This window comes from Phragmites australis, chromosome 15 (genome assembly GCF_958298935.1).
Source record: "Phragmites australis chromosome 15, lpPhrAust1.1, whole genome shotgun sequence".
In the NCBI taxonomy this organism is placed as follows: domain Eukaryota; kingdom Viridiplantae; phylum Streptophyta; class Magnoliopsida; order Poales; family Poaceae; genus Phragmites; species Phragmites australis.
Window position 1 is genome coordinate 30,217,387 of NC_084935.1, and position 57,725 is coordinate 30,275,111.

Below are 57,725 nucleotides of genomic sequence, written 5' to 3' on the forward strand. Positions count from 1 at the left end.
TGCTGGTGTGGCCATGATGAGGGGCTAGCTGCTGCTGCTTGTGTGGCCATGACGACGAGTTGCTACTTGTGTGGCCTGCACGCGCGCTTTCTCCATGCCATCGAGCTCCTCGGTGGCCACGAGCGTGAATCAAACCGCCTCCAGTCCATTTCCTCACTTCCACCACACCGAAATTCATTGTCAACATAAGCATTTCTTGGCAATCTTGGATCATTTTTTAGGGGATTAATCCCCCTTGCTTCTCTAGGCACACGAGGTGGGGGGGCGAGCAGAGGTAAAGAATGGGGTGCTGTGATGTGTGTGCTAGTGTGGATGTATGCGATCTGTATGATATTATTTAGAGATAAAATTGTGAGTACATGTTCTTGTGTGTTCTTGTGGATGTATGCGATCTGTATGTTCTTGTTCTTGTTCTAGTGTGGATGTATGCGATCTGTATGATATTTGTGTGTTCTTAGTTCTATTCGGCGAATTGGTCGGTGATTCATTGGATCGGGGCAGCGGCGGTGGTGGCAGTCGAGCTGGCTCAAAATCAAGTCGGCTCGTTTATTTTTTTTTTTTTTTTGCTACGGGAAATCTTTTTCAGTGCCGGTTGATAACTGTGGACCAGCACTTGTCAGTGACATAGGAACCAGGGTTCCCCGAGTCCCGAGGCCAGGACCGCAGAATGCCACATGACGCCATCCCTCGGAGACCATCTCCCCGAGGGCCGAGAAGAGCGAGTTCGGGAGGGGTGCTCGGGGCCATGAACAGTGGTCCCCGAGTACCCGTAGTTCCCCGACGACCTGAGAAGAGGCAGTTCCGGGAGGGGTGCTCGGGGCCATGAACAGTGGTCCCCGAGTACTCGGAGTTCCCCGAGGATCCGAGAAGAGCCAGTTCCGGAAGGGGTGCTCGGGGCCATGAACAGTGGTCCCCGAGTACCCGTAGTTCCCCGAGGACCCGAGAAGAACCAGTTCCGGGAGGGGTGCTCAGGGCCATGAACAGTGGTCCCCGAACACCCGTAATTCCCCGAGGACTTGAGAAGCCCCTTGCTGGTGGACCCCACAAGGGCTCAACAGTGAGGTGTCAATTGGTGAGAAGCCCGATGCTGCATTTAAGAAGGAGCGTGGCCTGTAACTTCCAACCACTCCCCCACGCCTGTCGTACTGAGTACATCAGTCCCTGCCACCTCCTGGCAGGAAGGCGTGGGAACATTTAATGCGACGGGTCCCATCGCACGTCACCCTGCGGGGCCCATAAAGGAAACGGATTGGAGATATCGTCACTGGGCTCGAGGCGTATCGCCTGCTCCCTTGCTGTGTCAGATCTGCTCTGACTGAGAGGGCATGCGGGGCAGTTCGGCGGCTGCCCGGTGGGCCCCCTGCATCTGCTAAAGATGGGCGTAATGGGCGACAGGACCGACCGAAGGCACATTTTCAACCCCTGTAATATCAAACTGCAGCCCCATGATGGTTGCTTTTCATTTATGGCTTATGGGAACTCATGCCCCCTTTTCTGGGCACGCCAAGCCTCCCCCAACAGGATAAAAGGGGGGTGCACTTCGTAGAGAGAAGGACTTAAGTCTGAGAAGCTTTCTGAGAAGTCAAGCCAGAAGCAAGGAGCAAGACCGGAGCTCAGGACTTAGACAAAAAACCTTGTAACACAGAGATACAGATAAAGACATTGCAAGAGCATTAATAGCATACACACATGAGTAGGGTATTATGCTCTGTGCGGCCCGAACCTGTCTAAAATCCCTTGAGCATTTACTCTCACTAGCCGACGATTATCCGTCCCGCCTAGATCTCACATATTCGCATTAAATCCACGTACGAGGTAGATCCAGAATCAGTCCCCCGACCGAATCTCAAAGAGGGTCTCTCAGGATCCCCGCTTGCAGTGTTCACCCACCGACTGCACTGATACTTAGTATCAGTGCCGATTCACAAATATGCATTGATAATCATAGACTATCAGTACCGAGTAATCAGTGCCGGTTCAAAAATCTGCACTATGATGTTTTTAAACCGGCACTAATATGACTTTATGTAGTAATGTCTGTAGTAGTGATACAAAACGTGGAGCCTGTTGCCGTGCAGGTAAATTCAACGCTACTACTAGTATTTGCATAAAAATAAGTCGGATCCTAGAATAGTTTTAGACCCACTAGAGTAACCTTTGGATCTACCTATGGCCCCATCCCCATACATTCATGGAGCATGCGTGCAAAGAATTAGTACCATGTATGCACATGTAGATTGATGGATGATTGTCGATCCGTTCCCCTGCAACAAGCTCAAGGTTCGTTGCCATACATGCTATAGCATCCCTTTTCATGAGAGGGATGATGTGTACTCTGGAGAAGAACTACTCCTATATGAGATATGGGATGGGAGAAGGATACAACATCAATCACAAACATGTATGGATACTACTGGTTGGTGGTTGCAAGGAGTATTATTATTCAGTATTGTTGTTTTGCGTTCAAAGTTACGAGGAGATGGTGATCCCTTGGCCGCTGCTGCACACCCTTAGCTTCAAAGTTGAGGTACCGAATCAAATCCTAAAAAGTTCACCATCAAGCACTTAATAATACTCGTCCTGTCACTAATACGGTTAATGAGGCTACACTGTCATGGGGCATAAGCTACATGTACTATCACATCGGTTAGAGTACTACTAGCTAGCCACAATCGTTTCATACATGTTATATTGTTACTCTCAAAATCTCTTCTGTTGGTAACAAACAATTTTCCAAAAACTCTCGTCCAGAAATGATGTACCACAAGTCTATGGAAATAATTACTTCCACCAAAATAAATACAAGGTATGGTGTTCGTCAAAAACGAAAAAGACAGGAACACCTCTCTCCAACCACTACAGTTCACTGATTGAACAACACAGCTAGTACACTTGAGGGTATTATTGCCACACCGTGAAAATTCGACACAGAGTCGCCCCCTCAAATCATTCGACACGACACTCCGTTCAATTGTTCAGGCCAAAACGTGTGAGCTCACCGTCTGAAATATTCTTTCACCTTCAAAGAATTAGTACGCAGGGTACTCGCTCTAATATATGAAAAAAAAAGGAGGGAATCATCAATGGAATAATTAAGAATCAGTATACATCCAATGGCTCTGGATATAAATTAATTTTATCTCGAAAAGTATTTGTTGTTGGAAGATCCCTTGCAACTTGCATGCATCTTTTCGATGCATATTTGGTTGGTGCATGAAGCTGACCAAGTCAGATGTGGGTTCGCACTATAAACACATTTGGAATACGGGATTCCATATAAAATCAAGATTTTTGTGTGGCTGCTTGAAAGTGAGGCAATTGTTACAAAGGACAACATGATTCGTAGAAAATGGCAAGGGATCTAAAATGTTACTTTTGTGAACAAGCTGAAACAACATCCCAGTTTTTCGATTATCCTGTTACTAGAATTATTGGGTAAATAGTGGGGAGTTGTTTTGGGGCTGGCAATAGACCCACCAATCAATCTCAATTCTTGCAATGGATTAAGATTTAGTAACCACATGGTGATGTTATCTACACCTTGGATTTGTCAGCTGCTTGCTGGGCTAAATAGAAAGCACGGGACAAAGCCTGTTTTGGCAAGATATTGATATGACACCCGGGTGAAATTATTTGACATGCGTGTGCGTTTATGCGATATCGGGCAGGTCTCTTCAGCAGTGAACTACAGGGCATGATCTTGAAGGGCGTACAGATAATGATGAAGGCAGCGTGTAAGGCGATTTCTGCTCTACCCAACGCAAGGATGGCACTTCAAAATATGATCAGGGAGACAGCAGGGAGCAAGCACTTCCGGATATGCTTCAAATGTGGAGCGTAGTTACATTTTAGTACTATCGCGGTCCCAAAAACTTGTAATCGCTATCGTTCTGCTTTTTTTTTTTTTTTGGCTAGGTTGTCTGCTTGAATCAGGTAGATAGGTCTAGTGGCCAGTAAACTTTCTCTTAATCCTTTTCTCTTTCTCTTCTAGTTCTGGTAGCTCAGACAAAAGTATTTCTGTTTCTCCTCTGAGTAATGGAAATGGGGTAAAGCCTTTGGTTCGAAAAAAAATGAAGCTGATTAAGTTAATAGAGCCTAATACTTAAGCTTGGGGTTTGGCTATAGCAGTTTTAGTGGAGCTGGATTTGAGGCCTAGGGTGAAAAGTAGAGTATATTGCACAGCTATATCGGCAGCTAAATTAAGATTTTGAGTGAACTAGCTAGTTGATGCAGCAAACACGGTACAATGAGAGGTACATACAAGGACTATTCGAGTTACCAAGTGTACCACATATATAGTTAAGCACCTTGAAATATGTCAACAATATGAAGTACGTATATATTACCTTGAAATCTTTATGTTTCTATATAGGCTTCTAGGGATGATGATGATCCACTACTCGCTCGGCCAGATAGTGTTGCAACAGCATGATTACTGTAACCAAATTAATGTAACTTGTCACATTTGTGATTGATATTGGTGTTAGCTAAGCGTTCCTTTCAATCCATGGTGTGTTGAAGCGATATATACTAGTAATTTGATTTAATTTAGAGTCACATGATGATGGTGATCGTACATGATCGAGATGTGCTAGTGATGTCCATGGAATCTGAACCCGTATTAGTTTGTACTAAATTCTAAAATACGTACAATATTAGAATCTTTATCAATCGATCATTGCAACGTGAATAAGAGCTACTTTTTCCGAGCTAGTGACTTTTTCCAGAGGTAAGGGGACGGAGCATGTAGAGAGTACTGACTTCAATTTTTTGTGATGCCAATTTGTACGAACAAAAGGACGTCCGATCCATTTTCTCTCCTATGTGTACAAGAAAAGGTAAGGTATTTCCTTTTCTCAGAAGATATACTATATACATTGCATACGTGCAAGACATTAGATAATTAAGAGAATGTGATTTATATTCAGTAGAAGTTGAAGGTAGAGCTAGCTCGCGTGTTTCAATCATCCATGCATATATATAGATTTATATAAATTAATTTGCATGTGGCTGTCTTGCAAGACAATGACCGATCACTATTGCGTGTCCATGATAAGTCCAAAAAAATTCAGCTTGACGTGAACGCGCAACTGAAGAATACACCATGCACAGCCAAAGCAGACACGCTGGGTGTTGGCGTAGAATTTGATAATCGCGTGCAACACAAGAATCCGTTATATATAACTATCGTTTTTCGTAACAATATATGATTTATTTATGAGCAAACAAACACATGATTTCGACCGGCAACTGTGAGAGCCACCGCCCAGATGATTTACAAGCAAATCGATAAATAACTATCACTCAAATCACGGAGATTCAAAATAGTAGCGAGAAATTACCCCAGAACTACGCTAATATACAGGAAAGTAAAAGAGAACGAAAAGTAGATGCAAATTTTGTGATTTACTGAATTGTTACAATCGGTCTTCACCCCCTTAATTATTTATAGGACCGGCTTGTACTTGGTCATTATGGAATACAACTCTAACCCTAGCCTACACGCGTCCTGTTTGGCCAAAAACATCAAAAGAATCCGAACAGATCTAGAAAACACAATCGAGTCAGACTCGGAACGAAAACCGGATGACCCAGTGAGAACAAAAATATGAACAACAGACCATCCAGCAAGTTCAAATAGGCTGGAACCCTAAACTTATTTTTAATGCACACCAGATGGTCCGATGTAGGAAATGAACTCACCAGAGGCTTGCACCGTACCAATTCTCAAGACTTTTGAACTCTTTGCAACAACTGATATTTGTGCACATCGGATAATCCGGCGATCATCAGACACTTCACCAGACGATCTTCCTAGATAGCAAAACTCTCCGCAAGAAACTTTTAATATTCACCGGATAGTCCGATGCTTCACCGAATGCATCACCAGACAACTTTTTCCAGAGAGCAAACCTTCTGCAAGAATCGGATTAAACTCACTGGATGGTCCAATGCTTCATCGGACTACTCACTGGATGAATTTCAGAAGATGCAATCTCTGCAAGAAATTTTGAACTCACCGGATAATCCGATGAACACACCGGAACTTTCACTGGACTATTGCCTAGGACTTTGAAACCCTTCCGCAAAATTCCACCATTCCACACACTGGATAGTCCGGTGAGGCCTTAAGCACTAGACTATCCGGTGTGTACAAAAAATTTGGCACCGGACTACCCTTCGACAAAAGACTCCACTTCAAACTTTCTATGAACACCGGACTATTTTTCATTGTTCTCACAGGATTATCTGGTATAGCACCGGACTAATTTTGATGTGAGCACCAGATTATCTGGTCAGGCAAATTTCAGCAAAACAACGTTATGTATTTTGAGCATAACTTTTCGCTGAACTCCGATTTTGATGATCTTGGGATCTATGAAAAGCTTGTGAAGAGCTCTAAAATCTTATATAGAAATCCATCCCATTTGATCACATCAAAAATCATGTAACAAATCCAATTCATTCATCTATTTGTTCCAGCTTCGGTAACTTCTCTTTTGTTGCATCCATGAGACCTACTAAAGAATATACTTGACAAACATGTTAGTTCCATTGACTATATTATCATTAATCACTAAAATCACATACATGCCTTAAAGATATTCTACTGCAATCTTCCTAAGGGCATGTTCGCTACATCTATCTTTAGGTTCTACGCCAAAATATTCCCTCAAAATACTAGTCGTTTGCTCCCTAATACTTTCTGACCGTAGAAGTGTTTCGGCCATGGGCCGATTAGGTGACATATTAGCATATTGTTGTGGCCTAAAAGGTTGTAGTTGTGGTGTATCATGAGAGTGCGACACTACGGACGCATACATGGAGCATTTTGTGAAAGGCACATTCAAATAAGTCCCCGACAATGGACCATAAGGGATGTTGGAGCCTTGTGAAGGTATAGAAGGTGTACTATACGCCATGGTTTTGTACGGAACTAGTGGCATACTTGCTGATCTCATTAGTTCGGCTATTAATTATGTGTGGAACCAAACTAGTTATGCTAGATGTAGTTCTTGGTACTGGAAAAACAAAGGAGGAGGCCTCCAGTTTGCTAGTACTTGGTGTATCAAATGGAGGTGTCACCGCATTGTTTGAACCCACATTGGCTCGGCTATGAATTTGTTGCATCGGCGTACTTTGTTGTATAGGCATAGGTGGCATAAACTGTGCCGATGAACCTAAAGGGACTTGCTAAAATTTAATATCATTGTTGGAATTTGAGATGCTAGCATCATGCAGTTGGGGCTATTTTTTTACCTTTTCTGTCCTGCAATTCAATAACCAAGGCCCTAACACAACTAGTTAGCACATGATCCAAACTTTTAACTAATGTTTCAGAATTATTAAACATAGCAGCACCAACGGATTAATCAACCATATGCGCAATTTGCTCTTGTAAATCATGAGGAGAATCACTCACATTGGGCTTTACATCATGTTTTGTGTGGACGATCGACGTTGGATCTCTCTTCTTGATGGTGCCTTGTCTTGTTTCTGATAGCATACAAGCATCATCCTCTCCACTTCTCACTTTTAAGCTTCAATGGTTTGTCAATCCTCCTTTGGAAGCTCCTCAAGTGTCGGTACGATAATGTTGTCAGGGTTGATTTCGGCTCTCTCTTGAGACATGGCACAATAGTAGCTCGGAGAGGAAGTGGACACCAAAATCCTAGGTGTTGATGTCGATGGAGAACCAGAGATTCCTCAGCGGAGTCGCCAATTTGTGTTGGCGTTGAATTTGGCAATTCCATGCAACACAAGAATCCATCCTGGATAACTATCGCTTTTAGCAACGACATGTGACTTGTTTACGAGCAAACAAGGAAAGGATTTCGACTGGCAACTGTGAGAGCCACCACCTAGACGATTTAAAAGAAAAATGACAAAGAACTACCACCCAAATCGCGGAGATTCGATATAGCAGCGAGGAACTATCCTAGAACTACCCTAATGTGCAGGAAAGTAAAGAAGAACAAAAAGTAGATGCAAATTTTGCGATTAACTGAGTTGTTGCAATTGGCCTCCACCCCCTTAACTATTTATAGGGGTGGCTTGAACCTAGCCCTTATGGAATACGACTCTACCCCTAGCCTACACACACCATGTTCGGCCAAAAACACCAAAATAATTCTAACAGATAAAAAACGCAGTCGAGTCAGACTCGGACTGAACACCAGATGGTCCGATGAGAACAAAAATATGAACACTGGTCCATCCAATGAGTTCATAGGCTGAAACCCTAAACTTGTTTTTAATGCACACAGATGGTCCGATATAGGAAATGAACTCATTGGAGGCTTCCACCAGACCAATTCTCAAGGCTTCTGAACTCTCTGCAATAACTTATATTTGTGCACACCGGATAATCCGGCGATCACCAGACAATTCACCGGATGATCTTCCCAGATAGCAAAACTCCCTGCAAGAAAATTTTAATATTCACCGGATAGTTCGGTGCTTCATTGAATGCATTAGCGGACAACGTTTTCTAGAGAGCAAACCTTTTGCAAGAATTAGGTTAAGCTCACCGGATGGTCCGGTGCTTCATCGGACTACTCATTGGACGAATTTCAAAAGATGCAATCTCTGCAAGAAATTTTAAACTCATCGGATAATCGGATGAACACATCAGAACTTTCACCGGACCATTACCCAGGACTCTGAAACCCTTTTGCAGAATTCCACCATTTCACACACCGGATAGTGTGGTGATGACACGGCCTTCAGCACCGAACTATCCGGGTGTAAAAAAAATCTAGCCCTATCATTTTTTACTATCAACATTGGGCTACATGTTTGTAGATAATACAAACTAGGGAGTCTGGAGGTTGATTTTGGCTCGATGCCTGGCTACAGATATACACGTCCTGTAGCTATCTCCCATCTCAGCCAGGCGAGTCTCTGTCATCGAGTCATATTCCTGCTATAAATCACATTCACTCTCCCAGTCTCCCTCTCTAGCTGTATATCTCTATGTCACAGCTTAATTAGCTTGCAAAATGAGAATCTGCCTTTTTGTGTCCGTTTCATGCATGTTTTCTCTCTGGTATAGAAAACCGGATGAATATGCTGCACACAGGCCCGGACTGGTTGGTTACTGATCGTCCTCCTTGCACCGAGACCGAAAGATGAGAGGACAAGCATTATTCTCCTTTTGTTGTGGAGAGCGTGGCATTTCAGGAACGACATCATTCATGTGAAGACAAAGGAGCGAGAGAGTACCTGTAATATTACAGGTTCGGTCCCTTTTCTGAAAACTACAGGAACAGTCTGTCGAATATCCGACACCAGGGGAGCAATGTGTTTGACGGATGAGAAGGGGGGCAAAAGGAAAATTGATGAATCTGTTACGGCAAAAAGAAACAAAGTGACGAGCTGCTCGGGCAGTACCCACCTGCTGGCCTGTAGAGTTTATATTATATATAAACAAACTGACAGTGTGCCGTGAGAAATTCGGAGTTCTTTTTATGTTTCAAATTCAGATATCTTTCAAACTTTTTCCCGATTTTCCATCACGAAGATGAATGAATTGGAAGACTGAGAGATGGTATTCCGATCACGTGAGAGAGCATTTAGGCAGCAACACGAAAGAAGGATGTTACTAGCTAACAAGGTTGAGATTGATTAAGTGACCAATGCAACAATATACATAGATCGATGCTACTGTAGGATCGAGCAAGCTGGTAGTACAGCATCGAATCATGAGGTGTCTGTCTGAAGATGTGTCATGCATCAGCTGCTAGCAAGCAAGCAAGGGAACTAGTGTATATACTAGTACTATACGGATGGATCGATCTTCGTGCGCGCATGCATGCTAGATATATCGAATCGATCGATGGAACGGATCATGGATGGATGTGTAAATTGATCATGAGGTGATGGGCCAGATTCGGTCAGATCTCGTAGGACATTCCGACCTTGAGCAGCTGCGACTTTGGGATGGCGAGCATCTTCTCCCCTTGCCTGCAGTTCTTGCGGAGGAACGCGTAGGCGTAGTTGACCAGCACCTTCTTGAGCAGCGACGAGTGCGGGCGCGCCACCACCTCGCTCTCCCCGAGGATGTACACCACCCCCTTCTCCATCTCCCTCTCGATGAACCGCTGCTCCTCCTCGATCCGCGCAATCTCTTCCAGGCTGATCTTCACCGCCGCATGCTGTATATTGCTGCTTCCGGTCCGTGCCAGCTCCGAGAACGACTCCGCCGGCGTCAGCATCTCCTCCGCGAAGATGCCCGTCGACCTGGCGCGCGCCAGCTGCAGCTCTCTCTCCGTGCACGACGCCGAGTGCATGTTGTTCATGTTACCCATGGGCATGGCCATGGCCATGGCCATGGCGCGCCCCGACGACCTGGCCCGCGCCAGGGCCAGGCTCTCCGTGTACGACGCCGAGTGCCGCATGCTACTGATTCCTATGCTGCAGCGGCCGGTGATCGACCTTGCCCGCGCCATGGCCATGCTGTCGCAGCGCGAGCTCGGGTAGCTCACCTTGCCGGCCGCCTGCTGGTGGTTGACGCCGTACAGGTTCACGTCGCGGATGTAGTACTGCAGGCGCTCCACCAGGCTGGCGGCGAAGTCCTTGGCCTCCTCCAGCGGGTCCCGGTACCCGTAGCGCGCCACGCAGCGGAACACCCGGCTGCTCTCATCAGTCGCAACCTGCCGGAACAGGAAGCGCTCCGTGGCGTCGACGTGCGGCACGGGGAGGTGCTTGACGGAGACGAAGAGGAGCACGGCGTGGATGGAGGGTATCTTCTCGACGAGGTGCGGGAACACCGGCGGGATGCCCTGCACCAGCTCCGTGTAGAAGAGGCCCACGCCGGGCACCCTGAGCAGGTCGCGGCGCGCCAGCAGCTCCCGCACGCTGTCGTGGGAGACGGTGCGCTCCAGCTCGTACTTGTATCGCTTGACGTGCACGTAGTGCCAGAGAACCATGACGGCCATGAGCACCGCGGACATGGCGACGGGGATGTACCCGCCATGCGCGAAGCGGTAGAGCACGGAGGAGAGGTAGACGGACTCGGACGCGACGAAGACGGCGAAGAAGAGCGCGACCCAGGCGGCGTTGACCCTCCAGACGAGGAGCATGACGAGGGTGAGGAGCAGCGTGGTGATGAGCATGACGAGGACGACGCAGATGCCGTGCGCCTCGGCGATGAGGGCGGTGGTCTTGGCGGAGAGCGTGACGACGCAGGCGACGACGGCGAGGAGGAAGTTGACCTCGGGGATGTAGAGCTGGCCCTGGTACTGTCGGGAGGTGTGGAGGATCTTGACGCGCGGGAAGCAGCCGAGCGCCTGCGAGTGGGAGATGGTGGCGAAGGCGCAGGAGATCATGGCTTGACTCCCGATGACGGACGCCGCGAGCGCCAGCACGAACGTCGGCCAGAACAGAGTGTCCGGCGTCGACTGGTAGAAGGTGTTGGCCACCTTCTCGGGGTAGCGGCGGAGGAAGGCCGCCTGGCCGATGTATGCGAGCAGCACGGCCGGGACGAGACCGAAGCCGAAGCTGAGCTGGATGGAGCGGATGCTGAAGTAGCCGAGGTCGGCGAAGAGGGCCTCGGTGCCGGTGAAGCAGAGGAGGACGCCGCCGAGGGAGACCCAGCCATCCTTCTTGTTGCGGCAGAAGTAGTCGATGATGTACTTGGGGTTGAAGGCGCGGAGGACGCCGACGTCGTGCTTCACGAGGTTATAGACCCCGACGGCGCCGATGAGGAGCAGCCAGAGCAGGATGACCGGCGCGAAGAGGTAGCCCACCTTGTCGGTGCCGAAACGCTGCACGGCGAAGAGCACCACCAGGATAGCCACCGTGATCCACACGATCTGGTCTGCAACAATATGTCGTTTCAGAATTTGGAGTCGATCATCATCAAGAAGATGGCATCGGTTACATCATACTACGTACGTACATCGTGCTTGATGATCTAAACTGAGTGCTTTGGATTAATTTTTTTTATATATAATAGCAAATGTGGGTAATTTAGAAACACATTAGAACCAATGGCTATTGTTTTGCTTTTTTTCTGAGAATTTCTTAATTTTTCTAGTATGTTGCATACTAGGATTAGCATGGAGGCTTAAAATGAGCCTCCTTTTGTAAAAATTTCAGGACTTGTCAATTTTTCTAGTGTATCTCATATGAGGATTAATGTGGAGGTTCTAAAAGGAGCATCCACTTAGTAATAGAAATATTGTTATTAGAGAAGGCATGTTTCCAATATTCAAGAACAACTTTTTTTGTTTCTATTGCAAGCCATAGAAAGTGTAATGAATAAAAACATTATCTATTTTCCGCATCCTAAATACTGAACGCAACGCCAAATTCCCCATAAACTTCTACTATATATGTATTTTCTACTTAGCCAGCAGACACACGGGTTGATGGACTAGTTGATCTTACTTAATTTAGATGATATATGTTTTCACTCACTGTAGCAATTTGAGGTCATAGCTATGCATCATGTGTAGCTAGTTACTCATTGGCCTGCATCTCAATGTTGAGTTTTATGCACCACCCTGTTTACCCGAATGCGTGAGTTGTGAAGAAAAAATGGACGATATGATATACTTGAGCATGTGGATGCATGAAGATGACTGATGATGATGAGCGTTGTCTTTAGCTAGTTGGCCTGTAGTGCAGGGTTCACAAATGCGACCTAGGACCTAAAACCGGACCCAACGTATTCTTTGAAAACCAGAGAATTTTGTCGAAATTCGGTCAAATTCAATCAAAAACTGCTAGATTTCTAAATGCAAACCAGGCCGAATCGGTCGAAAACCATACATTTGGAGCCGTTTTCGTGATATTTGTGAACCAATGTAGTGTATCAACAAAGTTGCAGTAATCAAGGTAGGGTGTCTCTATGACATCAGTTTCAGTCGTTTTCAGTGTGTCCACGGATCCAATGACAATGATTCAAAGTACGTGTTCCAGAGGTTTTCATACAGTACGCACTGTACTGGTCGTCATATACAGTAGTACTCCAGTATGTAGAGGAGAAATATCGTTTTTTTCAATGAAAAGAGGAGAAAAATAATCTTTGTGGCACTGGATCGAGTAGTAGTCCGTCATTAAGATGGATAGATCATCTTAGATACTTGTCACATCTCTATCAATATATCTGTACGTATATGTCAAAGATTAATTAAGATGTTAAGTTGTGGCAACAGTACATATGTAGTCACGGAAAGAAGATGATGCATGGATGACAGATGCTTAGGCTTCAACATCTGACGGCCGGCCGGTAGCTAACGACCTGTTGCGTGGAACGTAAAACGGTAAAAGTGAAGAGGACGTAATTACATTAAACAAACTGGTCGATTCCTCATTAGAGCAGGCACACGCTTTAACCTTAAACCCGAGTGAACATGTTTCACAATAAAAATTCTAATCAACTGAGCTATTCTTAATTAGTTCGGCAGATTAATTTGATCCACTGATTCATAATTAACATAACAGTGAAGTGTGTTACTTTCAGGTGAGGTGTGTACGCGACGCAAGCAGGAGACAAACTGCTGAACCGATGTGAAGTTACAGCAGCAGGCCAGGACGACCGCGGTATCTATCTCTACTAGCTGCTATCAACCATTAATCTCTCGCTAGCTACGTACCCTTCCTTTCCCTCTCCAATCGAATACTGTGTTGACCATGCTCTTTTAAAAATAAAAACGCATCTCCTATATATTTTACAGGAGTGGTGTTTTAATTTTGTTGATGGTTCAACACCATTTACCCTCATTTTCTTGCATTGCCCCAGCCGGAGCTAGCGGTGGGCCGGTGGTATATATAGTACTGTACAAGCTAAACATTGGAACCTTGATGAACAAACCTTATCCGTTAGATTTATTCATTCAAGACCTTAGAGCAATCAGGATTTGCCCCAAAATGAATCATAAAGTGGTTTTTCTAGCTAACTACCGCAAATTAATTTTGTGATGCGTTGTCATTTGACGCTCATTCTAACTAAAAGTTAGAGGAAAGCCATTCTCCAACAAACTCGTGAACAACACACGAGTATTCTATTTGACTAGTTTTGCATTATATGCTGAGGTTTTTACTCATGGTTGCCAGTCTCCATCCAATAGATTATTGGAGTCAAGGATTTCATATATGAGAAATAAAGATAGACATGAATGGATCGAGGAAGGGAGGCCATACCTGGTGAGCAGTGGCTAGATACTAGTGATATATTGCCAGAAGACGATGGTTGTGCTCTCTCTGATGCACTCAAGTTCTCACTTGATTTTTATTTAAAATATGATAAGAGTTGTGACGTTCACTTAAAAGTTCTCTTTATACGAGGGGGGAAAAGGTTGATCGGTCGCTAAACTTTAAACCCTAAGACGTCGATTTGTCGTAATACACCTACTAATAGAAAACTTTAAACCCTAAACCATAAGACGTTGATCCGTTGCAATAGATCTACCAGCAGAAAAATCTCAAAAGTATCAATGCAACACATAGGCAGGCACGTCAGATTAACCCTCGTTTGGATAGACTTGTTTCTAGCTCTTTTTTGAAAAAAAGTCAGAAGATATTCAAACGGCTGGTTTTTGATATGATTTTTTTGGCTTTTATGTGACTGAGAAAGTGAATGTGGTCGAAATAAACTAAAAGCTGATAAATAGATTTTATCTGGCTTTTAGGTGTACGGAGAAGTTAAAATTTATTATAAAAACTAACAATTAAAATTTAATAGTTAGAAACTCAAAGTCACGACCTATCCAAACGTTTGGGCGCTAAGTCTTGCACCGTCCGTGTTGGATCAGACCGGCCGGTATCTATCTATGGTATGTCTGCCTCTTGTCTAAATGATAGATGCTGTTGTGGTGTCCTATCTGAATATAATTAGCTGGCCTATATATCCAGCTACTTTATCTCGACCAATCATGCAACCTGCCTTCGCTTTTCTCGTCGCTAAATTGCATTGCCATTACGCTAATCTACAGTAGTGGGCAAGTTCGGCCTCGACTTTTTTTTTCCAGAAAATTAAAAAAGATTTAACTGATGATCGATGAGAGGCTGATGCAATGTATGCACGATGTGTAGGTATATATAGATAGATGATGCGTAGAGGTGTACCTGTGGTGAGGTTGGGCGCTTTCTCTTTGAGGCCCCCGACGGCGGAGAGAACGGAGATGGCCGGCGTGAGGCAAGCGTCGCTGATGACCATGGCCGTCGCCAGGATGGTGAGCAGGAACAGCGAGATCCTCACCGGCTTGCTCGTCTCCAGCAGGTCCTTCACCCACTGCGCCCGCCGCTCCCTCGGCGACGCCAGCTGCACCGTCCGCCGCCGGCTGCTTCCTCGCAGCGACGCCTTCGCCGCCAGTACAGCATCGATATCGTCGTCGTTATTATTATTCTCCCCCTGAAGCTGCAGCTCGTCCTCCGCCTGGTGGTTGGGCACGAGGCTCACCTTGGCGTGCCGCGAGATGAGCGAGTAGAGCGCGAACGTCCCGCCTGCATCATTCAATTCATGCAAACAATAATAATCATTAAAGCGATCTAATCTGCAGCAAACAGTCCGAGCTAGTTCATAAGAATTAATAGTAAAAACTTGTGTTCAATTTGTCTTGTACACAGCCTACCGCATGCAGGAATTGAAGATCGATCAATTTGTCTTGTACATACATCGCGCGCGAGGTATGTACGGCGACGAAGGACGTAAAAAGTAACTGATGATGGGCGATGGATGAGTGATCTGCAGGCCGGGTACTCAAGACAAGACATACCGTCTCCGTCGTCGTTTGCTCGCAGCGCGATGTAGACGTACTTGATGATGGTGAAGAGGAGGAAGCTGTAGATGATGAGGGAGAGGACGCCGAGGAGGTCGTCGGTGTGTCTGATGCCGGCGGTGAAGGTGCTCGAGTACACGTACAGCGGCGACGTCCCGATGTCGCCGTACAGCACGCCCACGCACTGGAACGCCAGGCGAAGCGTCCGCGCCCAGCTGTCCTGCCCGTGGTGGTTTGCTCCGGCGGCCCTGGTGGCGTCCCTGTAGAGCGAGTCCTGACGCTGCACGGTGGACGGCACCTCCAGGGCGAGCTCCAGGTCCGTCGTGTCCTCGGAGCAACAGCTGCTAGCCTTCCTCTCCGTGGCCATGCCCATCACCATGGCGGCCGCCTCCGCCGCCTGCAGCTGAGCCATACCGATCACTTGAAACCTTCAGAAGCAATTGGATCACTAGCTAGCTAACAGTAACATGCAGAAGCTAGCTAGCTAGTCTCTTCCAAGCATCTGCTCTGCTCTGCTCTTCCGATCGGATACTTAGCAGGCACCAAGAGCAAGAGAGCAGCAAAGAGCTCCCCTGCCTTTTATAAGCAAGATGACCCATAGTGTATATGTATGTGAACACAACACAGAGCGACCTGGAACCGGCTCCTCGAGCTAAGTCACCCACAGACGGTACCCGTCCGTGAGCCGGCGGATTAGAAATGGACAGGTAAGATCTAACCGTACAATAATACTCCCTCTGGTTGTAAATATAAGTCGTTTTAGCCTCTACAACTATTCTCTAAATATAAATCATTCTCGAACTTTTATATATTTTTTCCTTTTTTATTCCCGTCTTACCCTTATTTAATAAATACTATCACTATCACAAATAAATGAGTTATCTTTTTCAATACAGAATAAATAAAGGGCAACAATATCATTTGATCTACTTTCTTAATCCTTATGCACAAATCTAAAACGACATACATTTACAATCGAAGTGAGTACTACAATACTGTACCACGATAAAAGTAACACAAGTTTCCATAAGTGTTACAATATTCCTGTAAATTACTGTTCATTGTCTAAGTAGTAGTGGTTAAAGATGGCTAAGTGCGCCAGGCCAAATAGGCCAGCACGAGACACGACTATTTTGGCTCGGCTTAGATACGACATGGCACAATAGCTAACGGGCCAAGTCGGCACGGCATGACGACTTGGGTCGTGCCTGTGCCGGAGCTGTGGCACGATGGACCGGCACAACACGGCCCGTTTAACTGTTTATATTTTTGTAGTATTTTATATAATTTGTTTAGATCTAATACCATATAGGATATATGATATAATGGTAGTGTGTTTGACTCTCAAGTAGAAAGTTGGGTGTTCGATTCCGAGTGAAAGAAACTTTTTTATAATTTTTTCTAATTTTCTGTGGGCTGACGGGTAAAAAAAAGTCATCGGGTCTACCGTACCGCGAGCCGGCACGACGTGACCCAATCTTAAATGGACCGTGTCTAGACTGAAGTCACGACACATGGAAAGACACGACACAACTCGTTTAATTAACAGATCGTATCTCAATAAATCCGTACCATACCCAGATCGAGTCACCTATTTAACTATCTCTAATAGTGGTCATCTGGCTTTGCTCCCTCAAGTAAGAGGAGTGGGTTCCGCCGACCTGGGAATGAAACAAGATCGAATTGCACGAATGGGACTCGTACGTACAACTACTACAACCTACGCGCCTCATAAGTTAGTTAAATTATTAAGTCTTCATATTGTATAAAACGACTTGAGTTATTTAATTTGACCAGTCTGCTGCTACGTACGGTGTAGCTGCAATCCATGCTTGCATCCCTGGTCGGAGGAAATGAACTTCTAATGCTTTTAGGTGCGCACGGTTTATTCTGATTGTCTATTTCTTTTATCTAATATTTATATATTTTTAATTCTCTTATTTGCCTTTTTAATATAAATCTTAATGTAAATAAACAGTCCTGATTAGGTTTACAAAATCAATCGACCACCAGAAATCACTACCTAGCGAATTTCCGAAATTCGTAAATATCAAAAAATTAACTCAAAATCAGATGGGCTCTCTGGACATTAGCATCTGGAGTGCTAAAAATGCCACCACCAAGACCCGGCTGCAGTCAAGGCGATGAAGCCTCGTGATGGCCGCCCTAAGGGAGTTCGTCCCTCGATATCGGGACCGGTGTCGGTTGTAACATCTGATTTTTAATTTCTCAATTTTTTTAAAAAATTCTAGAATTAATTAAGGTCCAAACAAATAGAATAGGATAAAACCAAATTCAAAATTTGACTTAGGTTGTATTTTGTTTGAACGCATTCATACAGAAATAGGCATTCTAGGGTCTATTTGATTTTTGTTGGGTTTCATTTGGCTTGGTTTATTTTGCCTTAGATTGATTTGGAGAGGTATAGAATAGAAAAGGAAAACCAAAAACTCTACCCAGGCTGCCCTTTTCTCCCTTCGGCCTAGCCGCCTCCTGGCCTGCCCCATCCCTCCCCTCCTCTCCACTTGGGCCTTGGCCCAGCCAGCGCCTACCCAGCCCAGCTGGCTAAGCCGTAGCCTACGCTCCGCACGCCTGTTGCCTCTCCCACCTGAACGTGCCTTCCCCCGTGCCGCTTTCACCCCGAACCGCCGACATGTGGACCGCACATGTTGGGCCCGTCTCCTACCTCCAGTCGGATTCTGACTCAAGCTCGGACACGCGCCGATCGCCGCACTCCGTCCAAATCTGAGCCTAACCCGAACCAAAGACCTTCTAGAAACTTGCCCAATCAAATCCCATGGATCCCCTCTGTCACTTACCGGCCCTATCCCCAATGAACCGCGTTTAAACAAGGAAAACTGAGCTCATTTTGTGCCTGCCACCGCTGAACCCTAGTTGAACTCGCCCCGGTCTCGTCGAGCTCCCCCATCTATAAATAGATGCCTAGGCATCCTCCCCGCAGCACACCGCAAGTTTTCCAAAACTCCTCGAGGAGTTTCTAACGCCAGAGAGCCTCTCATCGAAGCCCCACCGTCCGAAGACATCGCCGCACGTCACCGAGCCGCTTCGGTGCTCTGCTTCCCTTACCGACGCCCTAGGTGAGTTCCCCATGCTCCCCTCTCCATGAACCGCCGCTCGCTAGTGTCCCCAGCTCGCCGGAGCACCGTTCCAGCGAAATCCCAGCCACACGTCGCCGCACCAGAAGCCCCTCCGCCATCCCTGCTCTTGTCGCCAAGCGCCAACCTCCCTCCTCCCTCTCTCACCATCGGATTTAGATCCAAGGGCCAAGTTTAGATCATGCCCCCTTCGGGTTATGACCGGTCCACCTTGGACCATGGACCATGGTCAGAGGTCTAGTCCACGGGTCCATAGCGTTGGTTCATCAAACAGCAGAGGTGCTGACATCATCTTTGCACAATAATTAGGATTTTCCAGTATAGAAATAAACCCAATAATTCCGAAATTCATAGTAATTTTGCAGAAAAGCCCTCATTTAGTAAAACTACTATAACTTTTTCGTCGTAGCTCCGTTTTAAACGATTCTTGCACCGTTAGATTTGTCTTTTAGAGGTCTATCTTTCTAGTCAGATTTTGTCTGGTTGTTTTTTTTTGTGCTCCATTCTTAATGTGTTTTGTTTGTATATTTTGCCGGTAATTGTGCAATTAGACGTCAACGCCCCGGATCAGTTTGAGGAGTATCAAGATCAAGAGCTAGAGTCCACTGAGCAACGACAAGGAGAAGGCAAGTGTCCTTGATCATCTTCAACTTATGTTTTTAAATGTTCTTGTTTTATAAAACTACATGCGATGTCTGTCAACTTGATGGGTAGTCATCTATATTATAGTTTATCTAGTTCTTTCTTTATAATCCTTGAAGCCTAAGTGGTATTTAATATGGATCTTTGGGTAAAATTGCTTAGCCATGTTGTCGGGATATTAGGAAGTGTCATATAACTGATTAATTGACATATGCAACTATGATAATAAACATGACATAGTAACATGGAACTTATGGCTTGGGCAAAGAGATGATTTTGTTAATGTTGGTGTGCTTGTGGATACGTTCCAAGTAAAATGATAGGTTTTGAATATCCTTTAACATTTGCTATGGTTTTGGATGTCCGTTAACATTTGTATAGGTTCTGAATGTCCTTTAATATTTGATGGTTATTACTCGGTTGAATAGTCTTTGCCCAAGTGTAAACAAGTGAAACATGTGTAACCTGATTAATGCCGGTTCATAGAGCGACAAACCAAGAAATACTGTTCAAACACGAGGCTGGTATGGATAAGGCTTAGCATATCAGTTAGACATATGGCTCGCATTCTTTGGGGTACTAGGACCTAATTGATGGACCATGCTTCATAGTGATCTCCTGACGGTACATCATTGGCGTGTGTTAAGTGTCTTACAAACACGTCAACATGGATATCACAACTCCTGGCTAAAAGTTGGACAACCTCTGCAGAGTGTAAAACTGTTATAACAGTCATGCTCGTAGTTATGGGAGGCTTGGATCCTCACATTATTAGTTGGTTATGGGTATGATTTGGTGTTGATTAGTTGGTTATGGTTTGCAAGGTGGTTGTTCTCGGATAATAATGGTTTGGATCATATGGGCATAATCACTTAATAACTGCTTAAACTTTTCAATCACATTTTTTTTTTTTTACATGCATTTATACAAATATACCTTGTGTTTCCCCCACTTGTTGAGTACTCCATGCAGCAGTGAGTCACGTTTTGATGAGCATGCAAAGTGGTTTCGTGGTTTGACCTCAAAATTGTGGAAGGCTGGAGTGCATATGAAATCATCGTGAAGCTTACGTTGAGACGAAACTAAGTCATAAAGAAGCCACCGTCGTTCGATAGACGGAGTGAAAAATAGATCAAAATACCCCGGTGATAGGTAGGAGGCCATTAAAATATAGGGGTATTTTTGGAATAAAGAAGCTTAAGAGTTAAGTTACCTCCCTAGGCCTATAAATAGAGAGGTAGGGCTGTGTAAGAGGGTTGGGCTATCAATTTAAGCCTTGAGAGATAGGTTTTAGAGGAGAAGAAAGGAGTGTTTAGCCTTTGTAATAGGTGCGAGCTTTTTGTGAGGAAAACACTTTGTAATATACCAAAAGAGGGTGTCCCTCTGAGCTTAATGAAGAGAGTCTTTATGCCTATGCTTGAGTTTTTCTCATTCTACTCTCCTGCTTTCAGCTTGCGTGTTTTGGTGTAAGTTTTTTTGGGTTTTCTTGTTGATTTTTATTTTTCTTGAGAGCTGCACCTTTTGGGTTGTGTAAGAGGCGTTCTTCATGTTGCTAGAGGGTTAATCTTTTCATATAAATTGGTATTGAACTATCTTAACTATCTGGATCAATCAACTTGAGGAGTCTCTTTTTCGTATGGCTAGTTCTTTTGTGTTTAGAATTTTTATTTTTCTAGTTGATTGCTTTCTTGCATTATGAATTTTGATATGGTCTTAAATGTAATCTAGAGTTGTCATCCATCAAAGAACATCATTAATTTTGGAAGACTTACAGCATGTTCTTGTTTCTCTTGCTTCCGCATGTGCTTTCGAGGTGTGTTGGGTTAAAGAATAGAAGAATACCATCAATTTTGTCAGAAATTTGTTTAGACGACTATTCACCCTCTTTTAATCGTCATTCTCGGTCCTACAAAATTTTAAGCATTAGTACTTCTTTTTCCATATTTAACTTAGAATTCTATCTACACATGATCAATCTGTACCGTTATAAATCAATAAATCTGTTTTACTTTTCTCTGACTAATCTGAGATTTTCTACCCCTTGAGGTAAACGTGGAACCTTTTTTTTTTTGCTAAATACTAAGATAATAGATTGATTTTTAATAATGACAGTGGTGGGTAATAGAGAAACACATATATGTTTATTAGGGTTTATTTTTTGTAACGGTGGTTGTGAGTAATTTATAAACATGTATATAGACTTTTACTTAATTTTTTCTCTAATTAATGTGATAATTTCTAGATCTTAAGAGCGAATGAGGATGCTTTTTTTGTTGGTCAATTACTCACATAACGTGAAAAACAACTCTATAGACAAAGTTGTAACTTTGTAAAAAAAATAAACATTGGCTTTTCTTTTTCAATATTTGGCTTAGAATTCTATCTAGATCTTTTTTATTTTTTTTCTGATTAATATGATATTTTGTATGCATTGAGGTAAATGTGGAGGCTCTTTTTTAGCCAATAAGATAATAGATATATTTTAATAATGTTTGTGGTGGGTAAAGAGAAGCATGTATATGAGTATTTTGAGTTTATGTTTTAATAACAGTGCTGAGTAATTTATAAATATTTATAAGGATATTTTGATTTTCTCTCTTTAATTAACATGATAATTTCTAGGCCTTAAAAATGGAGGAGTACTACTTAAAAAAAAGTCACCACTGCCGGTTCAAAAACGACATCACTGTCAGCTTTTGAACCAACAGTGATTAAGCGGCAGTGATACTTGATCACTACTGGTTTTAGAACCGACAGTAATAAAGTTATCACTGTCGGCTTGCGTTATAAATCATCAGTGATAGTCGGTTCAGAATCCAATATTTTTCGATCGATTTTTTAAAAAATGTTTTTGGCCCCCGACCAGCCCCTCTAGACTACACTTAGTCGCAACTCGCAAGTCATACAAGTCGTAAGTTTTTTCGCGCAAATTATTCAAACGTGCGGTTCATGGGAGTCGAATCCTAGAAATGTTGATAGCAATGTGATATCTTTTTTCTCTTGTTAACTGAAATTTTTGACGATTATATGGACACCAAAATAAGTTCAAATGAAAAAGTTGTTAACTACAAAGTCGTAGATCTTGTTGAGAGCTGCAATTTTTATATAAATTTTGTCTCCATATGGCTATTTGGGCATCAAAATGACTTTTCATGCACTGTTCGGTAAAACAGCCATAACTTTTACACATGGAGTCCGATTTTGATGTTCGACTTCTACTTTTGAATCTAATGAGGAGGCGCATCTCAAAATAATATCGGTATTTACACCGGTACCTTTCTTGAGCTACAATTCATAAAGCTTAGATGACCGTTGATAGGATCTCTAAAGTTTTTATCAAAAATTTACTTTCTCCAATTTACTTGAAATTTTTTAGAGATATAGTACTAGATCTGAAAATCAATGCTGCATAAACATTTCATCAATCCAAGTTACCAAACACAAAAAAATCTTTCGAGTTGTAATTTTCAACTTTATAGCCATGTGTGTGGCTTTTTTAATTATGTCTACTAGTGTTACATCAGATCCGACAGTTAACTTTATGGTCCAGTACGTGGTTTTTCTAACTTTTCTTGTATAAATATTTTTATGATATTTGGGCATTTATATGGCTTCAAATAAAAAATTGTCTACTACAAAGTTGTAAATCTCATTGAAAGCTACATTTTTTATACAAAATTTGTCTCCATTCGACTCCCAAAAAAGTTATAATTTTTCAAAAATGGACTGTATTTTATTGTCACTGCCAGTTAATATAACAAACTAGGAACGATAATACTTCTATTATGACTAGAACCAGCAGTAATAATTAAGTATTATTTCCTATTTTTTAAATAAACTAACAGTGATACTTAATTATTATTGTCATTTTTTACCAAATGGGCTGTTACTTCCTCTCTCTATTTAAGAACCGGTAGTGAAAGAGGAACACAGATGACCCTTTCTATAATGGTGGAGGATGCTTATTTTGTTGGTCAATTACTAATATAATAGATAGTATCTCTAGCTGTTCAAGACTTTGTTGCATTTCGTCATGATTAATAATGTTCACACGTACTAGACGTGCAATTACTAATATAATAGAATGACAAGTATCTACATATGAGGGTGGAGAGAACCGTATCATTTAAAGTTGGTCGTTCATAGTAACACTATAAGAAGGATCAAGATGATGACCGATTTGTAAGGGGATAAAAAAAATTCTCGTATAGTACCTTGATGTAAAGATAGCGCGATGAAGACGACCTTCATGGTAGATGGTGGTGGAGGTGACGTGCTGGTGGCGACGCACCCTCTCTAGAAAGCTGGCGTTATAGACGAAGTGCCGGAGGTGACACACTCGGAGAAATCTGGTGGTGAATATACGTAAGGAAAATATTGGACATCTAGATATGAAAGGTAAATAATAGAAAATTGAATATATTTTTGGAATTTATAGAAGATAAATATTGAACTTTTAGATATGAAAGGTAAATAATGTAAGATTAAATGTATTTTTGAAAGAGAAATATGGTCTAACTTTGCACGGTGACTGTTTAATTAACTCGGGTGGACGGTGGAGATCGATCGGATCTGCCACAACTCATGCATTTCATATAAGTATAGATATATAGGGATATTTTGTTTTTTTTCTCTGATTAACATGGTAATTTATAGACCTTAAGAACGAAAGAAAATACCTATTTTGTTGCCTAATTACTAATATCATAGATAGTATCTCTAGCTGTTGAAGACTTTGTTGCATTTCATCATGATTAATAATGCTCACACGTACTATACTTTTTCATATGAGCACATCTGATGTGATTATGAATAGATGTCGATAAGCTTTAATTTGCTTGCTAAGGACAGACTACCTTGCAATGCATGCACCCGCAAATTAGTTAAGAGTCCAGAGCTAGCTAGCCAGACTGCCAGAGGCACCAAACCGCATTAAGCAACCAAAGCGATGGTTCACGGCCATGAAATCGATTCTCAGAAAAGGACCCTGCTGCTGCTGCCAAATCTATCTGTTCAAACGGACACACAGACCAATCAACTTTATCTATCTTCTTCGCTTCAGATGATCGACTTCTTGCAGATGTGCAACTTTATAAATCTTGCAGATGAGTTCTGCTCAGTTGATCAGTTCTTTCAGCAGATCATGTTTAATTTACCAGCTAAACTTAGCTTGTAGCGCGTCAACGCAACCGACAAGGAAAAAGCAAGTGAAGCTAAACTGGCCAGCAGGTCGCGCTGAAATTCGTGGGAAAAAGGTGTGAATTGCAGATAATTTTTACACCGGAATAAGCCTGCGTAGAGGACTTAACCTTCCATTATCTCTATCTTTACTACTTAAAAAATACGTAGTGGTTTTTACACCAGACAAGACGTCCTGCCTCCACATCCTGCAGACTACCTCTAAACTTCGCAAAAATTACTCACCTCATATCACTCAATAAATACTCGATTTTCTTTCCTCTTCACCTGTTTGGCCTCTCCCCAACCCGAGCATCGTCCTTCTCCCCACCCCGACCTCGCTCTTGCGATTCTAGGGTTAGGGAGGCGGGTGCCGACCCAGGCTACGCCGCCCCTGCCGCCTTGAAATCCGTGATCCGTCCTGCTCCTTTGCCATCACGACCTGCGTTGCCTCAGCCCAACATCGCCCCCACATACCTTCCGTTCCCCTCCAGATCGACTCACATCACTGCCCGTATCTGCTCTCCATCCCACGATCTCCCTATCCCTCCATCCCGTGCTCCTCCCTTCGTCCCGCATCGTCGCTCTCCGCACCCACATATGTTCCCTATCCTACGATCTCCCAACCGTTGTTGTTTTGACATCTCTCTCGTCGTCGAGGAGTCACGACGGTAGTGATGGATGGGAACCCCGGTTGCTTACCACCATGCACGAGCCCACCACCAAACCCCCCTCCCCACGCCGTCATCGCCGTCGCAGCTTCTGTGGCCTCTGCTTCGACACCATGCTCGTCGTCCTCATCATCTTCGCGCTTGTCCACCTCTTCTTCCCGACACTGCATCCCCCCAACCTCCATCGCGCGCTTCTCCATCATGATAGACAGCAACAACACCAGCACCTAGGCCCACGTCTTCGCCATAGGGCCCGACGGGCGCCCGGATCTAGCGTGCTCGACCGTGATGCATGTCTCCCCGAGGCTCTCGTCCTTCGTTGCCAAGCCGACGTGCATGGGGGAGTCGCTACAACCGCTGATGGAGTTCACGAGGGAGAGAGTCAGGAGCATTGCTGCGGAGATGGAGGTGCGGTTGATGGCCACCGCCAGGCTGGGCTGCTCGAGGTGTGCGCCCAGGAGGCGATTTTGGCGTCCTGTAGGGACGCGCTCTGGGCCTCTGTGTTCCGGTTTTTGGACACATAGGCTAAGTTGATCCTAGGTACCACCAGCCCCCTTGCCAGTTTCTACTTGGGAGAAGTGATTACAGTTTAGCTCATGGTCAGTGGCTGATTGCATTGCGGATAGGGAATTGTTTTTAACTGAAATGAGGAATATTGCAATGAATTGGACATGCTGCTTGATTTTAGGTAGGTATGTAGAGAGAATGCCAATTGATGCTCATCTATTGTTGCAATAGATGTCAGTTAGTGAATTCGTAAATGATTCGCTGAAATTTGCAGTGGAGACGTAGTTTGCTGTTGATGCCTTTATAATATGCACCGAGCTGTGAAATTCATATTTACGTGTTCTATTCAATTTTGAGATAGGTTCCTCTAAGGGTTGCTAGATATTTTTGTGTTGCTTTAGTAACAGAACAACAACAAATTGACCCATACATCCAAAAAGGAAAGCAGCTTATAATCTCGTGCATACTTTTGCACTCATGTGAATTCATGACAAAAAGAACAAGGGCATAGTCATATGCATTATCTTGTGAAAGTTTTCGATTTCTGTTGTAATGTATGGGCATTTAACTATCAAACTTATTTTTTAACTCATGTGAATTCAGATAAAAAGAACGAGGACATTGTTATGTTATTTTGAAATATGTTTTGATCATCTATATTATCTCGTGAAATTTTTTGATTTTTGCTGCAATGCACGAGTATTTAACTATCAAAGTTATTTTTTACTCATGTGAATTCAGACAAAAAGAACAATGGCATCGTTATGTTATTTTGGAATATATTTCGGTCATCTGTATAATCTCGTGAATATTTTCGATTTCGTTGCAATGCACAAGCATTTAACTATAATATATAGGCAGATGTTCATCCCTAACTGAATAATTAGGCCTGTCAAAATCTTGTCCTAGAAAAATTCTGATTGAATTGGTAGGTTGCTGTGTGGATATATAAAATATTTCCGAGCAAGCAAAGCAAAAGTAGCTATATAGGTGGGGTCATATAGCGGGATGAAGCGTTCATACGAGACCAAAGGATTGCCAGAAAGGGACAAGCCACATATACACAATTTAAGCAAGCATGCCAAGTCAACCGGTCCACACCCGGCCCCTAATTCCCTATTGCTCGTAGCACTTGCAAATTCTAAATACCTACCTTGCCTCTGCGCAGAGAATTCTAAATAGTTGACGTGCAACTCGTTCGTACAACTCCACGATAGCCAGGTGTTTTAAGCTAGCCACTTGGTTCATCAGTGAGTTGCCACCTAAGTGATTTGAGCTGTTTGATCTCATAGTTGTAGAAAATGGGGTGGAAGAATACTAACTAGTACGCACTACTTACTGCTACCTTCAGTTCTATAACGCGTACAACCAAATCAACAAAACTTTAGCGGATAACAGACACACAAAGTTTATATTCGAATTTGTTTCATGAAAATGATATCAGTGTATGTGTCATCAGAAGTATTTTTGTGTTACTATACATGCAAGTGAAACAAAGTTGGATTTAAGGACCTGCAAAAAAAAGGTAAGAGATTTTACTGACAAAGCAGCTCATCATAATGCTTTGGAATCCAGATATTATTGATTCACATTCTTACCGGACAAAAAGTAAACGAAGAATATCATTGATCCAAAAGAACTACTGGGTACACTTATAGCTCGAAACAGGGTGCCTCAATATATTTTTTGTTTCAAAAATACGCGGAAGATAGCGATGCGTATCATTCGTTAAGAAGGAATAACAAGACACGGTCTAATTTGCTAGATGTGGATGGCTCATCAAGACACTGGCACGTTGGTTGTCCATTAAACGTGCCAATATATATATATATATATATATATATATATATTAGACTTCATTCTAGTTACTGTTACGCCAACCCAATTATAACTAAAAAACTATCAGTTACAAGGTTAGTTATAACCGTACATCTAGAAGTATATAATTGTAACACGGGAAGCTAACGAGTTACCCCATATATATGTGTGGTGGGGGGGGGTCGGAGTTATGTTTTAGATTGTTCTACGATTACCACCGTGTTTCTTATATTGTATATCATTAGACAAGAAATTCCTTAGGAGTTACGTCCATCCATAATATAGTTACAACTTAATTTTTTTTATTATATCTAGTTATAATTCTCTATCTCGTAAATTATAATTCTACTTTTTTTTTTAAATTGTAACTAGAGTGATAGGCATACATGCATGCCAACATTACTGGGAGGTAGGTTGACTAGTGCCGGGCCAACCATTAAATCCGCGGGGCATTCACACATGCATTCACACTTGAACATATACTAGCTATATGGTGCAAAACTTGTCTTAAATACTTGTGGTTTGGTTCTCATTTCTGGGTGTGCTGGCACGTAAGGCCACCTGGCAAAGCCATCGCCAGGAACTACAGGTTGACTCGCGAGACGCCATTAGCCACAAATCGAGAAGAGAAGCAATCATCTATACATGCCCCAACAATCCCATGTAGCAGCTAGATGAGGATGAGAGCTAGCTAGGAGCTGCTTTACATTAGAGATCGATGGCGACGTTCGGAGATATGATGCCCATCAAAATGTGAAACCAGGCCAGCGGATCCATATGTCCACGCGCATTGAGATCTCCATGGATCTTAATGATTATATGCATGATCAACCCCAATATCGTACGGATCATGCGTATCCTTGTCCTTATACATATATGAGCAGGGAGTATTATGCACCAGAATAAATGAGCAGTATGAAAACTGAAAAAGTTGTCATATTGATATTTGACAGAGATTTCATATAAAAGATATTATTTGGTGTGGTCATTTCATTTTGCAAAAGTTCGGCAAGAAGTTATTGTTGCTTCTGCATGGAAGTCAGGGAATCCTACGAAAGCATTCGATTTTTCATCCCAACAGGGATAAGTTCACGAGCCCATGTTTCGTCGCCAATTCTGTGAGGTAAAAAAAGGTTTTTCAATAACAATAGGTAATAATTCTTCGAGTATGGTTATATAACACAGTTACACTGACATATGGCACAAACATAAGAAAGGTACAATTATTGTGGCGTTAGGTATCATGGTCGATACAAAACGTAAGTATAACATGTAGATACGCCTTCGGGAAAGTAAATAACTGGCCTCACTGAACTAATGAAATGAAAAGGTTAAAAAAATAAATAGTCGTGCACCAGTCTGAACAAAATACATTGCCTAAGCATACACATAAAACAGACTACACATGTCCCCTACTCTGGCCCCGGCATAAGAACGACCACAGCCGACCCCTAACTAGAGCCTCCTGGCTGGCATAGCTGTTGAATACCAAGATCATCTCAAGATGGTGGAGAAAATTGGTGACGTGAAGTAGCGGAAGAATACCAGTTGTGCCAGTCAATGCTGTTAGAGTAGATGGTTATCGTCTCCGAGATGGTGATGGGAAGCTGTAAGATGGGTACAAGCAAATCTACCATCATCTTTAAGGTCATCAGTGTCATCCGGAGATAGAGGCCACGAAGTGAGGTGTTGTTGTGGCATGAAATCATCATCGTCATTATCATCTTAAGCCATCAGGGTTGTATGCCATCTCGATGTGGTGCGTGAATGTTCTCTTGCAGTGTTTCTTGAATGTTATGTTGTATTGTTGTTGGAACGTCAATGCATGGGGGCATGAAATCATCATCCTCATCATTTTCTAGATGAATAGTAGAGGGCACCCTGTACCCCTTAGGTTCGTTGATCTTCATCGTCTTCTATGCAAACCAGGCATCACACCCCTGCCAAGGAGCATATACATCACAAAGAAGTTTTGATGTCTTTGTTGATCAACTCCCAGTCTTTCGAAAACGACTAATGCAAAAGAAGAGGATTTGAATCAATAGAAAAAAGATAAGTGGAGTGACTAAATAGAAAATAATGAGCCTAAATGTGGGATACATACTGGTCGGGTAACATCACTATCCTTCTATGCCTCCTAGATAAACCTAGCACAGAAGGATGGTCGGCTAGTTCGCACACCCTGAGATACATTTGACGCTGGTCGTGCAAGAAGGCCCTAAGGTCATCCGTGTGTACATGTTAGAGCGGAGCGATTAACACGGAATAGAAGGGCCTTGCATGCAATTTGACCATAGCTTAAATTAGGTTGTTCTCCTTGAAGGGATCATCCTTCACTTCATGTACAACATGTAAAGAGGAATTAAGTGTTATATCAATCGTTGTAGGTGTCCATAGAAAGCCTATACTTGAAGATCCCTCCATAGATTTATTGATCATTGACTACAACGTTATGGCTCTGTACCAAAGTATGAATCCCTGATTATTTAAGAAACATTAAATAAGTAGTAAATATCATAATTAATATGTAACAAAGCTTAATAAGTAACTAATAAATAAAGTTATGTGCCATAATTATTTGATAAATATAAAATAAATTAAAATTAATTGTATTAACAATATAGTGAATAAATTAAAAGTAATTATATTAACAAGTACAAGTGCACCGAACAACTGCACTGTCTACCCAATGATGATGACGTCGCATGCAATCTCCAGAAGTGTACACGTCTGGTGGGTGTGTGGCCCTCATCCCAGTGGCTTGCGCTCCCTACCGAATGTGTATCTAGACCCGCTAACTCGGTCCTGTATGTACCATAATGAAGGATCCTTAAGCAGAAGTGTGGACGCCCCTAGTACGTTCTTTGATGGAGTCCGGAGTGCCGAAGGCTGCCCCTCCTGGTACCACTGTGAATCCCCAGGTGCATCAGGATATTGGGTGTACTGTTTGCTAAAGAGCTCGATGAAGCTAGCGGCCTGCATTGCAGCAGCCCAGTCAAAATCATGCATGCTGCTCCTGTCAGGCATTAGCTATGTACAGTCAATGACGTCCTTGTGAAGAGTCGATACTGCAGGCGGAGGTGTCATCATACTTTGAGGAGACCGTGTCCACTGCTGGGGCGTAGGAGCCCGCATGCACTCCCCGTCCTCAACACCAAAACATGAGACATGATGCTCCGCTACTGAAGGTGTTTCTCGCTACTATGCCCGAACGGGTTCCTCACGGGTACTGGAAAAGTGCATGATGTGCGAAGCATGATGGTTCCATAGCTGGTAGGTAATATCCCATCCAGCACAGGGCACAACCACCTAGGTCATGTATAGCAGACAGGAAGCAGGACCCTCTTGTCCTCTTGTAGTCCAGGAGAGGGTTCCGATCCCTCCGCGTTGATGACCCACTTGCTTTCCCACAAGCTTACTTCGCCTACGTATGCATCTCATACGCCTCTTCGGTCTATATACAATGAGGGTCATGTCAGTGATACAGAGGTTTAACTAATGAAAATTGTTACTACTGTATCACTTACCACAATATGAAGAAGATGGGCATGATCCTCGAGGAAGGGTCTGGAGGCCGGTTCTACAAATCCGCTGAGTAAGGTGGTACACGTGCACGGACGGTACTACAAAAGGTACTCCCAGTATGTAGGAGTACCTTTAATCTCCAAAAATATTTGTAGAACCGGCCAATATTTGTATTCCATATATTTTCAATTTCTCATTTCAAAAATACATTTAATCTCCTATTATTTGTCTTTCATACCTAGACATCCAATATTTGTATTCCATATATTCTAAAAATATATTTAATATTTCATTATTTGAATTATACTAGATTGATTCCACGTGTGATGTTCTAGTCACATATGGTTGATGCCAAGGTCCAATAATAGGAAGCAATGCAATGCAAGAATAAGGGCCATCCTGATTTGAGCCCATGAAAAGGCCCAACATCAACGAGGCCCACCACTGTCTCCTGTCCTTCCTTCCTTCCTTCCTTCTGCTGCTGCTTCTCGCGTTGCTCCTCTCTTACTGCTCCTTCTCTCCTCGCGATGTTGCTCCTCGCCTCGCGCTACTCCTCTCCTCACGCTGATGCTTCTCAACTGATGGCGACCTCATATAATACCATTGGCTTGCTTTTCATACGTGACGACATACGCGGGAGAAGCACGCTGGACGATTGCTTTCCACACGCGGGGATAGTAGCACGAGGGATGCGTTGAAAGCACTGACACAGGGGGGCCAGCTGTATTTAGCACATTAAGTGTCGAATATGATATTGTGCATCGTATTTGGAAAATAAGGTGTCTAATACAACTCATGGGCTCCCCTTTTTCAGTGAACGGAGTATCGAAAACCTGTATTCGATGAATGAGGTACCAAATACACATACTAATTTTATAAATACGATAAAATATTGTCTATTTTGATAAATATGATCTCGTATGTTGATTATTTTTTATTTTTGCCAACTTATACATGATGTACGTAGTACGCCATGCCATGTATGCACCTGGCTCTGCACCTCTCCCTGCCTCACCCTACCCTACCCACCGGCTTATGCTTGAGCTGCTTAGCGAATAAGTATATTGATCATTCAAAACAGCTATCTACACTAGAGTAGACTACAGTATGCCATGCATGTTCTACGTACACCTACACCTATATATATATATATATATAGTCTATTCTACTTATAAATGTATTGTAGTTTACTGTTGCGTTACCCTTAGTTACAACTCACAAAACTGTCAGTTACGACTAATAAAATAGTCAATTTCGATAGTACAGATAGTTGAGTTAAGATCATACAACAAAAGACATATAATTACGAGTAGAGAATGTATCCGTATTACGATTATATATATTTGTAGTAACTAACCTATCTTGTGGATTGCAACTATACTACTTTTAAGATCGTAACTTGGGGTATGCACATAGGTGAATAAGTTACAATCACATGACAAAAAGTACATAGTTATAACTAGAGAAGGTATCCGAGTTATGATCATATATATTTGTAGTAACTGATATATCTTGTGGATTGTAACTATACAGCTTTAGAGATTATAACTGAAGGTGTGCACGTAGATAAACTACGTTGTGCCTAGGCACATAATAGATATACAATGTGTATACATATAACTATTGTATCTAAATCAAAGTTGTATTTGATCATATATATCTTTTATTTGAGTAAATTTCGTCAAACTATAATTATTTGCACCTAACTATCACAAAATTAGAACTTTTAAAATGAGTTTCACAAAACTATAAGTATTTGAGTCCCTAGTAATATAAAACTGCATTTTTAAACTATATTTTTTTGCGTTTCACAGAACTACAACTATTTTGCACAAAATAGTTGTAATTTTGTGTAAAAAATATAGTTTTGTGTTACTAGTTTTGTGAAAAAATATAGTTTTATGTTACTTGGGCACAAGTATCGGTAGTTTTGTGAAACTTGTTTCAGAAATTATAATTTTGTGATAGGTAGGTGTAAATAGTTATAGATTTATAAAATTTACTCTTTTATTTTATTTTTCGTTCGTGTCAGCCCTGCTGCCTCTCCTCCCTCTTTCCCCCTCGGCCAGCTGCCTCTCCTCCCTCTTTCCCCTTCCCCCTTCCCTCTCGTTTTCTTTCAGATGTCAAGTTTGTCATTGGTGAGTGAGCTGAGGGCGGCAACCGGTGCGGTGACTGTCGGATTTGGGCGGCAACAGTGCCTCTGCAAGCTGGTGTGACGTTCCAGACGCCACATGACGTTCCAGACGCCACATGACGAACCTGGCCTTATCGCCGGACGTGCTCCTCTCCTTGTGTTGCCTCTTGAATGATACGCAGCGGAGTCTAGCTAGTGTCCGATGCTTAGTGCTCGAATCCGTTCCTTTGCGCCACGTCGTACGAACTCTGCTTTGTAGTGAAGATGCTCAACTGAAATTCATTAGTTGGTCAATTTTGTGTTTTGATGGTGGCGGTTGGCTGTCGAGGCTAGGATGACTTTGGATGTTTGAGTCATTTCAGGTGCACCTGATGTCGCCTCCTATTTAAGGGAGGATGTTGGAGTTTGAGTAGTTATCGAGATCCTTTTCAACCTATAGTGTGAGATAATTGGTGTTGCTTTTTTTTTTATCGTTATATGGGCTATGAAAACCACTAGACACATACATTTCTTTATGTTGGTCCATAAGGTGGTTTGTAGGTACGTGTTTGAGACTTGGTGTTGCTTGATGCACACTCAGTTTCAGTTCTTTTTCTCATGTAATTTCTTGGTGCGTTAGCGTTTTGCGGGGTGTAAAGTTCAGAACAATATTTTATCTTAAAATAAAGATTCCTTCATCCAAAAAAATATCTATATTTTGAGGGAATGTATTCATTCCGACGTAATTGAGACATGGAGTGTGTATCTATATCTATGCTTCTATACTCCTATAAAATGCATGAGTTATGATAAATCCGATAGATTTTCACTGTTTATCCGAGTTGATCAAATTGTTACTGTACAAAGTTGGATTCAATTTCTCCTTCTAAAAATATATTTAATCTCCTATTATTTGCTTTCATACCTAGACGTCTAATATTCGTATTCCATATATTTAAAAATATATTCAATATTTTATTATTTATATTCCATATTTTTTTGAATTATTATATAGTTAGATTGGTTGATGCCAAGGCCCAATAATAGGAAGCAATGCAATGTAAGAATAAGGGCCATCCTGATTTGAACCCATGAAAAGGCCCAACATCAACGAGGCCCACCACTTTCTCCTGTCCTTCCTTCCTTCCTTCCATCCCTTCTCCGGCCGCCACTCAACGGGGATGGACGACAAGGCGAGGCAACTCATTGCTCGCCTCGCCGCCGCCCCGGACTCCGCCGTCCCACACCTCCCCTTCCTCCACCGTGCCCTCACCCTTCCCATCCTCTCCGCCGCCTCCGCCGTCCTCCGCCTCTCCCTGCTCCTCTCCTCATCCCGATTCCGCCCGCGACGCACCCTCCCCGTGCCCGTTGTCAGCGTCGGCAATCTCACCTGGGCCGGTAATGGCAAGACCCCTATGGTCGACTTCTTGGCCCGCAGCTTCCACCGCCTCGGCATCTCGCCCCTCCTCCTAACAAGGGTGAGAACTCCCGTCAGTCTCCACCCTCTTGTTTTCTCGCTCCGATCCGTCGGCTCTTGCACTCTTCTTTTTTTTCTCATCCTTTTTGTTCAAAGTGCTGAAACTAGACTAGATTACTCAGCAATGCTGCCTCAGTTCTTGGATTGAGATTTTTATTCCATCAGAAAGAAAGAAAAATAATCATTCTTTGCAACCAGGAATTCTTCTGTGTCGTTGTTGTGACGCTATATTTTCTCAAGGAACCTAACATCGGGGGTGCAGGGTTATGCAGGCGGCGATGAGCCAAAGATGCTCCGGAGGCGCCTTTCCGATACTTCAGCCAAGATTGGGATCGGCGCAAATAGAGCAGCCGTGGCTTCTTCCATGCTGAAAAAATATGGCTACATCCATCATTCTTACACTTTCTGCACTGAGAAGAATCATTCATCAACCTGCAACCTGGAATCTGGCAAAATTGGAGTAGCCATACTAGATGACGGCATGCAGGTATGATGCTTTTGATCTTTTGTTTTATAATAAAAATGTTTCGCAGCATAGTATATGAATCAAGCCATCAACAAGTGGTTTACGGCTTTACACAAATATTGTTCTGGTACTGGTACAGCTGATGTATATTCATTTTGTATGATAAATAATAAATAATTTTAGTAGTTTTAGTTTTATACCGATTAATCACACATCTTTCTTCCTTCAGGGAACATATATTTTGATAGCACCATTTATAGTTCTCTTCCTTTTAGGCAGCATTGGAGCTTGCTTCGAGATGTCGAGATTGTGATGGTTAATGGGTTGACACCGTGGGGGAACACTCATTTCATACCACGAGGACCCATGAGAGAACCTTTGAGCGCACTTGGTCGAGCTGATATTGTGGTCATTCATAATGCTGACCTGGTAAGTGGTAATAGAAATATTCTCTAGATTCTAGTTAGCTTGTCTTGTTTTTCGTTTTAGTTTTACAACGTTGCCATAACGGTCATGGTGTGAGACACTGGTGGCGGATGCATAAAACTGTGCTGTTGAAGTTTAGTTGACGTTAAACATAGAGTTGTTCCAAAATTCCAAAGTGCATCCTCTCTCTCTCTCTCTCACACGCACATTGTGAATTGAATTTCCATATGATAAATAACGATTAAGCGAAGTCAAAGGGGAACTTCCAACCAATGAGTGAAGTTGAAGTAGTTTGAGAGATAAGAGAACCTAAGGACATGAGAAGGCCAATTTTAGTCTCCGTTTATTTTTCTATTAATCGTCAGGTATGCATTTGAACTTGAACCAGTATATACAGTAACTATCACTTTTTTCAGTTTCTGTTTCTCTAGCAGTGGATGATGTTACAGGTTGAAACTTGACCAAATACAAATATAGACCAGAATAGTCAATTTTTCTTTCCCTCTTTTTTCTATGACAAAGATTAGAAGACCCTACGACAGTGGGAACTATAACATCACTGTAAGAGGTGACAGATGTAGTCGTGTGGATTAGAAGATGTTTACATGAAGCAATTTAATAATTTCTTTGGATTGTTCTCTGAATTACCATTTACTACTACACAGGCTTCTGACATGCAACTTAAAGCTATTAAGTCTACTCTTGAGGATAATGGCGCGACATGCTCAGTGTTCTACAGTCGATTGACTCCATCACATATTTTTGAAGTTAACCATCCATTACAGAGACTTCCTCTTAACGTGTTGAATGATAAGATTGTGCTATGTGTTTCTGCAATTGGCTGCCCAGATGCTTTCATTCATACAGTCAGGGAGGTAATATATTTCTTTGACTTACTTTTGTTTTCTTTCCATTGCCTAGAACCTCTTATTTTGGTCTTACCTTTTGTCCTATGCTGCCTGTTGTAATCCTATGTATTGTGGGAAGACAATATTGCACATTTAAGAACATGTTATTGTTAGCAAGGGTTTCTGTTTATTAGTTATTAAACCTAGTATACGTGCAAAACATATGTTTCACTGAAGGTGTGAATGCCCAGCTTTATCAGAAATTTTTATTACCTGGAATAGTTATGACACGCTTATCCATTTCCTTAAATCAGTCATAAGCATTTGATCCATCCCTGGATACTCTACAGGAATGAATATATACCTGATGGAAAACTAAAGATGTCAGCTCTAACAAACAAACAATAGATCATCAAATATTCAAATCACAAAATATCTATGCTGAATTGTAATATCTATCTATGCCGCTGCAGATTGGTCCACTCAAAATTGACAGGCTGGATTTTAGTGATCACCATTTCTTCAATGCTCATGTAAGTACAGCCATCGCTTTTCCTCTTTTCACTACTTCTAACTGAAACGCTCCACACAAACAAATCAAGATACCTACTTTCAGAATGAGCCTTAAATCGAAAGGCACACAGATGCATATCCAACATGTATGAATGCCTTTTCTTGCTTATGGGCTTGCAAGATATCTGAACCACATCTTGCAATAATGCATCAAGTTACTTTTATTCTCAGCTAAAACAATAGAACAGCTTTTTGCAGCACAGCATTTGTAGTTGTATATCTTATGAGTTTGTCATTCATGATTTGGTGATCGATTTTCTCTTATTATTTACCTCCAATAGGACCTAAAAATAATCCAGGAAACAGTGAGGAATCTCGTGGATCAGCATAACAAAGATACCATTGTCTTAGTTACTGAGAAGGTAGTGCGGCCTTGTCAATCTTTGCTGTCTTCTCTTTTGCTTGATCACCCATTGTGCTGCTTGACTTTGGTCCTTATCTCTCTCCTTTGTCTGGGCAGGATTATGACCGTGATCCTGAGGCCCTTAGAACACTGGATGCAAAGGTTTGGGTGCTGTCTTCTTCTTTGCAGATTATGCCTCACAAGGAACAGGGACAAGATGAATTTATGAGGAGAGTTAAGGAGATCATCGCAGTTACTGGGCGTGGAAAGTTACGTACGGTAGATGGAGCCACGAGTTGCTGATTGGTGTCGTGTCGTTAGATATATTCTATTCTAGTAGCTGAAAACATGTAAAAGCAAAACAGTTTCGGCAGTAGGGTCTGCTACTCCAGCTAGTACCATGTTGGATATGAACATTAGCATGCAGGATGTAGTTTTTCTTGCAATTGGAATTGGGTCAGTGAACTGAAATCGTAAGTTAACCTGAACCGGAGGATCCAACAGAGAGTGATGTGGTACCTTCTCGATCGTCTGCTACAATATATAGCTGCTCCTACTGCCCTTGCGTTCATGCTTCCTGGCCTTTCTTTCCGAAGTCCAAGGTAGATCCGTGTCTAGTCTTGTACTCGCAGATGGAGGTTATTTATTTAATCATTCTGCAGAGCAAGTTCGTGGTTGGCAATGGCACGGGCCTCTCAAAAATGGGCCAGGATGATCACTATCCTTGGTACTATATCATATAGATGCAATCTTCAATAATAGGATCTGAGCTAGTCGATCTCGTATAAACATTAGCTGTGTAGTTAGCTAGCATGAATGAATTAAGAAACAGCTGCAATTAATCAGCAGCCACTAGCTAGGGGTTTACCTAACCAAACCAATAATCAAAGAAGAAGGGAATGACACCCACATATATATTCAAGGGAAACCATGCATACTGATCAGAGCTACGTATAGCTACCTCAATGATATATATAGTATTTATTCTGTGAGCATATATATATATATAGCTGGCTCTACACATGCATGTGCTTCATGGATCGGAATGCAATTCTGTGAACAAATTAATCACCAAAGAATCGTTGGCAGCATAGACTGCGACTTTTATTATAAAGGTTTTTCTGTTTCCAAAAATCTGCTCTTGCATATAATTTTCATTTGGGCAACTCAAATATTTTGAATTTGTCACCGGAGGAATCACATTTCATTTAGCTTAAGATCGTAGGTAAATCATTCTCTCGTCAGATAGTTGTGTGTGGGTTTCTTTCTTCTTCCTTTTTGTGAACTTTGCAAGTACTGAGGTAATATTTTTGGAGTAAAACTTCTCCATATATATATACTAGCTAGAAGAGCCAATTGTATGCAGCAGAGAGACACTAGACCTAAATGCATATTTATACAGACCTAATTAAGAGTAGTGTGCATATGTGTATTGTAATATCTCGAGCTTTCACCAAAAAAAAAAAATTGTGATGTGTCGAGACCAGAGCAGAGCAGAGCATGCTCGCTTTATGCATTTGCATAGCAGAGATGTGTCACAATGCAAGCGCCTTCTCGTCCACCCACTCACAGTATATGCCACTGACACATTCCAGCACCGAATACCCATGCCATCGAGATGGATACGTACGTACTGCCATGCATGGAATAATGCAAACACTGTGCCCCCCTGCACTGCTGCATCTTGCACGGATCTCTCTCTCATGCACGGACCTCTCTCTCTCTCTCTATCTCCCTCTCCAGATCAGACCAGACCAGACCAGACAAAGAAGACAATGGTGGCAGCATGCATCATCAACACCCGGTTGGTGCTTTGTTCCCTCTGTCTCAACTGGTGTGATCAATACAAGCTTTCCACTGTACAATGCATATATGGATCAAGCTAGCGAGGCAAGGACCATCCAAACAAATCCAGAAAAAAGATACTTAAAAAACCTCATATATAACTGGTAACCTGAAAAAAAAGATAGCATAATGTGTGGTGTGCGTACATTAAGTGTCAGTGTACTGTAACATAATAGTATAAACCATTGTTAAAATATACCCACCTTTATATCAGTACTCTAATCTTGATATGATATAATAATGGAGAAACATTTCTTACAATAATGACCTTTTGCCCCATAGAGATACATATAGGGCATAAGACAAGAACAGATGACCACTTTGCCCTATCTACTGTTTGCTTGTGATCTGAACTAAAATAACAAGCAACCTTAGCTTGCTTATGGTTGAAGGGGAAATCAAGCACCAGCAGGCCAATGCATCACAATATACAGCTCACAAACTAAGGCAATCGTTTTTATTGGAAAAATAATGGCAATCGTTTTTATTGATATATATTTGTTATTTAATTTCAATTTCAATTGATCTTTTGTACAAGCTCCCCAGCAAGCTCCTCTTTCTATGTTCGTCGAACAGTGATAAATAAAGGTACTTGAATGATCCATTACTCCAAATCTAAACAAAATTACCATTATGTTAAGAAGGAAAAGCATAGAAGCAAGTGATCATCAACAAACAACAATCCAACAATTAGCGAATCATGTACCAATAGGCGTCAAAGGAAGAGAAATCGAACACATAGAAAGGTTCATCATTTCTAATCCGGTCATATCGACCTATTTAGCTGGGAAATTTTATAAGGTACTGCATATAATATCAATGTTTTGATTTCGTGATCATATACACAATTATATAGTATTAGTTTGACAATTAACATACAATCTATTACAACAGTTGTTTACAATCCGCAGCACTTGAAATATTGTTGATGTATCTGTACGTAGAACTCGACAATCATGTAGAGAAGAATAAGGCCTTTGGCCAACGACACGTCGGCTTTGATTAAATCAAGAACAATCATGCAGAAGATGACCAAAGAAACCCACACACAAATTAATCGAGAAGAGAGGAGGAAGAAAAACTGAAAAATCCTAATCACCAAGGATCGATGAAGCATATATGTTTCAATTGTGCACGCACACACTCAAGATCAGATGGTGAGAAGAGATGACGCTGGAGAATTAAGGATCCACTCACGCTACTTTAGGACTACTCCCAAGCCTGAGCTCCAGATCCACTTCTTGCCGGCCCGCGAGATGAAGTAAACTGGAGCTAGGGCTTGTGATTACTTTGGGTACCTTTGCATCATGTTCAACTCTTTCGCACGGCGCCGGCAGCCGCAAGAAGAAGGGAAGCACCGCCTCATCTGGCGGCTGATCGACTCTCCTCCGCTTCCTCCTCTCCGCCATGACCTCCTCGTCCCTTTCTAGAGCTTCTTTCCTCTCCGCTGTCGCTGCAGGTATGGATATGACGACCTTGTTCTTGCTCTCCTTGATGATGGTTGATATGTATGAAGGAGAGGTAGTAGTGCTAATCACAGCCTCTTCCTTATTATTATAAGTTAGTTGACCATCACAAGTAGATTTAGGGTCAGAGAGAAATACTGCCTTCGCCCTGAACAAGGGAGATTCTTGCACTTGCAGAAGCTGGTGCTGCTGCTGATGATCATCTGGACAGGCGATCGGCTGTTGCTGCTGCGCGTCCTGGACGACGTCATGATCCGGGGAGGCGCACTGCCGGAGGCGAGCCCGGTCGCGGCGGTGCACGTTCATGTGGCCACCGAGCGCCTGCGCGGACCGGAACTCTCGCTCGCAGAAGGTGCACGTGTAGGAGCGCGGCGGCCACATGCAGCCGCCGAGGTGCCCCGCCGCGTCCCGCGCGAACGCCAGTTCCTCCCATGACGGCTCGCCGCCGCCGCTGCCATGCGCCGGTGGCTGCCAGGACCTGATGCTAGTCGTCGTCGTAGCACCAGTGGCGGCGGCCCTTGCGCCCAACATACCCCAGTAGTACTTGGTCATTTGCTCCATTGCAGTGGTGTTCATCATGGCTGCTTAATTTGCTATGCTAGCTGCTGCCTGCTGGTACTAGTACTACTGCTGCTGCGACGACTGGTAGTCGTCAGTGGTGCACGCCAAGTTGGAGAAGGCTGTGCTTTTGTTGTTTGCGGACTGGAATACTTGCTAGTTAGTAGCTGCCAGTACTAATACCATATGTGATGATATGACATGTTTATACAGATACTTTCATCGCATTTGCATCCCAGTATATATACATATACTTTTTCTATGGCCTTAATTTGTAAGTAGCGTATGATGAGAGGTATAGGAACAGCTAGCTAGCTAAGAGGATCAAGAAAAGGAAACTAATTAATGGGGTTTTACGTAATTTGCCAGTAGCAGATGATGATAAGTCCTCTCAAATTAAGGTTAACCTGTACGTTTTTTAGGTGTTGGTGGCTGTGTGCAGTTTGTTTTGTTGCTGATTTCAATTCAGGAGCTGGAGGCAGCTGCTGTCTCTTGCTTTGGTGCACAGTGGGCACTAGCTAGCTGCTGCAGTTTTGTTCAGTACTGCTGCCGCTGGCGCTAGCTACTGCAGTTAGTTGCTTTCTCTTTCCACATCAGATGCTCGGGGAGCAAACATTTCATCAAATCACAATGTCGGATTGGTTTTCATTTTATTTATAGGATTGTTTAAGATTTAAGTCATCATGTACTCTATATAAATAATCTAGAAGGCTCAATACAAATTATCCATTGTAGTTTTTACATCTTCTTATATAATATCAGGCTGGCGCCATTCTTAGGCTGCCACCTCCATAGCTTCTGCCGCGCCATCCCTAGGAGATCATATGATCTCCATGGTCTCTCTCTGGGTCACGAAACCCATAGTTTAGTCATGTCACCGATCATCCAATCGGCTACAGCTTAGAGTTTTTCCCGATTCAATCTTTAGATTAGGTTTTCTCTTGATCGCAAGATCGGGTTTTTCCCTATCGATCCGTCGAAGTTCCTCTGCTTTGGACTTCTCCACCTCAGCTTCGATCTCTCTAACACCTTCTCTCCTCTGATGGCACCATGGCATGACATGGTGCGCTCATCGACATGGCCTCATCCTTTGTAGCCTTCCGAGCGCCCAGTCTACACATCGTCGTCAAGCCAGATGATCGTCGTTAACCCCGTCATCCATGATCATGAGCCTCGCACCACCGAGAACGAGGTTGTTGTTGCGTGCCCTCCCAAGCTTTACCACCGGCGCTCGTGGTCACACCATCATTGATGTGGTCGCTGCCTCTCTGGGCAGTGGCTCCACCCCATGTTGCTCGTCCTCATCCACCACGCCAGTTATCGCTCCGAATTAGTGCTTTCCTCTGAGTTAGTGCTTTCCTTGAGGATGTCACCGCCGCTAGATGAGGTCTCGGGCAGATCAACTTGACTTTGTGCACGCGTGTGCTCGTGTTGGTGCTTTTGACCTGCACCCTCCTCCACGGTTACGACCACGGCCACCTCGCTCTTAGCTACCTCGGCAACAACAGTGCTATCATTATCAGTGAATTGTCGGCTTCCACTACTCTAGTCTGAGCATCTGCATTGCTCACACTATGATTGCGGGAGATGTTAGAGTATATGGTAAGGATCCGACTGTTATGGTAGAGTAGGATTAGTTTTCATTTTATCTCTAGGATTGCTTAGGATCCAAGTCACTATGCACTCTATATAAACAACTCACGAGGCTCAATACAAATCATTCATTACACAGTATATTCATCTGCACAAACAAATATACACAATGATTTAAGGGCACCGAGAGGACACTTCGGAAAGAAAAACAAAACAGTAAAATAAATCAGATACAGAACATCTTATGACATTTTTGGGGTAGTTTCTATAGAGCTTTCGAGTGTTTTTGGGCTTGGCAACATATGAATCTTTAGCCATACAATTTAAGATGCGCATCTCAAATTTGATATGACTTGGTAGTAGTCAAGATTTGAGTGTTCTTAAGGACTCCAGCATTCAAATTTTGGTTTACACCAACACTACTTGAAGATTACATTAAAAAATAGTTGTAACTCTAATATACACTAATTGTAACTCCAAACAAAAATAACAAGAACTGTAGGTATGAACAAAAAATCAGGTGCTGGAGAGTCCAAAAATACATGAATTTTTCTTACCTCAAATACCCAACCTCTTGAGCAAAAATCACAAAAAAAAAATTGATGGCTACAAAATCTGGTGCTGGAACCACTTAAAACACTGGATTCATGTTTAGCGTTCTCCTTTTTTCTGGTAATATTACAAAAGGAGAGATGGTTTGGGAGGGAATAATAATTGGTGGTTAATTGCTCATACATACAGTTCAAATCACTGGTAACCTATGATTATTATTGGTGTTTTTATAGTAATATCTTTGTATAACCTTATAAATTTATAACATCATAAGTAAAAAAATGTTAGAGGCAAATATAATATGTCATAATTTTTGTATCGATAAATATTGATGAATATACCAGTGGCGATAGTTAAAATAATTTAGACTTTAGGAGAACTTAACGCTTGTTTTTTATTGGCGCCTGATGGAGTATAGAGTATATATATATTAGAGTATGAGGGATCATAGTTTTGATCTAGTGATTGCACTTATTTCTTGTGTATAAGCTAGCTAATCAATGTAGATATATATGTACAGGGCGGTTTATTTAAACAACACTTGCAGCTGCTAATATAAGTGTGAACTTACGACTTGTGTAACATGTCTGATGGCCCTTTAAATTGGAGTGTTGCTGAATTTGCCTAGTTGCAAGAGTACGTAGGGTTAGTTTATCTTAGTGTACATGTGATCCAGTCATGTATTCACACCGCCGGATGAAGTTGACATTAAGAAGTAAAGATTTGTATCTATATATCGGGTACATGTGTATTGACACAGTCAAGTTCAAGATTGGACATGATATTGCACAAGCATATATATCCATGGTAACCAGAGTGACTGTCTAATATATAACATTATTTAAGTTTTATTCCATGTGGAAATTACACCTCAACTATATATGGGACTGCTGGGAGTGCCGGGGGAGTCAAACGTATTATTTCAGTATGTTTTTTCACTAGCATGTACGTACGCGCGCTACGTTGTGTGCATGGTAGCTTCTAGAGAGCAAGGCCATATATGCACATGTTTATATATGGCCAGAATGAACAACGATCCTCTGACGTACGTACGTCCACAAGACCACAAGTCACTACACGACTAACAAACTTACCCAACGGTTTCATTGCAAACGGCTAAAGGTTTGTAGTTCTTATATATGTTAATTATCTATCATAACTGTGGGTAATATGTTTATAGGGAATAATATTGTTGGTAATTTGTTAAAACTATAGGGAAAGATAAGATTTATACTTAAAAAACTGTACACTACTACAAAACCTATTTTCCGAGACACCTAGGATTGATTTGTACAGGCGGTTCGTAGGAAAAACCGCTTGAGAAAGTGGTTGCGGCCCCGTGCGGCCGAGGACCGCCTGTGAAAAGTAATTTCCACAGGCGGTTCCTTACGTGGACTGCCTGTGGAAATGGATCTCATTTTCACGCTGAAAACAATGATTTTTGTTACCATCAATGATTATCCCGCCCTTTTTAACCTATCGGGACAGGTTAAAGGGAAGCAAGGATGTGCAGTGTGCTTAGATGAAACCGCATCTGTGTACCTTCCGTACTCACAGAAGGTAGTGTACACCCGCCACCGACGGTTCTTACTCAGAACTCACAGATACCGCAATATGAAGAAACATTTTGACAACACGGTTGAGGAAGATACTGGTTCGAAACCTCGCAGCGGGGCATGAATGTTTGAAATGGTCAATAGCATCAAGGTTGTTTTTGGGAAGCCGCCGAAGGGTACAAAGAAGAAGAAAAGTGAGACGCCGACCAGCACGCTGTGGAAGAAGATGCCAATTTTCTTTAAGTATTTGCCCTACTGGAAGGACTTGGACGTCCGTCACAGCATCGATGTAATGCACGTTGAGAAGAATGTGTGTGATAGCATCATTGGCCTCTTACTAGACATACCAGGCAAGACAAAGGATGGAATCAAGTCACGTAAGGACTTGGTGCATTTTGAAATTAGGCCAGAGCTACACCCTGAGCATCATTGGCCTCTCCATAATCACTGCTTCTGTCCCCGCTAACGTTTATCTAAGCGGAGACAACTACCTCATGTTGGATTTCAAGGACATGCACGCTGTGTTCCGCATCGACAAACTTGACATCAATCTCATAAGCGCCTGGTGCCTGTAAGTGCCAACAATCTACCTCTACGTTCATAAGTGTACCAATATATGTTATAGAAGCTAATGACTATTAATTTGTTCTGTAGGATGCAATTTAACGATGCAGATAAGTTAAAGAGGCCTGTCAGATTCCTTGATCCGCAACGAATTTCCCAGCCAAACATGATCGTGAACATAAGGACTGATGACCCTAGGATTAAGAGGAAGAGTAAAAAGGATAAAGCACGGGTCATAAAAGAAGCAACCAAAACAAAAAGGCTCGAAATGTCAACTTACGTAGGAAGGGCTATGCTTGAAATGCAGGACAAGAACTGCATCTTCACTCCCTACAACTTTAAGTAAGTGTGATACGTTATGAATCTAACATAAGTGTTCAACTTAGTTGATCGATCAAGAATCTAACAGAAGTATTCATGTAGCGATCACTACATTTGTATAATGCTGATGCCGAAGTCGAGCAGACTCGTGGTCCTTGACTCTGCCGATTTCCAACAAAAATTCTACCAAGATTTCATTGATATTATACAGAGGTAAAGGAAGTCTCCCATACTTAAAATTCTTATACATTATTTATGAATTGATAATTACTTGTTGGTATTCGAATAGGGCCTACAAGTGGTACGTAATGAAAGGTGGGATACACGATACGGACAGGTCGGATGCGATGGCAGTCCGTACATATTTTCCGGTACTAACACAACTTCTAATTCTTGTATTCCACTATTAATGACGAATAGTTTTATTGAACTAACGAATACGTTGCGTTTTTTTTAAGTGCCACAAGCAAGGTTTCAATACCGTTCTTTGTGGATACTATGTTTGCGAATTTCTTAGGATAAACGGGAGGTACACAACGAACCCTGAGGATGTAAGTCATCATTGCGCCTGCACATTCTTATTTGGTTATGTTTCCGTTGTTAGTAGTGTTTTAACTCTTTTAGTGTGTTTTCAAACCAGGCAAGGATGATTCAATGTGCGAACCAAGCTCTCACCGATAAAGAAATCCAAAACGTCCAACGTGACATTTGCCGGTTTATTATGTACGAAGTCATCCACAAGAACGGTAGATTCTTTGATCGTGGAGGCGAATTAGCTAGCCATCCGAGACTTTGTGTGTGGGACAGCGATTCTTAGCTATATAGGCTTGTGATGTTGTAAATATTGTTTTGTAAATATTGATGTACTTGTGTTAAATGTTGAAATATGTGATGTTATTCATATTGTTATTGAAACTGTGTGAAATCTGGATGGAATAAAATATATTCTATTTATTTTTTTTGAAATAAATACATACCACAGGCGGTTCTCCTACGGAATCGCCTGTGCAAATCTTTATATCACAAGCGGCAGCTAATGTGGACCCCGCCTGTGGAAATCCATTTCCACAGGCGGTCACTTTTGCGCCTGTGGGCCTTCTGTCACAGGTGGGTACGCCAAACGTCTGTGAAAGGCTTTTTCACCCGCCTGTACAGTATCGTTTTGTAGTAGTGGTAGGCCACTCGAGAAAAATACTAAAGGGGTCCTAAAACTGTCAACCACTTGTTAAAAACTGTAGGGGAAAGATGCAAACTCTTGTAGTGAGTATGCATGTTTCAAATATTGAGCATACTGATCATGACCAAGTCATGTCTGTTAATTGGACTGTCAAACTTCAGCAATTTGACTGTCCATCAATCGAATCTTTGAGTTTGACGAGTAAACTAGATAGTATTTAGTTAGATGAACAATATCTCTCATGCATTAACGACTGTATATACGTACATTATTGTGGGCACGATTATTGGCATGCGCTTAAACTTAGCAATATTCGTGCTGATTTGCAATTAATGTGAGGGTATATATGCATGATCGACATCTACTAAACAAGCTAATAAAAAAGAGGAAGAAATAAGAAAAGGAATGATCGACACATATATATCGTACTATATATGTGTTAGCTTGCACTTCTCAACTACCGCCTTTTGGCCATTAATTTGTCTCTTCAGTCACTTGTTCTTCGATGAATGATGCACCAGCTAGCGTACGTCACTGATTTCAACTCTCTAGCTGTCTCGATCCGATGGGTCAATGTATGAGATAGATTAGTCTCTCGATCTAGTCATAATAAAGCTGATGCTTGTGTGATGCCTTTGTCTTGTGACCTTTGTCTCCTTTTCTCATGATCTACCTATAAAGTACTCGCTCCCCTGCAGGCTGCAGCTACCTCTCTTAATGCTCGATATGATATGATACTCATCGTGTACTTAAATTAGGGATATATACTGTACGGCTACTAAACAAATCTCTAGGTGTTGTTGAACTAGCAGAATGATTATCTCATCACCTGGCAGCTACAATAATATTCCTTCCTTATAATCCTTCCATTTCAAAATATATGGTATATTAAGATTTAGAAAAGTCTTGAGATACAATTAGTCAAATTATGCACATGTTTAGTGTATAAAAATTGTATCAATAGATTTGTATTTTATTGATCTTTTAATACGATATGTATTTTGTAGCAATTGATAAAACTACTGAAGAAAACATTTCTATAGACGGTTCGAAACCCCTGTGCGGGACGCTTTTTCGAACCGTTTGTGAAAAAAAATATATACAAATCAGATTTGTACAGACGGGTGTTGAACTTTCTGTACAAATCGTACAGACAGCTCGTAACTGGAGCTGTATGTACTAATTATTATCACAGACGGCTCCAAGTTAAAAGCCATCTGTGATATAGGAGCAGTACAGACGGCTCCAATAACGAGCCGTCTGTACCGGGAGAATCACAGACAGCTCAAAACCTAGAGCCGCATGTGAATATGGTACAGTACAGACGGCTCCATTTTCGAGTCGTCTGTACTGTGAATTTGCACAGACTGTTGTAGTTCAAGAACCGTCCGTACTGTGCATTTATACATGCTCAATTCACAAATTACCGAATGTAAACTGACATATATAAACAGCATGCACACAACAAATCATTTACATTCAAACAATAACAGATCGAACAACATACACATAGATCATACACACAGCAAATCGAACATATTCATTCAATAATACACATAGATCAATCACAATTAAAGTCATACACATATATCACCAAGTCATACACATAAACAATAGTAAAATGTCAATATTACAAAATCTGACAACATTGCAAAGCTTTCTTCATTCTTCATTATTGCGTCAACCCTGTGAACTAAAAGGAACTAATGAGTTCATTTGCTTCATTTCCTATATAATTAGCCATAAAGGTATAATACATTAATACACTACAAGATGCAAGCATTTTCAATATATTAAACTGACTAGCTTCTGTTGAGATTACAAATCTTGGCTAATAAAGTTTTCGGGGTCATAAAATTCACCGGTCTCCTTTATGATCTCTAGAATATTTGCACACTGGACATGAATGCAAGTCTGATAGATCTTTACGGTAGAGAATACAGTCGTTCAGACATGTATGTATCCTTTCTACATCCATCCCCAATAGACAAAGAACCTGTTTTACTTCGTATGTGCTTTTGGGCAGCTTATTTTCATCTAGAAGCATGTCCGATAAGAATTCTAATAGCGTCGTGAAACTCTTGTCCGACCAACCATCGTTTGCTTTCAATTTAAGCAGTTCAAGCACGGATGACAACTTTGTGTATTCCGATTTTCATCCAGAGAATAACGGCTTCTCCGAGTCCTCGACCAAGCACATGAATTTGTTAAAGTCTCTCTGAGTCCTCAAGTTCACGTCTGCATCGCCCAACATCTGATCCAACCTATCATCGTCTCCTTCAACACCCTTCTCCAATCAATCCTCCTCGACAGCTTCCAGAAAAGCCGTCACACCATCAAGGTACCTTTGGTTCATACGAGAAATATACATCCAGCCACGATCCATCTATAATGTATGAAGTAAATTAATGTCAATCAACCTAATAAAAGAGAGCAACCAAGATTTTCGTCAAAAAAATGGAGTTACAATGCATGCATGCATGAATGAACCATACAAATGACAACTAATTAAAAATAATTAATGATTACAATTATATTAGTTATATACATGAATACATAAAAATAAGGGCAAACATTAATTCAAAACTTATCGTTAAATCTTATAGTTAATGATAATTTTATGTTTATATACCAAAAATCCAAAATTTATCTACAACACTAGATTAAAGCTAGCCATTTATAGTAATACATAATTAAACCTTCATCTACACTTAGCTTCATATATACCTAGAACAACTAATATATATTCTAGATCATCATGAAAAAAATCCAAGTCTACATGTAGATATAGTTGATTTCTCAAGACTAAATTAGAACACAAATCTACATCATTTAATGAATATAATAAAACTATGTCATTATGGAAAAAATCTAGATTTAGATCTAGCTAACTCTCCAAACCAAAATCTAGACCATCTAAATCAAGATAGAACATAATGCTTACCTTGGAGTAACAAATGCCAATAAATCTTCAAGTTTTCACCGAAATTTAACAAATTTTTTGGTCAAAATCGCACTCTCCCATCAAAAGTTGTGCACTGTGTTAAACTGTTCGGGCGCCATTTTCTGGTTCGATCCAGAGGTAGGGGATGATGTACTGTTCTAATAATAGTACAGACGGCTCCATATTTGAAGCTGTCTGTACTAAAGTGTCCCACTTCCGTCGACTATTTTCTCAGACAGCTTCGGCTTGTGTATGTAGCTGTCTGTATTAATAGTGCAGACGGATCATTTTTAGAGCCGTCTGTGATATTCATTTTATTACAGACGGCTCCAAATACGAGCCGTTTGTATTAATATTACAGACGGCTCCAATGTGGAACCGTCTATGATACTGGTTTTAATACAAACGATTCCTAATAGGAACCATCTGTACTAAAAGTGTCCCACCCCTCCCCGTGGGGTCTTATCATTATCACAGACAGTTCGTGTTTTAGAGCCGTCTGTATTAATCTTTGCATAGACGATTCCATAGAAACCGTCTGTACACGAGCGTCCCATCAAATCATTTCTGTAGTAGTGTAATATATTATAAGAGAATTTGATGGTCAAAGTATACTTTCAATGAATTTTTAAAATCCTAATACGTTCTATAAAAAGAAATGGAGGGATTATTATTTTATGGACCGAGTAGTCAGTGCTACCACGCTGTACGTACGTAGTTATAGCTAAAATGCATTTAACAGTATGTCATCAAAGAGCTAGATCGATATACATGTATTTGGAACATTGGAATAATTTCATAGAAAAAGGAACATGTATACATCTGGATTTTCAACGAAATATATATATGCCAATAGAAATCATATATATACGTTCATTTGCACTACTTGGCCCTACACATAAATCACTAGTAATAATTGAAGTGGTACTATCTCTTCGACACGGCTGCTGCCACTGATATATAGGTAGGTGCCGTGCGTTAAGTTTTTGCGTCTGCCGTGCATTCATCTCTGTCGTTACCATCAGATCGATGCATGCATGGGAAACTATTAATCAACAATCGATCGATGGATCGATCAGATGCATGTGGGGCCGGGTGGAGCAGCAAGAGATTCCCTTGTGCATGCTTTGCTAGCTCTTGTCTCTACCGTCAGCTTCGCTCATTTTGATTAGTCATTAGCTCATTCAGAATCAGTTGCTAACAGTCACACATCACAGCTGATATATCTCTCATCAAAGTCAAGTAGATAAATTCGGAGGTTTCTTATAGTTAGGCATGCAATGCAATGATGCATGATGATGATCCAAGGCTGGCAAATAAAACTGATCGACTTGCTATTTTAATTTTCGTGTGAAAAAAAAAATTCGACTAGATATATAGTTACTGTGATCATATATATCGTATATATGAGCATGTGGAGTTGCACTTATTTTTGCAGCAATAGTACGTAAGCATGCAATTAAACAAGCAGGGGATCGCGAATTGAATGAAAAGAAGTAGTGTAGGTACTCATCGAATGCAAGTACGCCATACAGAAGGCACCGCTGGTGCTGGTCATGCATGCATTGATCGATGCATGCGTATATATGGGGGCCGGCCCGGCCGGACCTTCAATTTATTTGCTTGTTTGTTTATTTATTTAGTGCATTGATCTATATATATCGTACGTCGTGCTCTCGACCCATCTACATGATGATGTATATCTGCTGTGTACAGTGTTCGATTCATCCATCAATCCATGGTGATCCGTACGTCCTTATTCATCAAAGTCTTAACTACAATCGTACGTAGTTATACTGTGCTAGCTCATCGGTCGTTGTAGTTTGTTGTATTGTACAGCATTTTTTTACTTAGATATTCCCCTTCATCAATTCGCGCACATTCTTGCACTGTATATACGCAACAACAATAATCGTCGTCGTGTACACGTACGCTGGCCGACTTTAATAATGTACATCGTTAATCAGAAAAGTACATATATGATGCAAAAATGAATTCAATGAAGATGCTCCTCTCTCTCTTATTAGATTCACTACCACATAAAAAGTGAATCACTGTTGATTCAATAATCGGTAGTAAGAAGTGTTAGAATATGTGTTGAATATGTATATATGTTATGTTACAGATAGACTTGAGTTGTAATTGAGTGAGACTAGGATTAGAGTTGTAGTCGAATTCCTAATTCCAGACCTTTAAATAGAAGTCACCACCGTTGTAACCAAAGGCAAGACTGAAACAGTTAGGGAGGAGCGTCCGTAGTCATGCCCCGATGATGTAGGCAACTTGACCGAAATCTCGTTAAAAAAACATTATGCCTTGTGTGTTGATCTTGTGCTTAGCTTGATGATCCTGGTGATACTTCCGCTAAAATCCTAACAAGTGGTACCAGAGCCATGAAGAAAGATCAAGGGAAGATATGAGGATATGTTCCACACCGCGCAAAGCTTGCATGGGTCCGGGGAAGGACGGTGCAAGGTGGAGCATGGCGGCGATCAATGATTTGGTCGGTGGATTCAGACACTTTGAGCGCGACGGTTTGAACCGTCAGATGGGCTGCATCAGCGGGAATCAGTCCAGACGTAGAGATCGGGTTGATGGTGGCTGGGGGTTGCTGTTCGATAGGGGTCGGCCAGACGTGATGGCCAGGTTCGACTGTGCGGCTAGAAGACGTTGCGGACAAGACGGTGGCTTCGACTCACAGTCTGATTGACGGGCAGTCAATCTAGATCGGCGCAGCTATTTTTGCTCAAGGTGGAACAACGACAGTGGTGGCGAAAGTCATGGTGGACTTTGGAGGTTGCGAAGGCGTTCTAGATTGCGAAGCTGCGCGGGTGCGTGTGGACGGGTTGCGCACCAGCAGGCAGGCAGTTTGGCGTGGCCCAGGCGTGTGGCGAGTTCAGCGCCATGATGGATCAGGCAGTCGGTCTGTTGGTCGTGGCTCGTAGAGGCCGCGTTGGATGCGAGGATGACATAGTTGGATAATATGGCTGCATGCAGAGTTGGCGTACGGCGGCTGAGAACGCACAGGAGACCAAAAGGAACTTGGAGGATCGACGCTAATTTTGTTTGCTACGGTAGTCCAAATTAATCGGCGCTGGTGCTATCGGTGATCGAGTCAAACGGTGCATGTAGGAGGGCTCCACATGTATTACTGCACATGCAAGGAAAAGATGCTTCACGTGTATTAGTGAATGCAGTCTGTTCGTTGCATGCATGTATTAATGCTTCGATTGGAGTGCTTGGCAGATTAAAATAGGAAGAGGCCAATAGTAGCGCTAAGGCGGCTGGCCAGGTGTGGGCCACTGGCCAACTCGAGCGCAGGACGTGGAGGGTGTGTCGACCTAGAGAAACAAGGGTGTTGCGGTGGCTCGATTGTAGGCAGCGGCTCGGTACGTGGTTGGTGCGCCTGTTCGGTCAGGAGGCTCGTGGGCCAGTCGTTCAGCTAAGGGGTGCTGGACACGTGTGTCTGGTGAGCTGGCATGCGGTTGGCTGGCCTGGTGTGGGAGTCTTGGTTCAATAGGCAGGACAAGGCCTGGCGTGGGAACGCTCGGGAGGCACGAGACGTGCAGTAGGCGGCTAGTTTTATTGGAGCGCGTGGATCAGGTGACCGAATATTTGGAGTTGGAGTCGGTCACGACTTTTGTGCCGTGAGGCAATCGTGTTTGGACTCATCCGATTTGGATTTCCATCAATGGTCCGGCGGGGCAATAATTAGTAGCCGTGTACAGGGTGCAATAGAGCAGAACGCAGAGGCAACTGAGGTTTGGAGTGCACGGATCGCGGGATTTGCAATCGAGCTGTTCGTGAACCGTTTCTTGTGGCGGTTGATGGTGAATAGCGGGCGAGGATCAAGCGGGTGGCTTCGTCGTATGCAAGCGGCATGGTAGTCGATGGGGCTCGAGAGCGGCAGATCGTGCACGGGCGGTGTACGAGGCGACGTACACGTAGTTCGGCGTGTGCGTGGCGGTGTGTTCAGGTGGCGCGCGAGGACGAGCGTGTGGAGGCAGGTTCAGTACATGTGAGGTACGCGTGAGCGGGATTCGGCAGTCTGCGGCAATAGGCAGATGACGTTGTTGGCGTCCAAATTCGAGGTGATGAGATTTGACGGGACTGGCAACTTCGTGCTTTGGCAGACAAGAGTCAAGGACTTGCTGGCGTAATAGGGGATCATGAAGGCTCTTAGCAACAAGAAGCCAGTCAAGGTAGATGATGACAAGTGGGAGGAGATGCAAGCACAAGCGGCGGTGATGATATAGTTGTGTCTCTCTGATCAAATCATGTACCATGTCATGGATGAAACATCACCTAAGAAGATTTGGGATAAATTGGATGATCAATTCATGTCCAAGACATTGACTTAGAAGCTGTATTTGAAGGAAAAACTGTACGGGCTGAAGATGCAGGAGGGGTCGGATCTTGCTGAGCACGTAAACGTCTTTAATCAGGTTGTCATTGATCTTGTGAAGGTGGAGGTGACAATTGATGATGAAGACAAGGTGATTATTCTTCTGTGTTCCTTACCAAGGTCTTATGAGCACTTGGTCACAACACTGACGTATGGTAAAGAGGCAGTCAAAGGGGATGATATTCTTGCAGTGTTGTTTGCTCATGAATAAAGAAGGAAGAACAATGCTGGTGAGAGTTCATCTGGAGATGCTTTTTTTATCAAAGGTAATCGAGGCAGGGAGACTGACAAGAAAAAAGAAGAAGAAGGGGCCACGGTGCTATAAATGCAAGGATTGGGGACATGTAAGGAAAGATTGTCCAAAACTGATGAAGGGCGCGGGACATATTGTGATTTCCAAGAAAGATGACTCGGATAGCAATGGTGATCTTCTCGTGCTATCAACTGAAAAATCTTATGGTGAAGCATGGCTGTTAGATTCAACAAGTTCATATCATGCAACATCAAACAAGGAGTGGTTCTCTTCATACTCTGAAGGTGTTTTTGGTCTTGCTCGCTTGGGAGATGACACGGGTTACCGTGTTATGGGAGTCGGCAATATCAAACTGAAGATGTATGATGGACAAGAAGTGCTACTTGAGGGTGTGTGGTATGTGCCGGGACTTAGGAAAAATCTAATATCGCTTGGATTTCTGCATGGAGAAGGTTGGCTGTATCAGGCGATGTCAGATAAGAAGACCTTGAATGTGATGCAGGATGGCAAAACTGTGATGATAGATGAGAAGACGGGAGGTCATCAGTACAAGCTGAAAGGTGAAGTCATGGAGGTGGGAGTTGCAAATTTGACGGAATACATTCCTAGCGGCAAAGCATCCTCGTTGGGCTGTTCAGGATGAGCAACGGAGATAGATAGCTCAAGTCTAGGTACACGAAGGTTCACACATGGCGGACTCAAGTTGGCGTGCATATTCGCCAAGGTGGAGTTTATTGGAATATATGTCGAATATGCGTACATAGTAGGTTACAAATAGACTTGAGTTGTAGTTGGGTGGGATTAAGATTAGGGTTGTAGTCGAAATCCTAATTCCAGACCTTTAAATAGAAGTCACCACCATTGTAACTAAAGGCAAGACTGAAACAGTTGAGGAGGAGCGCCTGTAGTTATGCTCCGAGGATGTTGGTAACTTGGCCGAACCTTGTTAAAAAAATATCGTGTCTTGTGTGTTGATCTTGTGCTTGGTTTGATGATCCTGGTGATGCTTCCGCTAAAATCTTAACAATAAGTCTATAATTATATCACTGTCAGTTATGGAACCAGTAAATGATAATATATCACTGTACTGGTGGTGATAGTTCCTTTCAAAATTAATTGTTATCAGGCTTAAAAAACCAAAAAAATTGCACTCGGCAATTCAACACGGACCTCTCACTCCGCGCGAATAAAGCCTACTTACTATCTCACATGTCACTAAGTGCTGATAACAATAAGAAGTTTTATCCTTTTGACCCTTATTATCCGAAATGTTATACATTTATTTGAGTATATAAATGACTTTAGATATAAAAAATATTATCAATAATAAAGTTGTAGATTTTATCGAGGACTATAATATAATTTCCATATAAAACTTCTCTCTATATATCCAACTTCATATGAAAAAAATTTGAAACCTCTATTTTTATTGTCAGTTCATGACATGAACGGGTAATGATAGTTGTATTATCACTGCTAGTTCATAGTATGAATAGATAATGATATTTGATTATCATTATCGTTTTTTAATATACTATCAGTGTTAGTTTGAAACAGACATTTATTTGTGTTTCTGTAGTAGTTATTCTTCCATGATACTTTGCTACTTAAATTGATTTAACATGAATTTCTAGTACTCCATAATTAAGGAAGATCGATTTACAGGCCATCACACCAGTCATGCATGCGCGTATATGTACGCATCATGCACAACAGTTGGGATTGTAGTTTGGATTCGAGCTGTGCACTCACATGCATAATATGTACTACAGCTAGCCTGTAAGCAGATATGGACCCTCATAGTTTGCGAAGTGTACGTACTTCCGAACAAGTAGGCAAGTAAAATGAATTTTTTTTTCAAAAACTTGTAACCTCAGCGCACCCTTGGAACGACCTCACGGCCTTGTTTGGTTAGCGGCCGGGGGAATTGGGATTGATAATTTGAGGGTTCAAATCTCACCATTTTAAAACCCAATTGGACGGTACGTAGCAGCATGTCTTGAGCTACAAAACAACTCCACATATACCATTTCTCACTCCTTTTGCCAGACGATGTATATATAGGGACTAGAAAAATGCAGTTTTCTCTGGTCAATCCCCCGTCCAATCTCCTTCCAGATTTCCGTTCCCTTTCCGAATTGTTGTCAAACACGTCTTTATCGGCTCAATTGGTGATGTTTTGGTCATCAATCAACACGGACTATATATCCCTTTGACGAGTTTTTATTGTACTAATATTTTTACAAAGTATATATTGCAAAATTATAGTATCATCAAACCACACTATTTGAGACTCTACTCATAACATTTTAAAATGTGTGGTCTCTATATGTCGAGGTAAAGATACATTTACTGCATGCATGCATGCAACCCAAAACATTAATCACTTATTCGTGATTAGAGCGAGTATATGCAAGTGCGGATGCAGTGCATCAACCCCTGACCTTGTACATCATTCACGTTCGCATGAGCCTTTTTATGGTCCATGGGAAGTGCCATGAGGTATACTACCAAATTATACCTTCGGATGTGCAAGTTCTAATTTGTGGTACCTCCCAAGGATAGTAAAAAGGCTCTGCTCGCATACTTGCTAGTCGATACAAGTAGATCATGGTACGTAAAGGTTTGGCAGTACAACTCCATCCGCCCCGCAGGCACAGAGTGCCTTTCAGTGCCAAATTAAAAGTTGTGGGTGTGTGATAGGTATGTGAGTGTTGTGTAGTCGTGTAGTAGCGTGTGCGTACATGTGTGTCACCTTGTAGTTGAAGAGAAAACAATAATCATATCTTCAGTGTTTGATTGATCACTAACGATAGAAATGGATGGATCGCAATATATCAGTGTTAGTTATTACCTCTCTTACTTTCTATCAATATAATGCGACAAATTAATTATAAATTGGAATCTCTAGTATATATTATTTCAGCTGAGCTAATTAAGTAGCAATCAGCAGTGTGTCATCGTCTATCTATCGTGTGAAATGACGTTGATTAATAAGTAGTCTTAATGTTAAGCCAGCTTACACATATGTGGCGGCCATGCATGCATGGAACAACAAGT

The 57,725-nt window shown here is 42.2% G+C and overlaps 3 protein-coding genes across 3 annotated transcripts; 1 reads left to right on the forward strand and 2 right to left on the reverse strand.

The window, feature by feature from the left end:
• Positions 1–9,605: 9,605 nt before the first annotated feature.
• LOC133892609 (potassium transporter 21-like) lies at positions 9,606–16,302 on the reverse strand. Its single transcript, XM_062333487.1, has 3 exons — positions 15,726–16,302; positions 15,076–15,453; positions 9,606–11,821 (listed from the first exon to the last, which is right to left on the reverse strand). Exons 1-3 carry the CDS (start codon positions 16,138–16,140, stop codon positions 9,897–9,899), a joined length of 2,718 nt encoding a protein of 905 aa, XP_062189471.1. The 5' UTR covers positions 16,141–16,302; the 3' UTR covers positions 9,606–9,896.
• Positions 16,303–34,396: 18,094 nt separating this feature from the next.
• Positions 34,397–38,000, forward strand: LOC133893710 (probable tetraacyldisaccharide 4'-kinase, mitochondrial). The gene is made up of 7 exons (XM_062334802.1): positions 34,397–34,776; positions 35,038–35,262; positions 35,521–35,670; positions 36,333–36,542; positions 36,989–37,048; positions 37,370–37,450; positions 37,549–38,000. Exons 1-7 carry the CDS (start codon positions 34,480–34,482, stop codon positions 37,732–37,734), a joined length of 1,209 nt encoding a protein of 402 aa, XP_062190786.1. The 5' UTR covers positions 34,397–34,479; the 3' UTR covers positions 37,735–38,000.
• Positions 38,001–38,977: 977 nt separating this feature from the next.
• On the reverse strand, positions 38,978–41,477 carry LOC133892878 (zinc finger protein 10-like). Its single transcript, XM_062333865.1, has one exon. The coding sequence runs from the start codon at positions 41,319–41,321 to the stop codon at positions 40,470–40,472; it is 852 nt and encodes a 283-aa protein (XP_062189849.1). The 5' UTR covers positions 41,322–41,477; the 3' UTR covers positions 38,978–40,469.
• Positions 41,478–57,725: the final 16,248 nt, after the last annotated feature.

Excerpts from the sequence above, each read along its gene's own strand:
- LOC133892878 (XM_062333865.1), bottom strand. The coding sequence starts at position 41,321 with ATGATGAACACCACTGCAATGGAGCAAATGACCAAGTACTACTGGGGT.
- LOC133893710 (XM_062334802.1), top strand. The coding sequence starts at position 34,480 with ATGGACGACAAGGCGAGGCAACTCATTGCTCGCCTCGCCGCCGCCCCG. Across the intron at positions 34,777-35,037 it reads CGCCCCTCCTCCTAACAAGG|GGTTATGCAGGCGGCGATGA; the intron begins GTGAGAACTCCC and ends TCGGGGGTGCAG. Across the intron at positions 37,049-37,369 it reads ACCATTTCTTCAATGCTCAT|GACCTAAAAATAATCCAGGA; the intron begins GTAAGTACAGCC and ends TACCTCCAATAG.
- LOC133892609 (XM_062333487.1), bottom strand. The coding sequence starts at position 16,140 with ATGGCTCAGCTGCAGGCGGCGGAGGCGGCCGCCATGGTGATGGGCATG. Across the intron at positions 15,454-15,725 it reads AGCAAACGACGACGGAGACG|GCGGGACGTTCGCGCTCTAC; the intron begins GTATGTCTTGTC and ends TGAATGATGCAG. Across the intron at positions 11,822-15,075 it reads AGCGCCCAACCTCACCACAG|ACCAGATCGTGTGGATCACG; the intron begins GTACACCTCTAC and ends ATATTGTTGCAG.